Genomic DNA, 72,089 nt, shown 5'->3' on the forward strand with positions numbered 1-72,089 from the left:
ATCCCCAAAGAAAACATTCATTTTTCGCGTTTTGGTAAAATGTAAAAATTATGCAAATGAACAGAACGACTTGTTGCATTTGTTTTCATTTCTTCTGACATTATTGCCCACAAGGTTGAGGTGTGTTTTCTCCTTTCTGACAAGAGCTACCCTACCTTGTATAATTGTCCCATGCTTGTTACCATGGTGTAATTATTACAAGGTAGGGCACAGCTCCCAACTGATTACAATTTGTTCTCAAGGTGGCTTGTTCCATCAAATCAAAATAAATATTTTTGTGTATGTATGTGTATTGTTTTGAATATTATGTCAAATAAACTCAAAATAAATGGGAATATATTCAAGTTTAATTGAAACTAAAATGATGTTTTTAACACGTTCTCTGGAAGTAATTACTTTGTTATAGATGAAACAAACATTTTATGATATTTTCTACTGGATTTTGGGAAGAAATCATAACCTTTCATTCATTTTTCGCGTTTTTAGTGTTGTGTTGAAAAATGTCAAATAAACACAAACACTTGTTGCGAATATTTATTTTATTTTTGGCAGAAGAAGCCACACGTGCATAGTTGCTTTTTTGTTATTCACCTCAAGCTGCCCTACCTTGTATTGTACCATGCTTGTAACCAGGGTATAATAAATAGGTAGTCGATTTAGCGCAGCAGATGTCTCGATTAAATGTCAAAGAGCGTAATTTCTACTTGAATGCGATGTTCAATGTTGCCAACCATGTGAAATATTATAAGGAAAATTTTGACAGATGGTCGAGACAAAAACAAAAGTTTTTGTTTTGATACATGACCTTATAATTGTGGCAAAATTTTTTTGAATCATTTATATTTTCTAACATTTTATAATTCAATATCTCTAAAAACTATAAATATAAATTCCAACATACTTAGTTAAATCTTGAAAACAATGTAGAGCTTTAAATTTTTTTTTTAATTTGATGAAAATTTGCCAATAGCCATGGGTAACATTTGTTTTTGTTTTTCATTTTTTTTGAAATTGATACATATATAAATTCCATATTAAGAAGGATTGCTAATCTCAATTTCTCAAATGAAACTACCTTGTATAGTTATTATTTCTTGAGTCAAATGTTTATAAAGAGAACGCCGTTTTCGTTTGTGTTCCCTGGAAATTTGTGAAATTTTTACTAGTTTTGTGGGTATCGAGTAAAAATGTCCGTTCTTAAACGGAATGATACACTTTTAATTGTTCGTATAAAAGAAAATTCTCAGATACTATCTCAATATTTTCATAATATTCTAAAGTCGGTTTTAGGAAGAAAAAAATCCATTTATAATAATATAAATAGTTATTATATGAAAACAAAAATTAAAATAATTTAATTTTGGAATTAAAAATAAATTTAGTAGTCCCTACAAAAAATAGTCATAGCTGCTCAATTTGGTATTTAACGTAACACCCTGTTGTTGATGTCAAAATATACTTTCTGTGTGTGTGTGAGTATCGATTTTTGTCTCAACTGTCAGCTGTCAAGTGGGCAAAAGTTTTTTACACGGTTGGGAGAAAAGTAAGCTCGTCAAACGAACAAATTTCTGGTTGGGAACGATAAAATTCATTGTTTTTCTATTGTTTTGTTTTTAGAAAACTTTATTAACGAATACGGAAAAATGATTAACGCCGTGTCGCGTGCTTATTTGCGTGCCAGCTCTCATGCTGTTCCCAATGGTTTGAAACCTGCCGCCCTCACTGCGGTCCAGGGTAAGAGAACTGTGGTGCCAGAGAATTCGGAAAAGAAGGCTCCTTGTGGCAATACCAGAGCTTCGACAGTCCTCACAAGTGAATATTTCTGAATTACATCACCCGTAGAATGCCTGGAGAAGCAAATGCAAAGTCTGGCTACTGGAATTCCAAAGGAATTTCTGTTGAAACTTTGCATTTGTTTCTCCAATTATGTAATTTTTTGAGGTTATGAAATAGTAGCAAAAGAGCAACAAAAACGTCTGTTGTTACTTCCCGAATGTTATGAGAACAGCTGAAAGTTATGAAAAGTGTCTTTTTATGATTTTCATTGAAATTTGGAAATGGAAAAATTCAGCTCTGTTGCTACTTTTTTATAATTTACAAAGAATGTATTTAAATTAATGTTGTTGTTATATTTTGTACTTAGGTGTCCAACAAGTTCGTTTGGCCCACACTGACTTGCAAGCTCCCGACTTCTCGCCCTACCGTCGTGATTCCGTCAAGGATGTTAACCGCAAAAACACCACCGCCGAAGAACGCAAGGCCTTCTCTTACATGTTGGTAGGTGCTGGTGCTGTCGGCAGTGCTTATGCCGCCAAGGGTTTGGTCACCGCTTTCGTTAGCTCCATGAGCGCATCTGCTGATGTCCTGGCCATGGCTAAGATTGAAATCAAATTGGCCGATATTCCAGAAGGCAAGTCCGTTACCTTCAAATGGCGTGGCAAGCCATTGTTCATTCGTCACCGTACCGCCAGTGAAATCGCCACTGAACGCAGTGTCTCCACAGCCACTTTGCGTGATCCCCAATCCGATGATGTAAGTCAAGAACTTTTATAGACCATAAAAAACATTCCGAATAAACGAAATTTATTTTTTGTTTACAGCAACGTGTACAAAAACCAGAATGGTTGGTTGTCATTGGTGTCTGCACACATTTGGGTTGTGTACCCATTGCCAATTCCGGTGACTTCGGTGGCTACTATTGCCCATGCCACGGTTCTCACTACGATGCCTCTGGCCGCATCCGTAAGGGACCTGCTCCATTGAACTTGGAAGTACCCGCTCATGTATTCCCCGATGAAGGTACCTTGGTCGTTGGTTAAGTGAATAAACTAAATACTGTATTCTTCAGCCTGTAAGCTTAGACCCGAAATATAACAAATAACATCTTTAGCAAAAATGTCATAAAATATGAAACTGGGAAAGATATGCAACCAGCAAATAATCTTCACGATAAATGTTATAGTTAAATGAATGAAAAACCAAATAAAAAACAGTAAAAAACTAACAACACAAAACAATTGTGATCGAAACAAAAACACAACAACAAAAAATCTAACAGCTTAAATTTATTTTGCGTTATAGAATAAGGGAATGAAATAAGGGACAGCATTGTTATATGAAATGAAAACTACTATTAAAAAATGTATATCTACAATCTAAGGATAAAATATAAAATCTACAATGAGATGAGTGATGAGGGTGTACATCGAAGTAGCGTTTCCACGAAAGAGGGGTCCACGATCCGAAACGACCCGAGTCTTACTCGGCCAACGTCTGTCACCTCAGCCCATTGTGCAAAAGCAATAGGTCTGCTACAACAACAACATCAAAATAGCAGCTGATTTCAAATCATGCAATTTTCAACGAATTGTAATATTTACTAAATGTTATATTTTTTACTTTTTTGGGATACTTTATTTGAGAAAATGGAATCTATTAATCCTAAAAGAAGTTATTGAGTAAATATTACTGGGAAAGTAAGCAGACAAACTTAGCAAACTGAAATATTTCTACTATTTAAAGAAAACTGAATTGAAAATACCTTATACTAAAACGAACTAGAATTAATATCAAATGACACTCTATGTTATACTGCAATGACGTGTATTGATAATGTTATTGACCCCCATCGAGCAAAATAAACTAAACCATACATCACTTCGGGTATAGCCGGTGGTGCTTCTAAGATTACTATTATAATCCACTATATATACCAATATTCATAATTTATTAATGTTCATCACTAGAGATTGTGGAATGCTTGGTTGTATGTGTACGCAGAGAAAAAAATTATTGCAATCAGACGGACCTAGTGTCATTGGAACACATCCAAATCTGAACTGATTTCAACAAAACTTTACACACACCATTCTATACTCAATTCGGAACACTCTAGAAACGTTCGTGTTGTTTAAAATTTATGATCATTCCGACTATAAATACAGGCGTATCTTAAAGAAGTGAAATATTGTAATCGAAATGCTGACAGAGACTCAAATTCAATATGCAATAAAGAATTATATTTGATGGAGAAAATCCTTTTTTGTAAAAAAAGTTATTCTCACTAAACCACAACTCCACCAACATAGATGTTATTCATTCTTTCTGTTTTCATATACAAATTTTAATTATATTCTACCAAAAAATATTAATTCTATTAGATTATTTTTGTTGTGCCTCTGTGTCTGCAGAAAAATTTTGTTATGATCTTTTGCATAATGAACATAAATTCGTACAGCTATATGGGGACTATGCTAAAACATGGACCTGTATTAATTTTTTTTCTGATCAATTTAAGAATATGGTATCACTAAGTACAGCAACATCGGTTGGTAATGCAGCAAAAGCCTTTAAAATACTAAAAATTTGGAAAAACACTAATAACGGACCGATATTGAAAATGAGAAACCGGGAAACCAAAATGCCAATTTTATCCACTTCAAATAGAAAATGTCCCTAGGACAATGGATATGTCAAAAAAGGATCATTGTAAATTTTCTACAAAAAAGTATTTTATCTACCGAGAGCCCGAAATGCGCCACTACAGTTACTTTGGTTGAAAAATACGCAGAATCTGTATTTGGATGTTATGTTGATTAGAAGATTTGCACCTTATTAGAACCCAACATACAGAATTTTTTGAAATTTTTATACAACTTAACTTAAAATTGAACATTTTTGTTAATAATTTTTGTGTTTCCTCCATCAATACATTGCCCTCTATCTGGAACTTGCCTACAAATATATAAGGAATTAGTTTCTAATTTAATGAAACATTGCATTACTTACGAATTTTCTTCCATTTTTTGAAATTTTTATACAACTTAACTTAAAATTGAACTGTTTTTAATAATTTTTGTGTTTGATCATAAAACAGCTGATCTCAAAATGGCTGAGTTTGCAAAATCTTACTGAATAAAATTATTTCAGAACTTTTTACCGGGCTAACCTACCTTATGAGGATTTATTTGACATATATACAAAGGAATTAACGACATCCGTAAACGTACTATTAAGCTGAACATTACCCTCAAGATTTAACCAGGGTTATTACATCTCATATTTATAAGTTTTAGGGGCAGGTAACTTCAAAATATTTATAAATACAAATTATTTAGCAATATTTGCCACTGAACACATGATATGCGTACATTTCGAAGGAGGATATTTTCATTTAAATTTTGTCTGCATGAGACTACCCCGTATAATTATGCCATGGTTAAAACCCAATGTTTATAACTTTTTCCTTACATACACTTTTAATCATATTTCGAATATAAACCAGTAAGGAAAGTTTAAAAGTCGGACAGGGCCGACTGATTGGTGCCACTTTGCGCTATCCAAAATTTATCTCGATACAAAATACAATATAAAACTTGACATGCATCAATCTAGACCTAATTCAGTACTCTGTGCAAAATTGTGTCTCAATCGGACAAACATCTATAGTATGGTGCCCCATTTATAAAAAATCGGAGGAAACTATATATGAGAGCTATAGCTATACCTAAACAGACTTCGCACACATAAATTTGGACCTACTTCAGTACGCAGTGCTAAATTTTGTTCCAATCGGCCTAAATTTGGCTCTTTGGTGCTCCATTTACATAAAATCGGACGAAAGTATATATGTGAGCTATATATAAATCTGAACCGATTCCAACAAAACTTGAAATACATCAATCTCAATCGGACAAATATTGGCAGTATGGTGCTCCATTTACATAAAATCGGATGAAACAAAATATGGGAGCTATATCTAAATCTGAACCCATTTCAACAAAACTTGGTATGTATCAATCTAGACCTAATAGTACTCTGTGCAAAATTTTGTTTCAATCGGACAAATATTGGGAGTTTGGTGCTCCATTTACATAAAATCGGACGAAACTATATATTGGAGCTATATCTAAATTTGAACCGATCTCAAAAAAACATCAACATTTAGCATACATCAATCTGGGCCTAATAGTACGTTTGTCAATTCCTTTGCGTATATGTCAAATAAATCCTCATAAAGTAGGTTAAACCGGTAAAAAGTTATAATGTAAATGCCGTTTAATTCTGTACTCTAAGCAAAATTCTGTGTCAATGGGAAAATATTAGGAGTTTGGTGTACCATTTACATAAAATCGGACGAAACTATATATGGGAGCTATATCTAAATCTGAACCGAACTCAAAAATACTTCGCATACATCCATCTGGGCCTAATTCAATACTCTGTGCAAAATTTTGTCTCAATAGGACAAGTGTGGGCAGTATGATGCTCCATTTACATAAAATGGGACGAAACTATATATGGGGGCTATATCTAAATCTGAACCGATTGCAACGAAATTTGTTACATGTTAAGTTATACTAATTTCAGTACGTTTTATGCCTATCGGTCATATTTTGGGTCATTGACTTAAAATCGGACGAAAATATATATGGGAGCTATATCTAAATTTGGACCGCTATTCCCAATTTCGTGCAAATCAATCGAAAGATATATAGAAACTTTGGTGCACTATTTACATTAAATCGGACGAAAATATATATGGGAGCTAAATCTGAACCGATTTTTCCCAATTTCAATAGAGTTCGTCCTTGAGCGAAGCAGATGAGCTGTGCCAAATTTCATCCAAATCGGATCATAAATGTTTACAATTTAACGTGGACAGATGGACGGACGGACATGCATAAATCGACTCAGAAAGTGATTCTAAACGGCATTACATTAGAACTTTTTAGCGGGTTAACCTACTTTATGAGGATTTATTTGACATATATGCAAAGGAATTGACAAATGCAATACATATGTATTTGGAAGATTTTTGATGTTTTTACACATATTCTGCTGTGTGGCAAATAAAAATGTTTTTCCCGGAATAAGATAAAAGTATTTAATACATTTATATTAAATAAAAATATTTCGTCTTTTTTCCGTTATCACTATCGCGGTCCATCTTCACGCTTCAAAAATAAATATGAAATGAAGTTTAATGGGTCCGTTTGACGTGTGTGGGCTAGGAGCTTCACACCGATCGAACGCACATGTTTGAGGTGTGTGGCCCACTTTAACGAAATCTGGTTAAATGTAAACGTACTACTATGCATATTCTCCAAAAGAACAATGTGTCTATCTCATTTCCTTTTGCCTGCTACCAAAATATTGTTACGTTCTTGGATTTTGCTTAATCCCGTGTAGACGTTGTTTTATTTCCCGATACAATTCGTACCAAATAAAACGCGGGTTCTTTCGGATTACGATTATCACAATGATTTTATTCACACAACTTTACTTTGCACTTTACTTTACTCGACGGTTTCAATTCGCGATCTGATTCACAACTGACTCACTGCCTTTCCATTTCCTCTATTTATATGCCCCTTGCCTGTCGCTACAGAAGTTTCTAGACAATCTGGTAACGCCTAGATTACGAACAATCTACCAATGCAACAAACACATACAAACTTACATTGAGTAAACAATAACAACAACACATACAAACTTACATTGAGTAAACAATAACAACAACACATATACAGGCGAGGGGGTAACAAAGAAAGAGGAATTAAGCGATCATTAATGATGACGTTTAACAAGAATTGTCCGACAATAACAAAATAGAAAATGGAAGAGGAAATGGAAGGATGTAGAAAAATCTATACAGTAGTTGTTGTTGTGAAGTTATTCGAATAAACTGCGTAGTAGAAATTTACGTTACAATTCAAATTCTTAAATTAACGGAATTCATCTAAATTAACTTAAATCTAAAGTTATATTCGTAACATTGCCCCCCGCTTAAGCCTGTTCGTCCCGAATAGGCACAATTCCCGTTCCGTAGGGGGTCAGCCGCTCCAGATGTACCACTTTCATCTTCGACCTGGGACTGTCGCTCCTCTGGATGCGATAAACCACATCATTTATTTTCGTGACAATCTTGTAGGGTCCTTCCCAGTGCGTTTGCAATTTGGGGCATAGTCCTTTCTTTCGTTGTGGGTTGAACAATAGTACCAGTTGCCCTTCTTGAAACCCATCGGTATTTGCCGCTCGATCGTACCTTGCCTTCATGCGGTTGCTAACCATTTTTATTCGACGGCGAACTGCATCGTGGACTTTACTAAAAGAGTTTTGGCTGTCTTCATCTTGGTTCACATTGTCGTTTGGGGTAGCACCGAATATCAAATCGCCAGGTATCTTTAATTCATTTCCGAACAGAACTTTGGCTGGGGTCCGGGATGTGGAATCATGAATGGCCGATCTATAAGCCAGTAAAAACTTAGGAATATGCTCATCCCAGTCTCGTTGGCCACTGTCCACCACTTTCCGTAGATGTTCTTCCAGGGTGCGATTGAATCTTTCCACCATGCCATCTGATTGTGGATGTAGGGGCGTCGTTCTGGTTTTCTTGATTCCGTAGGAGTCACACATTTCCTTGAAGATCGCTGATTCAAAATTCCTACCTTGATCGGAATGAACCTCCGATGGAACACCATAGCGACAAATCCAATTTTTGCTGAACACATCCACAATTGTCCTGGCTTCTTGGTTTGGGATAGCATAAACCTCTGGCCATTTACTGAAGTAATCCATGACCACTAAGACATACCGGTTCCCAGAGTCGCTTGTTGGGAACGGTCCAGCTACATCCATTGCGATTCTTTCAAAAGGGGCTCCTGAATTATACTGCTGCATGTAGCCTCGACTCTTCCGTGTTGGACCTTTAGCTCTTATGCACCTTTCACAATTGGCGATCCAGTCGGCAATGGATTTTTGACAGCCGACCCAGTAGAATCTCTGCTTTACCTTTTCAGCCGTCTTTGCTATGCCAAGATGTCCTCCACTTGGCCCATCGTGAAACTCCGACAAGACATCTCTTATTTTGGAGTCTGGGACGACGATCAAATTCCGGTGAGATTTACCGTCCTCACTTTCCCATTTGCGATATAGGTAACCATCTTTTATAAGCAGACTGTCCCACTGGGCCCAATAGGATTTTAAAAGAGGGCTTTCGGAGGTAATTTCTTCGCGACTAGGTCGCTTGCCCGTTTCTATGGCCGAAATTACTTTACCCAGAATGGGATCTCTTCGTTGTTCCGTCGACCAATCTTCACCCGACTCAAACTGCAATAGTCGGACATCAACGATATTCTCTTTATTCTCAGCCTTTGAGCAGTGCCTGCATTCTACTTTGCATGGCCGACGAGACAGGGCATCAGCATTACCGTGTTTTCCGCCTTTTCTGTGCTCGATTCTGTTTAACGGTGACTCATTGGTGGACTGTTGAGCCATTCTTCTACCATCTTTCGTTGGAGGTGGTGACGATGACCTGGATCGTTTGCGCTTAGCTCTGCATTCGCGCGCAATATGACCTGCTTTATCGCAGTTGTAGCATCTAACCCTGTGCTTAGTCATCCCTACAAACATTGTTTCTTCTATTACCCGCCTCATGGCGTCCTTGATCAAGTTAACGAGAGATTTGTGTTCGCAACATTCGGTCTCCAGTTGGCTAATCATGTGGGTCTGGGGCTTAACAATCATTCTTGCCGTCTCTTGGGCAAGGGCAAACGACACAGTTTCGGCAAACGACGCTTTTGGTGACGCATATATTGCACATTTAATCTCAGGGTCACGTATGCCATTCACAAAGGTTTCGATTTTCATACGGTCCAGCAATGGGTGATTCTCTCCTGGATACGCCATTAGCACCAAACGTTCCACCTCAGCTGCAAAGTCTTGTAACATCTCGTTTGCCCTCTGTACTTTTCCCCTTAATTCCATAAGGTAGATGTTTTGTTTATGTTCGCCTCCGTACTTACGTTCCAGTGCAGCAATAACATCTTCATAGTTGTTTCTAGAAGCGACAGGAATACTCTGTATAACATCAGCAGCACTGCCCTTCAATGCCAGAAGTAGTGCAACCGCTTTGTCGCTGTCGTTCCACGAATTTCTAGAAGCCACTGTCTCGAACTGTAACTTGAAAACACTGAATGACGTAGAGCCGTCGAATACAGGAGGTTTGATTTTTAGTGTGTTATCAGGAACTCGCACCGGACCACCTTTGATTTCCAGCTCCGACATTTTCTTCTCCAGATTCGTAAACCTGTGTTCGTGGGCCAGAAATTTCTCATCCACAGATAGAATAATCTCGTCAACCGACTGCACTTTCTTATCCAACTCTTTAATTTGGACCTCCACGGTTTCCACTCTCCTTCCAATAACTTCTGTAATGTTCTCAAGCTTCTCGTTCATTATTCTCGAATTTTCGTCAAACATTCTACAATTCTCTGCCTTGAGTTCATCTAACTTTCTGGAATTCTCTTCGAACATTCGTCTCGTGTTTTCTTCTAACCTTCTGGAATTTTCCTCAAACATTTTAGCCAGCACTTCTCTGAAATCGTCACCCCTGCCAGCTACTGACGAGACTTCTCCACCGTTGGATTCGCCCATTTCCGATAAATCCACTTCATCCTTACTGTCAAACTCATATGTATCGATGTTCATACCACGGCGCTCGAACTCATCCAACAGACGTTTTTGTAGTTCAGCCTTGTTGCCAGTAGACGACAATTCCAATTTATTGAGCTCCTTCTTCAAGTCTTCCACTCGTAGATCCTTAAACTTCATCGTAGTATTATCGTAATCTCACTTCCGACACCAATTGTTACGTTCTTGGATTTTACTTAATCCCGTGTAGACGTTGTTTTATTTCCCAATACAGTTTGTACTAAATAAAACGCGGGTTCTTTCTGATTACGATTATTACAATGACTTTATTGACACAACTTTACTTTGCACGTTACTTTACAGCTTTACGTTACTTGACTGTTTCAATTCGCGATCTGATTCACAACAACTAACTGCCTTGCCATTCCCCTATTTATATGAGCCCTGCCTGTCGCTACAGAAGTTTCTAGACGATCTGGTAACATCTGGATTACGAACAACCCAGTAAAAAATTGGATCATCCAACGATTAATCGTAGGACGCTCCTTTTCGAGCAATGGAGTACTCCTTAAATCTCCGACTCTCTTGCATTTTATACTCTTTTTTAACATTGCATGTCCTAGGAGGCGAGCACTCCTTTTGAGCTCCCATTGGATGACAGACGGAGTACTCGTTTTCATCTCGGAAAGGAGGACAAAGGGAGTAATCTTTGTTATCTCCTGAAAGAGCATAGACGGAGTACTCGTTTTCATATCGGAAAGGAGGACAAAGGGAGTAATCTTTGTTATCTCCTGAAAAAGCATATAGGGAGTACTCCTTTTGATCTCGGAAAGGAGAATCAAGGGAGTAATCTTTGTTATCTCCTGAAAGAGTAAAAGAAAGTAAAGAAGTAAAAGAAAAGAGTAAAATAAAGAATATATATTTTATCATTTATTTTTAACGAAAAAAAAACAAATAATTCATTTTTGTACTATAATTTCTTATAATTAAAAAAACATATTAAATACTTTATTTATTTAGATTTTAGGCTGTAGGTTTGCCGGTAAAATGTTGCCTTACATTTGCGAAAGGCCAACTTAAAAGATTTTTCAAATTCAGGATAAGTTTCGTAGGTGTCTCTGAGTGATTCTGCAAAAATAAAGGAAAAATAAACATCATGTACATATTATTTAAAACACGTTATAAAATCAAGCTATTACCGAAATAAAAAAAGTTAAACAACCGATATTTGTTTATGGCTGTCTTATTTTTAGCTCCATCCCAATTTACCCGAAGCAAAATATTGTCACCAATCATTGCATGTAACGCCTTTTCTATTTTGTCTTTGCCAAATTTTAGTTTCATATATGATATCTGAAAATAATTAAAGATAAATATAATTAGCTTTTAGTACCAAATTCACTTAAATTATGCATTAAAAACTCTGGCTTACCACTTCTGATTCAGGCTCGTTATTAACTAATTGTTCTGCCGAATTTAATTCCTCTAGTGAATTTATTGGAAAAATTTTGAGATCCTTGCTAGTTGGGCGTATGTGTTTAACGATCTGTTCTAACAAAATTGTCTGTTTACACATAATTTATAATTAATAATTTATAAAATTATCACACATTATTTTACCAATTGATTTTTTTAATTACACTTTTTTAATTTTTTTAATTACACTTTATTTACACTTACAACACGTGTTTCACTTCAGACGGACACAAGAAAACTGAGCAAATGGACGGACAACCATAAAGAAATAATCGAACATGACGAAAGCAACAGTTAAACAACAGTTACATCAAACAAAAAAAAACATGCCAAAAATGCTTTGATGCATCCCTTATTGATCCATTTGGAGCATAAGGCGAGACATCAATTTTTTTCCAACTTCGTGGAATTTTTTGGCAAAACAAAATTCATACATTGCTCGCTTATTACTCCAAATGGATGAAGAAATCATTACTCCTCTATTGCTCGGTTGAGGATTACTCCAAATATTTTTTACTGGGAATCTACCAATGCAACACACACATACAAACTTAGATTGAGTGAATAATAACAACAACACATATACAGGCGAGGGAGTAACAAAGAAAGAGGAATTAAGCGATCATCAATGATGACGTTTAACAAGAATTGTACGTCAATAACAAAATAGAAAATGGAAGAGGAAATGGAAGGATGTAGAAAAATCTATACAGTAGTTGTTGTTGTGAAGTTATTCGAATAAACTGCGTAGTAGAAATTTACGTTACAATTCAAATTCTTAAATTAACGGAATTCATCTAAATTAACTTAAATCTAAAGTTATATTCGTAACAATATGTACAAAGACCACAGTGTGGTGAAGGGTGAAAAAAATAATAAAATTGCATGCCTATTATTGCATCTCCATCAATTATTTGCGTCCGTGAGCGTATTAATTAAAAAATATTAGTTCCCATTTATTTTCAATAATTTTAAAAGTTTTAAAATTCCTGTAGTAATTATAACATTACTTGTGAACAGCCCTTAATAAACACAAACGCCCAATCAGCTGATTGTGACAACTTACTTCTCTGCTGTTAGTAAATCTCTGCCGTCGCCGACGTTGTATTCTACTTTTTGTTTGGTGCAGCATTTTCCAAAGCAGAGTTGAGGCATTCGATTCGTAGACTGACAACAAGACCAACGTAAGACGCGGCTCCTAAAACGCGAATAGAAGAATAAAAATAAAACAGAAAAAATAATAAGAAAAAACAAAAATAATAAACCGACAACAAAATAATAAAAACGAAAAAAACAATCAAGTGGATATAAAAACAATAATCAAACGACGACAATATTTGGCAAACAACAAAATTAACGGTTTATGTGTTCATAGCGGTTTATTTACATTTGTTTTTATTCTATCTATAAAGAACATTTTACAACATAACGAAATTTGAATTTTTTTTGGAAAAAGAACATTTTCGAAGTTTCTGGAACGAACGAACAAAAATAACAAATTACAAGAGTTCAATTTCAATACGCATTAGGTGAAACAACATAAATCACTGAAACAAAATAAAGTAAGTGAGAGAGTCAGCGAACGAACGAAAGAGAGAAAGGAAAAACACAACATACATATATTAAACGAAAATATACATATATAAAAAAAATAAAAACAAACATATACCCACACACTCTCATGTAAACTCATGCCGTGTGAGAGATACACAACATCATAACAACAACGATAACAAAAACAACGCCACAAAAATTGCAAGCAAATTGAAGTGTGTCACCGCAACAAAAACTAAAGAAGATAACAGAAGAAAACAGCAATGTAAAAACGGCTGTAATTGGAAACTAGTATAATTTCTTTTCAACAAAAACAAAAAAAAATCAATTTACAACAGAAAATCCTATAAATTAAAAAAAAGAAACACCAATCACCTCATCTTCCCCCCTTTACTGTGTGTGCGTTTATGTGGTGGTTCTCTGTTAACCTTCCAAATACCATTGCAAAAACAACAATTGGCGGTCGTTGGGTTATTAACTTTGCGCAAACAGCTGGTGTGTTTCCTCAAAGTTTCCACCTTACATTTACATAAATTATCCCACTCCTCGGTTTGGCTCCTGCCCATTCATCCTTAAAAAGTCCTCTACTTTTTAATTTTGTTGTGTTCTTCTTTTGTTCTTTTAGTTATTCGTTATTATTTTTTATATCTAATTTCTTTTGTTACAATTTTTTTATTTTGTTTTATTTTCCATTTCCCATTTTCTCCTTTATTCCTGCCCGATCTCACACACAAACAACCTGCATGTTCCTTTGGTATCCGCTGTTACAGTGTTCTTATCTCTATGACCGTTTACTACAATCACAGTTTCTACAACAAGTCTTTGCGGAATTTCCTCAAGCACTCGGTAACATCTTTGACCGCCAGCACTTAGTCCAAACTTTAATCACGATGTCAACAGCATTCCTGACCGCTATTGCGGTAATCCTTTGCATTCTATTTCGCATTTTGAATGTTAACAGTCAGCCGTTAAAGCCGAGTGTATGGTCATTGGATCAACAGTTTTTGGATTGTCTATATAAAATTGCTCCCGTTTTAAAAGAACCGTAAGTACCTTGATTTTTAAAAAGAATACTTTTTATTTATAATTGCTTTGTTTTGTTTCAAAAGAGCATTCATTGACAAAATTTCGAGAAGTTTACCTTGCTGATAATAATTGTTTAGACAAACAAATTGAGTGAGCGTCAGTCAGTCAGTTGTTCTTAATGATGGCCAAACGCAATAACAACAAGTGAACAGGGTCAGTGTTTGTTGACCACAATTTCTAGAAAGAAATAAAAATAGATAAAATCATTATTAGAAATTGAAAAATAATTATACATTTGGGGGGAATATGGAAACAATTTTCAAACGAAAATAAAAACTAATTCTACCAAGACATGAAGAAGGTATCCGATGCAAATGTAGACACATTTGCATCGGATACTACCGCCGATGATATAAAATATTATATGAAATCGAAAATTGAGGGCAATTCCTGCTACAAGCTTCGATCAGCATATTCAGAAAGTAGGTCTTCATTTAAAATATTAGTGCATTCATCTTCATTTTTCTGAAATTTTTTCCACATGTAGATCTCGTCTCCTGATTACGAAAATATATGACATTCATGGGGAAAAAATCCATATTTCCGAGATATGGACCTCTGAAGTTCCGTAATTCATATGCTCATAACTTCATTATTTATGGATCGATGAAGGTAATATTGGTATGGTTGCAAAGTGATATATTTTCGTGATCAGGGAGACGAGACCTACCTGTGGCAAAATTTTCAGAAAAATCCGAGATGAGCCCCTAAACTCAACTTGTTCCGATTATATGTTTGTTAAATACAAAATAAACTAGTTTATATGCTATTAGCCTTGGCTTTGATTATAGCATTATTCTCTCAAAAAACTTGGCTTAAAACACATGTTCTAATTTCAAAATATCAAATATTTAGTAAAAGATCGGATTAATAAAAAAATGTGGTGGCGTTCTTATGGTAGTTGCTGCCAAATATTCCACTAACTTAATTCAATAGAATATAGAATTTGTCGGCAAATCCATTGATTTTTGTAAATTTAAATTATTCGTCACTTGTTCATCGCAACTTCATATTTATAATCAGCATATATTAGTAATACAATCTATAATAATACCATATATTTGTACTCCCGAAGATAATCATCACCCTACATTATGTACATCCATGATAATTTAATTGATGACAATTCGTCAAATACATTCAAAATTATCAATAAAAAATGTTTCGAAAGCTTAACTCACTTATATCATCCGTAAATTGGACCTCTATATGTCTTTGTAAGAGTCGTACATATCTCGAATTTACAATTTTAAATTTTTATGTAACTCTAAATAAATTTATTTCAGTTTGAGTTTTCGTCTTCGAAAACTTCTGGTCAGTTTTATTCTTTCTGGGAAAGACATGCTAGCAAATATTCTTATAGGGATTTATTTGTCTATTTGGAAGATTCCAGGGATAATTTCCTGTCATGTTGTTTCTTTTTAGAGGGCTAACGTGTTGATTTTATTTTATAGTATTCTGCTCAGTAATCTTCATTTCAAGGAGGACATATGGGTTAGGTTGGGGATGTACGGTTGATAATTACAACCGTTCACTCAGAGACAATTGTCCATTGTGATCATCCTATATCCCTGAAAAGAAAATGGGATAGAAGAGAGAATGTAAGAGAGGACGAAATAGTTGGAGGGCCTAAAAGATGGTTATTTTAGCCATGTCAGATTTTTGACAAAGTCTAGCATTTGATTGTCTTTTTTGTAGAAGAAAGCTAGATTATCAATTTCATATCTTTTAAATTGTTTGTGTGTCCTGCCACTCAGCGATGGACATCTACAGAGGATATGTTCAATTGTTTCTAGCTCCTCTTCGTCCTCGCATAGACGACAGTAATTCCCTCCGCTGGAGTCCCATTTCGAAGTGAGGGGTCTAATCTTGTAGTAAAGTGTTATGATCCCCACAAGATAGCTTTCGAGATTCTGCAACCAGGTTCTCTTGACCATCTGTTGCCGACTACCTCCCCGTAGATCAAACGGATTCCGGCAATGAAATAGCCAATGGGTGGTTGCACAGATCTCTCAATCGGAAGATTGGACGACTGTGAACCCCCTCCAGCAAGCTCGTCGGCTATCTCATTCCCTTCTATATTGCTATGTCCATTGCAACCAAGAACTGCTTTTGAGTTTATAGTGCACGACTTTAAAGCCTTGAGGGCCGCCTGACTATCGTCGTATATAGTCAGCGGTTCCGTATTATCGGCAGTAAGTGTTTTGAAAATCTCGGCTGCTTTCGTGATTGCAAGGATTTCTGCTTGAAAAACATTACAAAGATTGTTAAGTTTATATGAGTTGTAGATTTCCAATTCTCTACAGTAAACACCTGCACCTGTGGCATTCCCCCATCTTTGACCCGTCTGTGAAAAATGACAGACCTGGCAGAGGTAAGGAGCCACTAGTCCAGGATTCCTCCCTACTGCGAGGGAACATAACGACTAATGTGAGTACTTCTCCTCAAGAAGTCACAACCTGGCGACATGTTGAATAAACTAGAGTGGCCATAGTTCAGGGACTTCCAGGCATCCGTTTCTCGGAGCCTCAGAGCACATCTATCTGCCTGGAATTTAATCAGAGTGTCCAGTGGTTGGAGATTCAAGATCACATTCAAGGTTGCCTGCGGTGTACTTCATAGCGCTCCTTTAATCAGGATCGCTGTACTGAATTCAATTTTGTCAGCAGTATCTTTTTGTTGACCTGCCTGCCACCATACACGGCATCTACAGGTAAGAATGTGGAGTACGACCGTCACGTACAACTAGTGTATGATCTTTGATCTTAGTCCCCAGCTCTTTCCTATGGAGTTGTGTGTCCTGCCACTCAGCGATGGACATCTACAGAGGATATGTTCAATTGTTTCTAGCTCCTCTTCGTCCTCGCATAGACGACAGTAATTCCTCCGCTGGAGTCCCATTTCGAAGTGAGGGGTCTAATCTTGTAGTAAAGTGTTATGATCCCCACAAGATAGCTTTCGAGATTCTGCAACCAGGTTCTCTTGACCATCTGTTGCCGACTACCTCCCCGTAGATCAAACGGATTCCGGCAATGAAATAGCCAATGGGTGGTTGCACAGATCTCTCAATCGGAAGATTGGACGACTGTGAACCCCCTCCAGCAAGCTCGTCGGCTATCTCATTCCCTTCTATATTGCTATGTCCATTGCAACCAAGAACTGCTTTTGAGTTTATAGTGCACGACTTTAAAGCCTTGAGGGCCGCCTGACTATCGTCGTATATAGTCAGCGGTTCCGTATTATCGGCAGTAAGTGTTTTGAAAATCTCGGCTGCTTTCGTGATTGCAAGGATTTCTGCTTGAAAAACATTACAAAGATTGTTAAGTTTATATGAGTTGTAGATTTCCAATTCTCTACAGTAAACACCTGCACCTGTGGCATTCCCCCATCTTTGACCCGTCTGTGAAAAATGACAGACCTGGCAGAGGTAAGGAGCCACTAGTCCAGGATTCCTCCCTACTGCGAGGGAACATAACCACTAATGTGAGTACTTCTCCTCAAGAAGTCACAACCTGGCGACATGTTGAATAAACTAGAGTGGCCATAGTTCAGGGACTTCCAGGCATCCGTTTCTCGGAGCCTCAGAGCACATCTATCTGCCTGGAATTTAATCAGAGTGTCCAGTGGTTGGAGATTCAAGATCACATTCAAGGTTGCCTGCGGTGTACTTCATAGCGCTCCTTTAATCAGGATCGCTGTACTGAATTCAATTTTGTCAGCAGTATCTTTTTGTTGACCTGCCTGCCACCATACACGGCATCTACAGGTAAGAATGTGGAGTACGACCGTCACGTACAACTAGTGTATGATCTTTGATCTTAGTCCCCAGCTCTTTCCTATGGAGTTGTGTGTCCTGCCATTCAGCGATGGACATCTACAGAGGATATGTTCAATTGTTTCTAGCTCCTCTTCGTCCTCGCATAGACGACAGTAATTCCCTCCGCTGGAGTCCCATTTCGAAGTGAGGGGTCTAATCTTGTAGTAAAGTGTTATGATCCCCACAAGATAGCTTTCGAGATTCTGCAACCAGGTTCTCTTGACCATCTGTTGCCGACTACCTCCCCGTAGATCAAACGGATTCCGGCAATGAAATAGCCAATGGGTGGTTGCACAGATCTCTCAATCGGAAGATTGGACGACTGTGAACCCCCTCCAGCAAGCTCGTCGGCTATCTCATTCCCTTCTATATTGCTATGTCCATTGCAACCAAGAACTGCTTTTGAGTTTACAGTGCACGACTTTAAAGCCTTGAGGGCCGCCTGACTATCGTCGTATATAGTCAGCGGTTCCGTATTATCGGCAGTAAGTGTTTTGAAAATCTCGGCTGCTTTTGTGATTGCAAGGATTTCTGCTTGAAAAACATTACAAAGATTGTTAAGTTTATATGAGTTGTAGATTTCCAATTCTCTACAGTAAACACCTGCACCTGTGGCATTCCCCCATCTTTGACCCGTCTGTGAAAAATGACAGACCTGGCAGAGGTAAGGAGCCACTAGTCCAGGATTCCTCCCTACTGCGAGGGAACATAACCACTAATGTGAGTACTTCTCCTCAAGAAGTCACAACCTGGCGACATGTTGAATAAACTAGAGTGGCCATAGTTCAGGGACTTCCAGGCATCCGTTTCTCGGAACCTCAGAGCACATCTATCTGCCTGGAATTTAATCAGAGTGTCCAGTGGTTGGAGATTCAAGATCACATTCAAGGTTGCCTGCGGTGTACTTCATAGCGCTCCTTTAATCAGGATCGCTGTACTGAATTCAATTTTGTCAGCAGTATCTTTTTGTTGACCTGCCTGCCACCATACACGGCATCTACAGGTAAGAATGTGGAGTACGACCGTCACGTACAACTAGTGTATGATCTTTGATCTTAGTCCCCAGCTCTTTCCTATGGAGTTCTTGCAGGAGTAGAGAACTATTAGTCCTTTCTTAGCGCGTTCCTCAACATTCTTATTCCACGTTAATTTGGATTGTAACAAGGTATTTTGTTTCTTCAGAAAGGGATAAGGTTACTCCAACCAAGGATGGCAAGCAGAAATTTGAATTTTACGTTTCCTAGTGAATATCACCAAAAATGTCTTTGTGGGGTTTACACCAAGACACCTGGCGTGTGCCCAGTTGGACACAGTTCAAAGGGCGCATTACATAATATCTGAAATGGTCGTTATAAACTTCCTACCGACTAGCAAGACTACATCATCGGCATAAGCTATAACCTTTATTTTAAGATGATCGAATTTCAGCAGTATCTCATTTATCACCAGAAACCATAGATGAGGATATAATACTCCTCCTTGTGGTGTGCCTCTGTTGACAGATTTCCCCAAGGAACTCTCTCCTAAGGATGAATTGATAAGTGTGGGGATACCTGAGCTTACGAGAGCAGAATAGATAGCCCCTAGCTTCACATTTGAAGGCTCCTTCAATATCAAGGAACGCTGCCAAAGTGTAGCCAGAGGACCCCCTATTCTTCTCGATGCGTCCAACAACCTCATGTAACTCTGAGGTCTACTTGTGTTCTTGAAACCTGTCTACCAGTTTTTAACGTATTTAACATTTTAAGTGTAACATATATTACGTCTAACGTTTCAGTGGGAGTTCTACTTTTGGTAAATTACACATTTATGTGACCTTCTGTTGATGATTAATAACATAAAATATTTCGCTTGAGAATTATGACGCACATTTTGTATGACATACGTAGTTTTTTGATACTCGAGCGTCCTTGATTTTGATCTCTTTATAGCCTATATCAAATACTATGATCCCGGGTTTTATTATTTCCGAAAATCTAGAATTTGCCATATGTTTACTAACAACTTGCAAATTTCACTCTCTCTTTTTCTTTTGAATGAATCAAAAACACGCCACTTATTCGTTCTTGTGTTGATAGCATCCAAATGTATTGATGAGCTGTTCTGCATCTTGGCTTATCAAGTTAAAATGAGAAGAAATAAAATAATAACCAGAAAGGTTGGTCTAATTAATCCGTATCAACAAGCAACAATCGAGCAATCAACAAGCGCTTGTCGTTTTTCTTTTTATTATGTCAGCCAATCGTCTGGTTGATACTGCAATTAACATACCACTTTGTGTGTGTATGAAGTCGTCTGGTGGCTGTTGGGTGCAAATTCCATTTTGTCTGCCTAACTGCGCCGTCTATATATGACGCATAGCTTTGCATTAATATTTATTGTTAATATTATTTCGATGTATATTTTCAAACAACATCAACAGCGTTGCTTGGTATACCGGCAAAACAACAAATTTGTATAAAATTCGCTAACAAAATAAACTGAAAGTTTTGCAGTCGTTGTGATAGTATACCAATTTCGAATAAAACAGAAGATATTTTTGCAATTCGTTTCGTTTTGTGTTTACTAACAATCTATTACGTAATATTTGTTTATATTTTTATTATTTTGAATAGTTGTTTTTGTTTTTGTAATTTATTTATTTTGCTCACAGTTCTCTGAATACTCATAGGAAAATAAACAATGAGAGCTGTTTTTATGGATTTTTTTTAAGGAAAATATCTTAAATATTTCGAAGAAGTAATAAAAGTTTTATTACTATTTCTCTAAAGTGATAGACGTAAATATTTTTATTCAATTTTTTGCCGGAAGGAGACTTGTTAAAAGATTACATCAGCTATAAAAGTAAATAAAAAAATAAATAAATAAATAAAATAATCGTTAAATGTCTATTAAAAATATTGCATCCACTAAAGGATGCAACCAAAGGTATCAGGAAATGGATTGAAATTCAAATTTTTCAAATAGATAGTGTCTTCTCGACTCGGATCCCAACATCGACCCTGGGTTATCACCCAACTTTTTATGGTCTTCTAGAATTTTCATATTGAAATTCCCTGGTCGAATAGAACTCGTGTCTTTTCAGGCTTGTCTGGCACGGGGACTAATTATTCAATATTTCGTTCCTCCCCCTTATGTACACAACATTTGGGACCAGTCATAGAATAGGAGCTAAAATGATACGGAAAAAATGTGCCTCATCGATAAATTGGTTTCTTTGAACCAAATACATTTCAGACAATTTAGAGTCTATTTACAAAAATCCGTTTGTCCGTCTCTCGAAGGGAGTAACCAATTTCATTCAAAATTGGCATTCAAAACATTGGTATATACATTTATCTAAATTAGATTATACCCGAAAAACCTGTCGCTTCACTTCTTTTGAACCTCCCCCAATAAAATGCTCAATATTGGAAATTAATTTTATAATATCCCTCGAATGGATTATCCGATTTGAACTCAACTTTGCACAAACTAATGTTATAACCAGTAAGGAAAGTAGTAAAGTCGGACTGGGCCGACTATATGATACTCTTCACCACTTTGGATATATTCTACATATGTATCCTAATATACGTCACCTTTTCGAAGGAACATTGACATAAAATAGAACAAACTTATATGTAATCCGACTAACATCAATCCATACACATGCCATTCTGCAACTTATGCTATTTTTTTTAACATGAATAGGTCGAAATTATATATGGAAGCAATGCTGTATCTAAATCTGAACCGATTTCAAGAAAACTTGCCGAGATTAATTTATAGTTATTTCAGTACGTTGTGTCAATCGGCCTAGCTATGTGTCGTTAGTGCACCATTTACTTAAAATCGGACGAAAGTATATATAGGAGCTATATGTAAATCTGAATCGATTTCAAGAAAACTTGACACACGTAAGGTTATACTAACTTAAGTACATTGTACCAAATTATGTGCCAATCGGCCAAAATTTGGTTCTTTAGTGCACAATTTACGTAAAATCGGAAGAAAATGTATAAGGGAGCTAAACCTAAATCTGAACCGATTTTCACGAAACTTAACACACATCATTCTAGACCTAATTTAATACGCTGTGCGAAATTTCGTGCTAATCGAAGGATAAATATGGACTTTGGTGCACCATTTACATTAAATCGGACGAAAATATATATGGGACTTTTATCTAAATCTGAACCGATGTTTCCCAATATCAATAGGGTTCGTCCTTGGGTGCCAAATAAATGAGCTCTGCCAAATTTCATCCAAATCGAATGATAAATGCGACCTGTACTTTGTTTACAATTTAACATCAACAGACGGACAGATGGACGGACATGCATAAAACGACTCAGAGAGTGATTCTATGCATATTCTCAAAAGGAACCATGAGTCTATCTCGTTTCCTTTTGCCTGTTACAAATATATGCATATGCACAAACATATGGCCGCATGGCTGTATAATTTTGAAGGAATCTCCTAGATCATCCTCGGCCAGATAATTAAAATTCAAACACAGACTACACGACAGCATTACTTGTTAAATAAAGATGTTTGCTGGTAAACAATTGAAGAAGATTAGAGGCCGAATTTTGTATCCTCACCAGAACCTAATTCAGTCATCACATTTTATATTGTGCCTAGTCTATCAAACGCGAAGTCGATAATACGTGACATTCCAACTTCCTGATGAATAAAGTATTTCTTTCCAGAAATATTTCAGTGTACATAGAGTTTAAATAGCACCCATATTTCTTAGCGTGTTTATGTGCCTAGCATTGTTTTGTAACCTGAGTGTCTGAAATTCGGTATTAATTGTTTTTTTAGGCTTAAATATCCTACCGGTCCGATCTATTTAACGAATTTTGAATGGATTAAGAATTGATTTGTATTATTTTATCCTAATTTTTTTAGTAAATGCGTATATTAGTGCTTTAGGAAGCTGTTATAAGATGTCAAATAATTTAATTCGGTTTAATTTACGAATATATTATTAAACAAAAAATAATTTACTTTTATTGGGTCACTGTAATTTTCACAAAACCTAAAATACAGTGGTGTGAAATGAAATAGAGTCGCTCGTAACCCAGATAGAAAAATTTAAAAAAATACGATTTTTTTTAACTTTTGTTAACTTTTTTCTTTTGGATATTTTATTTATGTACAAACATAAAATATAACAGTATTCACATGGTAATTAAGAACATAACACAACAATAAAAATAAAAATACTTCATAAACACTAATTTTGGCTGTGCAATAAAATAGAGTCATGTAACTTTTTTTGAAAATTCCTGTACTAATAGAAACAAATTAATTTAATTCTCACTTATTGTTGATTAGTACTTAGTAGCATGACCATTATTTTTTATTACTGCTAAGCATCGTCTTGGCATAGAGTCCACAAGTGCCTGGCAAGTCTTTATTGGAATATTCTCCCACGCAGCTTTGATCAATGTCCACAGCTCATCTTTATTAGAAGGATTCTTTCCTTTATGAGCCATTTTCACTTCTCTCCACAAGTTCTCAATGGGATTTAAGTCTGGCGACTAAGCAGGCCAGCTTTAAACTTCGACTCCATTTTTTTCGAACCAAGCTTTATCCCGCTTAGACGTGTGTTTCGGGTCGTTGTCTTGTTGAAACACCCATCTAAGCGGCATATTCCATTCAGCATAAGGCATCATAGTGTCATTTAAAATTTCTGTGTACAAATTGGCGTCCATAACATTCTCAATTCTATATATAGGCCCAGTACCATAGTAGGAAAAACAGTCCCAAACCATTACATTTCCTCCACCATGTTTAGCGGTTTTAATGGTATATTTAGGATGAAAATCGGTATTAGGAAGTCTTCGGACAACAGGTACGACTCGGTCAGAGTTAAACAAATTTACTTTTATTTCATCTGACCACAAAATATTTCGCCACTTGTTCGCCTGCTTATTCACATGTTTCCTTGCGAACTCCAACCTTTTTCCTATGTTTCGTTTTGAGAGGAACGGAACTTTCCGGGCACTTTTAGCCTTTAAATCGTTTTGAATTAGCATTTTTCTTATTGTAGATGTATCAACATTCAAATCATACTCTTTTTTCAATGCCGAAGATGTAACAAAAGGGTCCTTTTTGACATGGCGCAATATTTTTCTTTTTGTTTGCTCTGAAATTTTTGATTTCATTCCCCTTTTTTCTGGTTTTGGCTTATACTTTACTGCATTTTCGACCATTTTCTTGGAGCATTTAAATATTTTTGCAATTTCGCTGTAGCTTTTACCTTCATTACGTATTTTATTTATTGCCTCCCGGCGCTCGTCAGTGCAATGCTTTCCTCGTCCCATGTTTGGACCTAATTGATTATTTTTACACACGTTACTAAAATATTTATATGAGAGGAAGACAAACTTACCATTTAAAACATATTTTATCACGAATTCACTGTTTTCATTTTAAATTTTTAGTTTTTTCTTCAGTTGACTCTATTTTATTGCACACTATTTTCTATAGGCACCAACATACAATCACTACGCTAGGCCAAAGCGTCGCTTTGCTTATAACAAAAATAACGGGATTTTATTTGTGAGGGATCACATCAATAAAATATGACAGTTGTCAGCCACAAATTTTTTGCATCCTTGATTAAAAACCGTTAGAAGTTTAGAAGAGTGGATGACTCTATTTCATTTCACACCACTGTATGATGCGATCATACCCATAAATGTCATTCCGTCCATTATCTACCCCCTTAAGAATAGCCCCCTGTATCCCCCAATTTAATCAAATACTAAAATAGATAAGTTCTCCGAATAGCTTTTAGCAACATATTTTAATTTATTTTTTGTTTTGCTTGTCATTTTCTGCATGGCATCAATAAACGTATGATTAGAGTTTATTTTGTTTTTTCCTTTTGCTATTATAATGGTAGCTTATTACTAGATATCTTTCAATTTGTTTATAATATGACTATGGACGTCCATGTGTACATAGCGTGCATTTCATTGTTAGTTTGTCAGTAGAATTGGTTTTATGATATTTCTTTTTGAGGAAACAATCAATTCATTTGATTGACAATGGTGGCAATGTTATGGCATGAGTAAACAAAAGTATGTTCTGTTATATGTAGCCAGAGCAAACAGTTTGTATGAAATTTAGATGATTTTTTGCATGTTCATAAAAAAAATAAAAAATACATTGCTTGAAAATTCTTGGAATTGACGAAAAGGAATTTCTTTTTAACGCCGATTGGGAAGAGGGCAAGCATATTTTCATATTTTAGATTCCACAATCGATTTTCAGTACAAATTGGTGTTTTGCTCTGCCAAATATTCGAATCCGGATGTAGAATATAACATGACTTTCTATTCCTTTCATCACTAATATCCTGGTTATATATAGAAGATTACATTTTGAAAACATAGTGTGTGTGATTTTCGTAAATATCATTTTATTGTTATTATATTGTGGTTATTTGCTAATCGTATATTCTTCGCTATTTGTTTCCATTTTTTTTTTTTTTTGCAAAAAACTGAATGACACACATTTATTCTCTTTGTTTTTATATTTTTTGTTTTGCAACTTATGCAAGAAAGAATTATTTAGAATTTCCAGTGATTAATAATTTTGCAATGACATCGCCGCCGCCACATCACCACACAATACTCGTTATTAGTAGATAACAGCGTAAAAATATAAAGTGAAATGCAATATAATACCAATTTTTGTAGGCCTCTAATAGTAGGGGGATTTACAAAGTTCTTTTTATGGATTTGTTGTAGTCAGAAGGCGATTTCATGCGATCGTCGCTCCCTACACGAAACGATAGAAAAAATATTGAACATTCAGCCCAATCATGGGTATTAAAGTCGGATTGCGCCGACTATATGATACCCTTCACCACTTTTGGTATATTGTACATATCGCTCATTTGCTGCAAGACAAGCATAAATAAAAAAAAATGATTTTGCAGAAAATGCGTATGCCAAATTTCGTGCAAATCGAAAGTTATTTAGGGGCTTTGGTACACCATTTGCATAGAATGGAAAGAATATGTATATGGGAGCTATATCGAAATCTGAACCGATATTCCCAATTTCAATAGGGTTCGTCCTTGGGCCGAATCAAAAATGCGACCTGTATTTTGTTTACAATTTAACATGGAAATACAGACGGATATGCATAAATTGACTTAAAAATTGATTCTATGCATATTCTCAAAAGGTACCATGTCTCGTTTGCTTTTGACTGTTACAAACAGTGTTGCCAAAACTTTGTTGATAAAAAATGCTAGATTTTTTTTAAAAAAATGCTAGAAAGTGCTAAAAATGTTTAAAAAGTGCCAAATAAAAGTTCTAAACAATTTATAGAGAGAAATTTGTTTACAATAAATCATGAGATATTTATATATTTCTTAAAAATCCATTATACCCTTCACAAGGCGGGTGGGTGAATACTAAATTTGTTTCCATCACCTCAGAATATTATCCTGAGACCCCATGTATTCTTAATCAGAATAAAATTCTATGTCAATTTAGACCTCATCAGAATTTTAAATTGTACACATACATTGCTACTACTCCAAGGAGGTTTGGTATTGAAAATGATATATATCGGTAATTTTAGGGTATTCAAATATTTCATATTTTGAAGATCTTGGTTACTTTTTTCTAAATAATTTTCTGTAATGTTGTATTTTACGTTCTCCATGGGTCGAAAATCTTCCTACTAAAATGGATCAATATTGGTCCATTTTATCTCTTTTTATGATAAAAAAATGAATATGTGTACATGTTTCGGTTTAGCCTCCATAGAGCGATACCTCCATTATACATTATTTTGGTACTATGGGCACGTTTTTCAAACGAATGCTCCAATGGCTCCAATTTCATATTTTGAATTCTCATTTTGGAGAAAATTTTCCTACCAATCGACTATAATTTGATACTTTTGATTCTAAGGGGATGACAAATCTTCCCACAAAAAATTTTTACCCGACTTTCGGTACTTTGAAGACAATAACCAAATGTACCCACCGTAATTTCATACTGCAGGGTTTTGGGAAAATGGAGAAAATTATCAATTTAGATCAAGATTTGTACGTAGCCCTTATTTTCGATATTTTGAAGATTTTAGACGCATTCTTGTAGGATAGAACATATTTATGCGGACAATGTTTCATATAGGTCAAAGTTGGGACCTATTTCCCATTAAAAGTTTCCATTCTATTTCGGTAATTTTACAGTTTAAGATACGAAGTAGCTGTAATTTAAAAAAAAAAATAATTTGCCGAAAATTTTAGATTTAGGTCTATAATTGGCATGGCCCGGCCGAACTTTAAGGTTATTTTATAGTACGTTTGCATTTAACCGAATTTCGTTAACCCAGTGGGTTTCAATTGTCCATTCCTTTGCATATATGTCAAATAAATCCTCATAAAGTAGGTTAACCCGGTAATAAGTTCTAATGTATATGCCGTTTTACTTATTTAAATATGTTCTGACATTTTTTTAACACGGGAAATCAAAAAAGTCGAAAAACGGCAAATATTTTTTGGAATGAAACGAAAAATATCGAACATTTAAAAAAATTCCTGAAAAAATAAAAATGCTAAAAAAGATGCTAGGTGCTAGATCACTTTTTTCGGTGCTAAACGAGTTTAAAATGTGCTAAATCTAGCACTAAAAGTACTAAATTGGCAACACTGGTTACAAACGTATGCACATAGACAAAATACCCTGTGTGGTGAAGGGTATATAAATCCGCAAGGAAAATCAATATTCAAGGAAAAAAGTAGATATTGTGAATGCCCTCAGACTGGTGTTTTCCTTCAAAAAAAAAAAAAAAACTTACAAAACATAATGGAGTTGGAAAAAATGATTTTCGAACAAATTTTGATAAAAACACACAACAACTATTACTTAGAAACTCCCCCAAAACCTGTTGACTGTCAGCAACTGCTTTGTGATTCGAGGCTACCCAATGAAACTTATTGGTTCTCTACCATCCGCAAGTGCACAGCTTGGGCCAATTAAGGACTTTCATTTGGATAATAAAAGATTATCGGCCAATTTGCTGCGACATGTATATAGTTTTAGACTTAATTTGGAATTTCAGATCTTTGGTGGAATTTAATTCAAATAATATTTTAATTAATAATCAATCGACCAATATTGAATTTCTTCATTGCTATATGCAGGGTGTTTCGTTTCGATCAAGTGATTCAATCTTAGTCACTGATAAAACCAAAAATTTAATCAATTGTTATGACAGGAAAATGTTTGAAGTGTTGGTTTTATTCTTATTGACATTATTTAATTAGTTTATTATTTTTGATTACGTTTTGTTGTTTTCGCGTCGCTGACTTCATCGATGGTTCAATCAATTCCGTAATAAATTGAAGTGAATTCGATTTGATTATATATTATCACTAGCAAACGATTAAGATGAGACCTATCGTTTTTGAAATTTCTTTGGATTTCTTTCTAATGATTGCAATAATTTATAAGTAGATTAAGAATTAGCATTTTACTTAAGGAGAAAATATTAAATGATGAATGTGATTCCCAACAATTTCATTGGCAAATTTTGGTTTATCAAAAGATTAGATTACAAACAATGTCAATGTTATGCTTTTTGCCCCCTATCTGCAAAACAGTGGGTGGTACAATATATTTCTGCTTAAAGATTTTAAAGAAATAATTTCTAATATTACATATGATCATAGAAAAGAAAACAGTAAATAATTATAATTGGTGATTTTTTATTAATAACAAAATAAATATATTTGTTAACTTTAAAAAGTATGATTATGCCACATATCCTGGTGAGGAAATCTATTTGCTGGATTACTATTTACTCAATGTAGAATATTTTTCTATCTACAAGCAAAAGATTTCAAAAATATCCCCATGTCTGCCATGTTATGAATTTTTAATATTAAATAAATTACAAAACCCTAAGAAGAAGTAATAACTCAATTATTTTTTGATATGCCATAATCTAATATAAATGATGCCACCCACCTTTTGTCACATCGAATTCTCACAAACTTTATTTAAATTCCATCAATAATGTAATTTGCAATCTCTCCCAAGAAAATAATCCACTTCATCATATTATTTTGTCAATTCTTGTTTTTGCTATAAAAAACGAAACGAAACACTTGACTATTTTTTCGTACTTTCCTAAAGCATTGTGTTTTTGCGTTGTCTGTCTTCTTTTCACATAGCCACACACGTATGCATGAATTTTTTGTGTGTTTGTCTGTCTGTCTGTTTTTGAAAAGTTCATACTGACCTCATAAATTGATTCAATTTATAATGTCATTCATGGAAAATATGAGTCAATGCCAGTCAGTGTGTCGTCAACAGGAATAACTAGCAACGTTCATTGCTTTTCTTTTCGTGCAAAAAGAAAAGTAAATAATTTTAAAAAATAAGTAAATCATTTTGATAATTTCTTTATTTAATACAATAAAATTTAATAAGAAAAAATAAAATTTAGCATTATAACAAAAAATCTAGGGGGTGAAATCAACGATATTCCATAAATATAAAGAATCCTTCCCTAGGTTTTCTAAAGGTACATGAGCTTCACAATGTTATAAAGAAGAGGAAGGTCTATGCATATATTTTCGAAAAAAAATTAAAATAAAGCGAAATTATCTTAATATTATTAAATAAATACTACGATATTCGAAACGACCATCTAAAACAGTATGCAGATTTAATATTTTGCAACTGTTCCACATGTAGAGGACCTTTTGAATTTAAAAAATTCAAAAAGGTCTTATATAAGTTAAAACACTTTTAAATAGACCTTTTCCAGATCTTCTAAAAAAATCAATTTTTATCATATTATAAACTCTTCTACAAAAAAATTACACTCTAAAGCTGTAAGGATACTTCTGTAGTTCTGATACCCATGGAATATTTCTAGATCTTTTCGGCAGGATTTTTAAAAATAAATGGTCCTCACAATAATTTCAACAAATTCATGGCCTAATAATAAGGTCGTCCTATAAGACCAAATAATATCACCCGAGCTGTCAGAATGCTTTAAATTTTGCCTTATGGCCGTGTCTAATTTACTGCGCTCCGTACAAAAATACACACCTTTTCACCTTTATAGGGTTTGTTGAACGTCCGTATTACCCAAATACGCAAGGACTTTATTGGCATATGTACTAATTGAAAATGGCGAAAATGGATGAAAACATTATTTTTAGTTGATCGAAAAATGTTTACTTTTATAGAAACACAAATTTTTCAATGATTGAAATAATTTTTTCAAAAATCAAAAAATCCAAAATACGCATTGTCAATGTTGAAAATTTTCAACTTTATATTTTGATACGCAAAGTGTATTTGGTTAACATTCATTGAAATACATGTATTTAACTTTTGAGGTTAATAAATTCGTACGCATACGCATGAATTTAGGTACGACCCTTAATCGTATGAAAACGTAAACAAAAAATTTGACAGTATGGGGGACTTTCAAACAAAAATACAGATAATATTCCCTTCTTACACGACCTGTTTAATTGACTGTAGGGATAATCACACCACACGCGCCCTGTTGAGAATGGGTACATTGGGGCAAACGTAAATATTTTTGTGTCGTTCTTTGTGTTTTAGCAGGCCAAGCCGTGATTCCATGAGATAAACATTCTTTAAACAGAGAAATATACATTACTTAACCGCCCTTAAAACCACGTTGTGGAAGGATACACAACAAAAACCAGTAAGGAAAGTAGTAAAGTCGGACGGGGCCGACTATATGATACCCTTCACCACTATGGGTATATTAAACAGGACAATTAACATGAACTTAAAATATGTGATATTTATCTAAATGTGAATCAACTTAGATCAATCTATAAGCATGTCATTTGTTTGTTACAATGGGACAAATGTTGGGCCGTTGAACTTCTAGAAAATGCCTGAACTTCTAGAAAACGCAACTACGTTATTCTCTGCTCAATTTTGTACTTTGTGCAAAATTTCATGTCAATCTGACAAACACCATTTGCACCGTTTACTTAAAATCGGACGAAAATATATGTGGAATCTATATCCAAATATGAACCGATTTCACCGAAACTTGTCACAGGTTGGGTTATACTAATTTCAGTACGTTTTGTTCCTATCAACCATATATTGATTCCTTGGTACGTCAGTTACTTAAAATCAATTGATCTATGCAATATTAGAACTTTGGTACATTATTTACATTAAATCTGACGGAAATATATATCTTAATCTGAAGCGATTTTCACGAAACTCAGCACACATCATTCCAGGCTCAATCCAGTATGCTATACCACATTTCGTGCAAATCGAAAGATTTATAGGGACTTTGGTGAATCTTTAACATAAAATCTGACGAAACTATATATATATATATATATAAATCAAAATCTGGACCGATTTTCACGAAACTTGGCATAAAACACTCTAGGCTCAATTAAGTACGTTATGCCAAATTTCGTGCAAATCGATATATATATAGGGACTTTGGTGCATCATTTACATAAAATAGGACGAAACTATATATGGGAGCTATATCTAAATCTGGACCGAGTTTCTCGTCTCGGAGGAAATGACCGAGTGCCAATGATCCCTGAGTCGACGAGGCGAGAATGGCGCCCCCTCCCATATATCCATCTCAAGGTTTGGGACACTACCTTCTCAAAGTGTCCCCCCTAACGCTGGGGTGTCATGCGACCTCGTGCCTATCAGCGTTCCACGGTTTGCAGTCAGGGTACCGACTGTATTAGAACGGAGCCTTGTTGATACCTGGGCGCCTCAACAAGTGTTTCAGGCTTAGTTGCCAAGTCCTTGCCATGGTAAGAGGCTATGCCATGGTCGACCTCAAATCCTCACATACAGCACTTTTTTTATGGAGCCAATTTTTAATACTAGGAAGTTCTCTAGGAACTATCCTGATGACATTGAGAGGGACTTCTTGATTGATAGGATCCCCCGACCCAGTACTAAGACCACGGCGGTCCCTTCTAAGAAGGAGAAACCTGCTGATGGCCCCGGTACATCCAGGAAGCTGATGCCTATGACCTTTTTAGGGGGGATAGTCATATCAGTGACTATATTCCCCCCCCACAGGGATTTTAATGACATTAAAGTCGAATTTCCTAACAGTGAATCCTGGACTAGTGGCTCCCTACCTCTGCCAGGTCTGTCAATCTTCACAGACGGGTCCAAGATGGAGGAAGGCACTGACGCAGGCGTCTACTGCAGGGAATTAGGTATACGAAACTCATATAAACTCAACAATGATTGTAGCGTTTTTCAAGCAGAGATTCTTGCAATCACGAAAGGGGCCGAGATAGTAAAAGCACTTAATACAGACATTACAGGACCGGTGACTATTTACGTAGATAGTCAGGCGGCCCTGAAAGCGGTGAAGTCGCATACTATAAACTCGAAAGCAGTTCATGATTGTAAAACCGCTCTGAATCCCTAATCCCTAATAGTTGGGTTATGCTGGGTTCCAGGACATAACGATATTGAAGGGAATGAGATAGCCGACGAGCTTGCTCGAGGGGGGGTCACAGTCGTCCAGTCTTCTGATTGAGAGATTTGTGAAACCCCCTATTAGCTATTTCATTGGCAGAATCCGCGCGTTCCATTGCGAGGTAGTCGGCAACAGATGGCTAAGGGAACCTGCATGCAGAATCTCTAAATCTATCTGGCCAGAATTCTCTCGTAAAAGAACGTCTTCGCTGCTGGATCACAACAAGAGGGAGATTAAGATCGTTGTGGGGATCATTACTGGTCACTGCAAAGTTAGATCTCTCACTTCTAAGTGGGACTCCAGTGGAGAGGATTACTGTCGTCTATGTGAGGATGAAGAAGAAGTGGAAACAATTGAGCACATCCTTTGCAAATGTCCATCGCTGATCAGCAGAAGACATAACAGTTTGGATGTTATGAAATTGATAATCTAGTCTTCTTCTCCAAAATAGACCCTAACCTAATTCTAGGCTTTGTCAAAAAATTGACTTGGCTAAAATAATGTCTCTTCCGCTCCCACCCATTCTGACTACCTCTCTCTCTACTCTTCCACTATCTTTTCTTCTTTCTCTTTATAGGTACACCTATACATAAAGGATGATCACAATGGACATAGTTTCCGAGTGGACGGTTGTTACAACAGCCGTACATCCCTAACCTAACCTAGGGACTTTGGTGGACCATTTACATAAAATCGGACGAAACTATATATGGGAGCTATATCTAAATCTGGACCGATTTTCACGAAACTGGGCAGACATCACTCTAGATCAATTCAGTACATTATGCCAAATTTCGTGCAAATCGAAAGATATATAGGGACTTTGGTGCACCATTTACATAAAATCGGACGAAACTATATATGAGAGCTATATCTAAATCTGGACCGATTTTCACGAAACTTGGCAGACATCATTCTAGGCTAAATTCATTACGCTGTGCCAAATTTCGTGCAAATCGAACGATATATAGGTACTTTGGTGCACCATTTACCTTAAATCGGACGAAAATATATATGGGAGCTATATCTAAATCTGAACCGATTTTTCCCAATTTCAATAGGGTTCGTCCTTGGGCCAAATAAGTGAACTGTGCCAAATTTCATCCAAATCGGATAATAAATGCGACCTGTACTTTGTTCACAAAAATACATGGACGGACGGACGGACAGACGGACATGCGTAAATCGACTCAGAAAGTGATTCTATGCATATTCTCAAAAGGAACTATGGGTCTATCTCGATTCCTTTTGCCTGTTACAAACATATGCACAAAGACATAATACCCTGTACCACAGTGTGGTGAAGGGTATAAATATCGGAATACCAATTTCCGAAGATCGGGTTGCGAATGAAACTTGCCGATGCGAAATGTAACAAGCATTGATTTTTTGAGGTAATTTTCGACCACTTTTGACTCTTTAAATGCTCAAGAGTTGAATGTTGATCTGCATAAACAAGGTCTTGATCTCGCACGATCTTGATGGCCAGTTAATATCGCCATATTCGTTCATGTTGTGTGACATGTGGACATAGGTGTAGATCTAAATTCAAAATGGATTTGCACGATATTTGGCATAGCATACTGATTGATGTCTTGAGTGACGTTTGTTATGTTTCGTGAAAATCTGTTCAGATTTAGATATAGCTTCCATATATATTTTCATCAGATTTTATGTAAATGGTGCACCAAAGTCCCTATATATCTTTCGATTTGCACGAAATTTTTTACAGCATACTGCATTGAGTCTAGAATGACCACATTCATTCTAGGTTTCGGGAAAATCGGTTCAGATTTCGATATAGCTCCCATATATATTTTCGTCCGACTTTAGGTAGATAGAGCACCAAAGTCCCTTTTTATTATCCTTCGATTTGCACGAATCTTGCCATAGCTGATGAATTGATTCTTGAATGAGGGGTGGTAGGTTTCGGAAAAATAGGTTCAAATTTCGATATAGCTCCCATATCGGTGGTGCGCCATTTATGTAAAATCTAACGAAAATATACGTCCGATTTTACATAAATGGTGCACCAAACTCCTAATGTTTGTCCTATTAACACGAAATTTTGCACAACGTATCAAATTTAGACTTGAATGATGTTATTGCGTTTTGTTGAAATTGGTGCAGATGCAGCCATAGCTTCCATATGCATTTCCAACGGGTGTCTGATTGAAATTAAATTTTAACAGTGCGGCGTAGTGAATAGCGTGTATCAATTTTGCTATAAATCGTTTTCCATAAATTTGTCCCATGGTACGCAGACGACTGTAAATCTGCCCGAATGAAATTCAATTTAGCATAGGTTGCAGTAAGACATGTGTATGTTCCTTCGAGGAAACATTGGCATGCAATTGTAAGGATGCATATGTACAATATACCCAATGTGGTGAAGGGTATCATATAGTCGGCCCAGTCCGACTTTACTACTTTCCTTACTGGGTTTTCCGTTGATTTTAATTAAATGGTCCACCGATCGTGACAACATTTTGCACATGGTGACCAAACTCCTCATGTCCGATGACAAAAAATGCGACGTCTGTTAGGATGTACCTGTTGAATATACCCAAAGTGGAGAAGAAGAGTATCATATAGTTGGCCCCATCCGACTTTACTATTTTCATTGCTGGTTTATTGTATAAACTCTTGTACCCACCTAAATATACACACATGGCCGCCTAGCCCATTCAGACAACTCAACAAAAAATATTATTATTATTATAAATTTGTGGCACTACACATTAAATGTGCGATTTGTAATTGTTCTCGTTTAGAATGGCAACCGAATTGAATGTGGAAAACGTTTTTGCTGTTGTTGTTGTTTTGCTTTCTCTTCAGTATGGAAATCACGTGTTTGCGGTTTAGCTACCCACGATACTAAAATAATAAAAATTCATTGATGAGGGGACAAAGTAGAGATGAGCAAACACACAATTGGACGTAGGAGAGAAATATTATGATGGACATAGTAACTATTTTTGTATACCGAGATAGGGAATACAATTGAATAGGAAAACGATATACATACAATTGTTGTTATATATCCCACACAGACTGTAGTGACTTTTTATTTTTTTTAAGGTGTATATTGTATATATTGTGGTCAATGATTGTTTGGAATATTTGTCTATTAAAATTAGCATACCGTGCTCTTCTAAAATTTGCTCAAAGGTAACATTTTAGTCTACACAATATACCTCGACATATTGAACTCCATACCTTATTGTGTTGTGGGTATATACCTTCTCCACCCCCCAATTGGCATTTATAAATTTTAATAATTTTTTAGCTTTTTTTAAATTATTCATTAGCTACCACCACCTGCATACACCTGTTTCTAATCCCATATTTTCCCTTTACCCGTCTATGTGTGTTGTATGACCATATACAACAGTACTGTTCGAAATGTGTGCTCTTGTCATATTTTATTCATTGAAAATTATTTGACGGACAATTATTCTTTTAAAAATGATTCATTATCATTTATTAATTTATGATTTTTTGTCGGGTAACAGTTCTGATGGACTGTCATAAAAAAAACTTGGATAATTCCCCGTTTATATTTTACCGATTATGGTAGTATATTTGAGATACGGAATTGATGGATATTACTGAAGTGGTTGTTTGAACAGTTGGTGTTTATAGTGTCCAAAACACTATGGAGTTATATTAAATTTATTTATTGCGTTTATATCAAAATAATTAGCGGAAGCCCCATCGGAATAAAATTATTTTTCGATTTGATATTATGTTGGGGAAAAAAGAAATCCTCTATTTGTATATGAACTATAGGACTTTATTTAACATGCTTCGGAATATCCGATTTGGGCCGAATATGCACCGTTTTGTTGTATGTTGCCATTTTATAGGTAAATTCATAATGTCTCCCTCATAGAAGTCCTGCTCTCTATTTGGAGAAAACTCTAATAGTCGATTTTCACAATACTCCCTAGATACCAATTTTATATCATTAAAAAAAATTTCGCAATGCAAGAAAAATATGATAATCAATTTGTGCCCACCAAGCTCCCGAAGTTTCTGCGAGTGACTGTAGATGTTTGTGGCCCAGCGTTGTCCTGGTGGAACACGACACCTCTCCTGTTGGCCAATTCTGGTCAATTGCTATCTTCAAACGGTCCAGTTGTTGACAGTAGAGATCAGAATATGGAAGCAACTCAAATGCATAGCAGAACCTTCCTGATCGTTAGTGCTGGTTTGGCCACCGTTTGAGGTGCTTCACCGCTCTTTGACACGATCGTTTTGGCACAGGGTGATCCATTTCTCATCTCCAGTCACCATGCGCTTAAGAAATGGGTTTATCTTATTCCATTTGGCCAAGGCTTCGCAGATGGAAATTCGATCCATCCTATTTCTTCCCGTTAATCGGTGTGGCACCCAATCATCGAGCTTTTTTTTTAATCCAGCTTTGTGTAAGGTTCTTATATTTCTTTCGATTTGCACGAAATTTTGCATTGCGTACTGAATTAAGTCTAGAATGATGTGTGTTAAGTTTCCTGAAAATCATTTCAGGTTTAGATATAGCTCTCACATATATATTAGTCCGATTTAATGTAAAAGGCGCATTAAAGTCCCTATATATGTCTTTTGATTTGCACAAAATGTGGCATAGTGTACTGAATTAAGTATAGAATGATGTGTTTTAAGTTTCCTGAAAATCGGTTCAGATTTAGATATAGCTCCCGCATATATATTTCGTCCGATTCTATGTTAATTGAGAACGAAGGCCCCTATATTTCTTTAGATTTGCACGAAATTTGGCATAGCGTACTAATTTAAGCCAAGAACGATGTGTGTTAAGCCTCATTAAAATCGGTTCAGATTTCAGGATTTAATGGCCAATATATTTTTTTCGATTTGCACGAAATTTCGTATAACGTACTGAATTGAGTCTAGTTTGCTTTAGTAGCAGGTTTGCTTTAAATCGATTTACATAAATTTGTCCCATTGTACGCAATTGATCTAAATCTGCCCAAATGGAATGAAATTTAGCACAGGTTGCAGAAAGGCATGTAACGTTCTTCGTAAAACTTGTTCGGAGAAAATGTACAATGTAAATGACATAGCTTCCCCCATTATCATGGAATTATTTATATATTCAAAGCTCTTCTTCCAACTAATAGATACTAGTTGTCCATGTTGTAATTATTTTGCATGACATACATTACCAAGCACATCATTTATTTTTTTTTCCCAAAAATCCTTAGGCATACTGAAATATGTTCTCTCCTCTTTGTTTCAAATAGAAATTACTGGAAATATAAATATATAATTGTACATACAAGTATAAATGTACGTATGATATTATCAGGTTTTACGTTCATTCATTCATAACAAATGTTTTGCACTTGAATTTTGTAATCTCATGAACGACCACGACGATATCACCTTTTTATCTTTGAAGTCTAGAAACAACTGTTTATAAATATTTAAAATATTACTCGATTTCTTTTTATCATTCGTAAACAAACTTCAAACAAAAATTCCATTTTATAAAAAAATGTATTAATGAGCGGAAAAAATCCCATTGTCGATAAATATGAACACATGTATAATAAACTTTGTACCTGCCAAATTTTTTTTCGGTACATCACCCAAAAGGCTATATTTATTCGAATGTATATTAATTATATTTTAACCCTTTCAGACCCAACCTAATCAATTGTGAGATGTTGACAATTTTTAAGGGTTTGTTAATTACTTTTTATCGGGTTAGTATTGCTTTGTTATCCCTTTAGAATATAGAAAATAAAAATTAACTGGGAAGGAACTTAACCAGTGGCTCCTGCTACAATTTTTCTAAAGATCAGATGAATTACTAATGTTTTGGGCTCGGAAAGGGTTAAAACAATTTTTATTTTGATGAATTGCAAATGACTAATTGCATGTCGATTTTTTAATGCTGCGTTTCATTTTTTATATGTTTTTCTATATTCTAAGTTAAATATTAACTGTATTCTTAATTATTTTAATTTATAACTGGGTGATAATTTTCAAAATATATAATAATGCCATCGACTCAAATTCTAAAACATTTTTATACCCAACACAACTATGTTGTCAGGGTATTATAGCTTTGTGCAGCCCCAAATGTTTGTAACGCCGCGAAATATTGGTCCTAGACCCACCTTTTAGTATACCGATCGTCATATCTCGACTAGCTGAGTCGATATAGACATTTCCGTCCGTGGGAAAGATCAGTTCATATTTAGAAGATGGAATGGACCAAATACTAAATTTTCATCGGTTTTTCTGGTCGCTCCAGAGGCCGCAATAATGGCCCGAACATCGTGAAATTCTGCATGGAGAAGGGGATCGGGTCAAAGAATAAGCATGCCGGTTTTGATAAAGATCGGTCAATATATAGCGGGTCAAATGGACCCTGACTTTTATGTGAAAAAAGACAAAATTTGTATTCTATAGCGTATATATTTACCCCTGAAGGACATAGATCAGGGAAGTTGATATTATATCCAAGAGAAGTGGTTGACTTTTAAATTAATACCAATTATATTGTTGTATGTCCTCGGATGTGGGAGTTACACCTAAATATTTACAGGTATATCCGTACTTGTGTATTATTTAGTAACCCATTATCACTCTAGAAATGTTCCATGAGGTTCAAATTATGGTCAAGGACAACGCCTATAATTTTCGGTGATGATCAGATAATAATTTTGGAATGAAGTGGGCCGAAAACTAAATTTTTGTGTTACTTTCGAGTTGATCTATAGACCACAAATGAAAGCCGAACATGACAACACAACCCACGGCGAAGGGAATCTGGACAATTGATGTACTGAATTCGGAAAATATGTCAGTGTGAGGAAGAGGTGCTGTTTACCTCTAATCGGGCAGGCTCGGAATAAACATCCGCAGAAAATTTGAGTTTCGTGGTAGTTGTGTAGGGTATCGTATGGTCGGCCCCGTCCGACTATACTGCTCCGCCCACTGGTTTTTCATATATTTAAAATTGCAGAATTTACATATATGCTATGTTTTAAAACCATTCACCTTTGTGTATAGCCTCCTAGTATTATCTGAAATGACATTCAAACATTTCTTCTTTCTTATTCATTTAAAGATCATTCACTTATTTGTTTCAGTTCAGATATAATTCCTTTAAAAATAGATAAAACTCGCATATTAATTTTTTCATCATTCAACAGTCTTTGACTAAAGAAATTTTAACTTTTTATGGCTTTTTGTAGCACAGAAAGGAGAAAATACGGCAATTGCCAACAAATTTAAAAAAAAGAGGCGTTTTGTATCACAACGTCAAAATGTGCGACCCTCCCAAAATAAAAATTTCATAAAAAACCAAATGCAACCACTCGATTTACTCGACCATAACAACAGTGGACAGTAATAATAATTTACCATTGTTATAACAAAAAAAATTGAAACTACATATTAAACTTGTGTAATATGTACGTACTTCGGACCATAACAATAAGTCTCCTCCTTTTCCTGTTCGCATCAAATATTTATTTGATTTGTAACTTCTTCTTCTTGTTATAATTTTCGTGTTGTTATTGTTTTTTCTTTTATCATTGAAACTTATATGACTTCTGGTAGTTTCCAGTATATTTTTTTTTTTTTGCTTCCTTGGGTGTAAACAAGCAAACAAACAACAAACGAATAAAATAAATATATTTCTTTCCACATTTTATATGTATTACGTCTCCTTGACCTTCATACATTCATTCACAAGTATTTTCAGTAGGAAGGATTTCCATTTCAATGGAAACTTAAGAAGAAAACATGGTCTATGTAGTAGTAAGTAGTTTAATGACTACCGACTAGAAATGTTTCCTTAAAAAGGAGAAAACAACTTTAAAGACAAGAAAAATAAAATCGATTACATCGAAACGAAAATAAGTAAATATGTATGTATGCAAATATGTAACATTTAGCCGGAACAAACGTGTATGTAATTATCCTTGAAGGTAAAAATGTGTTTTTTTTTTATTCGAAAAATTAGCAAGAAATGTGATTTGTTATACCCTACAACACAAGCCTAGATCATAGGAGGAGACTTAAATTAAAATTTGTGCATATGTTTGTAACAGGTAAAAGGAAACGACATGGTTCCTATGAGCAGTCCCTATATTTCTTTCAATTTACACGAAATTTGGCATAGGGTACTGAATTGAGTCTAGAATGACGTATGTCAAGTTTCTAGAAAATCGGTTCACATTTAGATATAGCTCCCATATATATTTTCGTCTGATTTAAGGTAAATGGGGCAACGAAGTCCCTATATATCATTCGATTTACGCGAAATTTTGCATAAATAGCTCCCATATATAGTTTTGTTCGATTTTATGTAAATTGTGCACCAAAGTCCCTATATATCTTTCTATTTGCTCGAAATTTGGCATGGCGAACTACGTCCGGAATGATGTGTGTGTGTAAAGTTTCATGAAATCGGTACAGATTTAGATATAGCTCCCATATATTTTTTCGTCCGATTTATTGTAAAATGTGTGCCAAAGTCCCTATATATCTTTCAATTTACACGAAATTTTGCATAGTGTACTGAATTGAGTCTGGAATGATGAGTGGTATGTTTCGATAAAATCAGGCAAGATTTAGATATAGCTCTTATATATATTTTCGTACGATTTAAGGTAAATGGGGCACAAAAGTCCCTATATATATTTCGATTTACACGAAGTTAGGTATAGGGTACTGAATTAGGTCCAGAATGATGTGTGCTAAGTTTCGTGAAAATCCGTTTAGATTTAGATATAGTTCCCATATATACTTTTGTCCGATTTTATGTAAATGGTGCACTAAAGTCCCTATATATCATTCGATTTGCATGAAATTTGGCATAGCCTATTGAATTAAGTTTAGAATTGTGTGTGCTAAGTTTCGTGAAAATCGGTTCAGATTTCGATATAGCTTCCATATATAGTTTCGCCCGATTTTAGGTAAATGGTGCATCAAAGCCCCTGAAGGTTCAACAGTGAGTCTGTTCTCTTGATTGACAGAGTCGGCCAGATAGATCATGACACTTTGCTCAAAGGTTCGTTGTGCTAGAGTTCATTCCGATAAAGATGACATATGGGTGGTTTCAAAGCTCCGATATAGATGACATATGGGTGGTTTCATTGAGCAATCGATTGTTAGATCTGTAGATTAAGATCCTCGTCGAGCTAATTCGTCAACGATCTCTGCATCCAGACTTTTTATCAATTCCGCTGCCTTCCAAATAGCTTTCAGCTTGGAAAACACTACAGTTGCTATCCAGCTTGGAGGTAATCTCAAGACCTAGCCTTTCACAGTAGACGCCAGCCCCTGTACCTTTATCCATCTTGGATCCGTCTGTATAAAAAGCCACACCGTCCAGAGGAGGGTTGCTACAGTTCTAGTCGTCTCTACTAGGATAACGAAATCTATATCGTCAAATCTCAGGACTGGTGATATATAGTCGCTTAGTTTTACGCGTTGGTCCAATGTCATACCTAGTTCGTTCAGGATACATCCATGTCCGTAGGTACAATTTCGCCATAGATTTTGTTCATCCGAGTAAAGCTAGTCATATTAGCCGTGCATCCATTAACCTAACCTCGAGGTGCAAATTGACAACAAAAATGGGTTATTTTAGGTCTAAAAATTTTACCCCGAAGCCTCTTCCGCAGATGTACAAAATAAATCCACATATACACAAGTTGTGGTTACTTCCTCGAAAGATGGGTAGTGTGCATAAAGTCGGATTGGGCCTTGCCTACTTGTTTTCTCTCTTTATTTCTGTTACTCTTTATAATCAAACAGTACTTGATTCGTTTCGTTACCAAATAATAAAGCTTTTTGCTATTATTGTGTGACGTCGTACAAATTGAAAGTAATTTTGGGCAGAATGCCAAGTAATCGAAGCGAAAATAATGACAAGATTGGAAGTGTAATTTGAGAAATAAATGTGGGTAGTTTGCGAAGCGCTAATGAAGATAATGTCCAATGAATAATAGAATAGATAGAATAATAGGCTTTAAAAAAGTTTTAAGATTTTCTACAGGAAATTATGTCACAGAAATAATTGTGATAGGTATGAAAAAAAGGGACTTTCTATTCTAATTGGCTTATCTCCATAACATAACATGAAACCCACCTGCCACAATTTGTAGGCATCAATATAAGTCAAAACAAAACAAAAACTGCTCATTAATTAAAAAACGTATCCATCCACAAGTCAAAATAGTCAGCCACCCACTTGAGTATTGAACAATTTAATTTGTTTCTTAGAAATTCCAACCACACACGCAAATTCCTCTCACTTGTCGGCGACGCCTCTTTCCCTGCACTTCAGAAGTTTGCACATTTGTTGAATACTACACATAAATTATTGATTGATTTTTGCCTATGATGATGATGTGGTCACCTACAATTTTCAATAACTCCATTAGATTTGACCCTCAACCTTAGCTTTAGTCCAATGACCACACAAGGTATTTTATGACGATTGCGTGTATGTCCTCTTTACAAAAAAGCAATTAACGGGCTACACCATGGCGTTTATTGTGCATTGTTCTAAAACAATTTTTTCGACTTTTTCTCATCTAACACATTTCACATTAAATATTAAAATTACATGTGTTCTCCACGGTAACAGCAACAGTGGAATCAACAATTTAATTATATAAAAAAGAACAGCACAAACACAAAAATTTATATTGTGTGAATTTACAACTGAAAATACATACTTGTTGATGTCTCTCTATGTTGAGATTGGGTAAAATGTTAAGTGGTGGGTGTTGTACTTGTGTAATTGTTTTTAATGAAATAACAGGATACTACAAATACGTATATTCTACTTTAAGTAGGTCACGTTAAAAATAGAATGAGGAGGAAACTCTCTCTAATTGTTTGTCGATTACATGGGAGTGACAAAAAGACAAACGGAATTCAGTCGTTTTATTTTTCATTTAGAATGTGAGGGTAAGAATTTATCCACAAAGATGGACTAGGAGTTGCAATGCGGAGGCCTGGTGGCCGATTGCATCATTCTGGAGGCTAAATGTATAAGTATGCGTAAAGTGGAAGTTAGAAAACCCCGAAAGGGATCTAAAGATATGCAAATATTTGATTTTTAGAAAAATGAACGAATATTAAGTTATTAAAAAATCTCAGATCTCATAATCGATTAACATGGGTGTGAAAGGGATGTCGCTTCAATCCTAATTTCAATTCGGGGATTTTGGAAGTATCACACTATTAACTATAGAGACTAGAATAGTAATGAAAACCAAACTGTGCTGACACTTTAGCCACTATTTATATAGAAGAAGTCCAACAAGCCGGTTACATAAATTAATCGCTCCGGTATAACTTCTTGTCGGCAGCTTCTTTAGCATTAGCACATTTGGTTGTTGATGAGAGGCATCAGCTTACCACCTGTCGGAGTAGATTCGGGTTTCCCTTCTCGCTGACTGTATATTGGATTCCTAAACTCGGGAGAATAAGTCGTGCGAAGAAATCTCCGTCCTGGCCGCGCCTATAAACTAAAAATATTGGAGCAATCTAAGTGAATCCAAAAATCTTGATGACACTTTCTGGACCATTTTTAAAAATAAAACGTTGCTGGCGACATACAAATACATCGGTATTTTGTGATTAATAATACTGCTCCAGTCTGACTATCCTTTCTGTATGATATACCTCAAATTTCAACAGATTCGGAATTCATTATGAACGGAATGCTATCCACTGCATGGAACGTGAGTGTCCATGATAGGATAATTCCATTCTGGATGCGAAAAGTTGACATTTTGTGTTTTCGCTGCCAATCAATATTGGACCAAACTAATAGAGAGTTAAACTATGAAAGCTAAGGTCTTCTGAGTCAATAATTTATAATTGTTGCATTGTTCTTAAACCTGGAAATAAACCTTTGAATATATAAATATATATAGTTGCTTTGGGGGACAATTAAAAAAAATGACTTTTCAAAATCCAACAACACCAAAGCAATGATTATTGCAATTTAACTTGGTTTGTTTTAAGACGGGTTCTTTAATACAGTCGACTCCGCTTTACTAAAAACGGAAAAAATCTGGATGTTTGTTTCAGTTATCCGATGTTTTCCATTAAGCGGAGTTCGATTAACTGAAAATATTTTCAGTTATCCGAACTTCTCATAAGCGAAAAATTTTTCAGTTTTAGAAATGTAAATAATCCATATTTTTCGTGTTTTACGAATACAGAAAGAAATTAAAACTGGTTGACATGTTCATTATGTGATTTTTATTATGAACTGTCTTTTGATGCGTATTACTAAAATATGCCGCTTGTAACGAAGTCCATCGTCTGCCTGTTGCAATGCTAAGATCCTCTTTAAATATTATTTCGTCAGTAAGTAAAAAAACGTAACCCTCAATTTGAAATTTTACAGGAGAAGGTTTTGTTTTAATAAATTCAGATTTTAAGCCTGCTGAAGACCTGACTTTGCTGTAATATGCAATATGGGTTGTGATTTACTAACATACCTCCTTGCTAAATCTGTTCATAATAGATTCACATTTATACATTATTCCTATATCGTATATTCTTGAAGGCTTTAAATAATCACTTAGTTACAAGTGGAGAACCTCCTCAAAAGTTTGTCAATTTTATGGGACCTCTTATAGGCATTTCGCTTATTGAACGGTACATTCTGCAACATATTTTTATACATCCTTGATTCGTGTATATAAGTTATAGAAATGTGGAACGCTGTTTTTGAATTCCTTTCAATTTCAAAGGAAATTGCAATATTTGACTCCAAAATTTATTTCAGTTATCCACTATTTTCAGTTATGCGAAGTTTCACTTATCCGTAGTAAATTGTGGGCGACTAACTTAAAATGAAATGGTGCAGGAAATCTATTTCACTTATTCGATATTTTTAAGTTAAGCGACTTACAGTAAAGCGGAGTCGACCGTATTTATTTTTTTTTTTTGGCCCTTTATTTATTTATTTTAAGATCCTTTGTCCAGCATTCTAATAAAAAATAATGATTATACTTTCTATTTTTTTTATGTATGACCACAATTTAAATTTCTTTGAAAAAAACTTCATTCATATTGCTCCTCCTACACATTCAAAATAAACCCACAAGAAATATTCTAAAATTTTCAATGACTCAACTTGACTTCATTACGAACTTGTGTTACTTGAGTCTATTAAAAATTTATTAAATGCATTTTTTTGTTTTCTTAAAAATGTTGAAACAATCAAATATTTACTCTATTCTCCTTTATATTTTTATTAAAAATTCATGTTTATACACCCCTATTCCTTGTATGTTTCTAACATTTGTTAATATTCTCATTCTTTTCTTTTTTTTTCAGTTATATTCCTACACGACTGTGGGGTTTTAGCGGTCATGTACAAACAGTTCTACACAGTGTTGTGGGACGTGTCAAATGTCCATGGCCTTTGGGTGAACGTGTTTACCTATCCCTGGAGGATGGTTCTACGTTGACATACGATTTATATCAACCATTAAAAGAATTTGAAGGTAAGTGTACAGAAAAATACCGAAAAAATACAAATGTGAAACAATTCCCATAATGATATTGAAAAGAATGTTCTAAAGTTGCCAACGAAAACATTATCGAATATTTTACATGTTTAAAGTCATTGGAAAGGGGAATAGATATTTAATAGATACATATATATTATGGTTATTGTGTTGGAGTCGTTAAGGTGTGTAGAGTCGTTAAGGTGAATGAAATTGACTTCATTTAGAGTAAAATTTGAGGTAATAATTCTGAAAGGTTTATATTTATTATCGTATCTCTTTAATTTATTACAGAACGATATGTAGTCAAATGATGTGGTAAATTATTTCCAACTCATCAACAATCTTCTGGTCATGTAGTAGACATATAGTTTGGGGAACATGCAAAATTCGGTTTAGGATAGCGAAAACAAAACCAAATTTATTAAACGTTCAATTACATATCGATTATGCTATGTTAGAGGGTATGCTAAAGATATAAACATTCATATAATAAAATATATTTGCTATGCTATGTGATCCATAGACATAGCATCTTTGGATGACCATTGAAATGGAATCGGACGAAATTAACTGTGTGAAGTTATAGATATTTAAATTAAATTAAAACAAGCCATACACACATACTAATCTGAAATTTATAAAAATTTTAATGTTAACCATCGAGCAAAAGTATGTATAAGATCTTTAGTTATTTGATGAAATCGGATGATAATATGTATGGAAGGTATATTTAAACCTGAAACTTCTTCCATCTAATACGCTATGCAATATTTCATGTAAAGCGAATAGACATAGGCTCCTCCATTTGCACCATAAAATCGGACGAATCTATATGTGGGAGCTATATCTAAATCTGTATCGATTCCAACAAAACTTCGCGTACATCAATCTGGACCTAAGTCAGTGCTCTGTGCAAATTTTTGTCTCAATTGGAAAAATATTGGGAGTTTGGTGCACCATGTTCAAAAAAATCGGACGGAAATATATATGGAAGCTATATCTAAATCGCAAAAATTCGCGGTAGCTTTTCATTTTCGGCTTTAGTTCCAAAAAAAAACATTCTAATTACTTGTTTTTTTTTTTAATGAGACCGTTGACGAAGCCATTGAATTTAATGGGTTTTAACTTCTATTCATGAAACGGATGGTATGAGTCATGATTAATTATTTTATTTGGTTTATATACTAAAATTTAAATTCCGTCTAAGAACCACACATTTTGTTGGCAAACTTTAATTTACATAAAACCATCATAAAAACAAATAATCAAAATACAATAAAAATAAATCCTTTTTTTGTTTCTTTTTTCTCTATTTTCCCCCTTTAGATGACATCACTGTTGCTATTTGTCCTGGCATTGGCAATACCTCGGAAAGTGTTTATATACGCACATTTGTCCATTATGCACAATGTCATGGATACCGCTGTGCGGTACTTAACCACATAGGGGCCTTGAGTAGTGTACAGGTTACATCGAGTAGAATATTTACATATGGTAAGTTTTTTCAAATCAATATATTTTTTTGCAATAGAATGACTAATGGCCGGCCAGACATTTGATTGTGACCTAACTTTTGCGACCAATCAAAGTTGGTGGTGTGTTCGGTTTTATTGTGTGAGAGCATGTTTACCTTTTTAATGTGTGTTTTTTTATTACTTTCTTCTAGGACACACCGATGACTTTGCTACCATGGTTGAAAATCTATCACAAAAATATTCAAATTCACACATTGTTTGCTGCGGTTTCAGTCTTGGTGGCAATTTGGTTACAAAATATTTGGGCGAAAAACAAAGGACCAAACCATCAAATATTGTTGGTGGTATTTCCATCTGTCAAGGATACAATGCTGTTGAGTAAGTAAAAGTAAATTACTAGTTGTTGATTGATTTACCATAAGGACTTCCTATAAAGGACAGATGAAGGTTTTCATAATGAAAACTAGAGGGTCTTCTAGAAGAAGGCCAGATGTTTTTCATATAGTAGACTGGAAGGTTATCGGGTTTCAAAATGATTTCCTATGAAGTTTAGAGAGTTATTCTGATAGGGGACCAAACGGCCTTCTTATAGAGGACCAAATGGGCTTATAAAAAAAGAGCTTTTATAAGAACACTTTTTGAATATAATAAGAAATTTCGGTACTCTAAAAGAAAACCCTTTGGTCTTTTGTAAGAAGACAGCATGATCGCCTTCGGGGAGCAGAGTTGAATGCTAACGGACCCGTCCACAGGTTGAGGGAAGCCAAATACTATTCATAGGGTAGTTGTGAATAAGAAACGAGACGTGGCGAGAATGACGCCCCTAAATAACCTTTTCAAAGATTTGGTTCACTACCTCCCAAAGTGACCCCCCTAACGCTGGTATGTTATGCGATCGTGCCCATCAGCGTTCTATGGTTTGCAGTCAGGGTCCCGACTGTTTTAGAAATGAGCCTTTTTGATACCTGGGCAACTCAATAAGTTCATTCAGGCTTAGTTGCCAAGTCCTTGCCGTGGTTGACCTCAATCCCTCACTAAAAACACATTCTACGGAGCCGAATACTTGAATGAGCACAGGGACGACTCACCCTTGTCAGACGAGGAAGACTTCATGGAAACTACAGTGATTAGCACTACGGTGACAAACACGGTAGCGATCCTGGTGTCTCCTCCGAAGTAAGGTGAGTCCTACCAGATGATGAGTAGGGATGTAAACCCTAGCGAGGTTGAGGATCCGAACTCAATCTCCATGGCCTGTAGTGATCTCGCGATAATACTCAGGCAGTTGGCTGTCGAAGCGGAGACTGGTACTGATGAGACCCAAGTCGTTACGATGGATGGTACAGTAACTGCAAGGCAAGTCAACGCCAAGGAGATCGCTGCCAAGAAGCTGTACCGGAGAGCGGTTATCTACTGCAACCGATTCATCGGACGGGACAGCGATTCCATCACGGAAAAGGAGTTCCTTTTGATCAAGAGGAACCTCAAAATCATCTCCAGGAACTATCCGAATGATATTGCGAGGGACTTATTTATTCTCAGGCTGGTGCCTGAGACGTCTAAGCCCTCAGTACCCCCAAGACGTCTGAGACGTCTCAGACACCAGCATCCACGAAGACGTAAGGTAGGGGAGTGTAGAAGTCAGCCAGTCAGTCAGTCAGGAGAGCCCGTAAAAAGGCCTCCAAGAAGGCTAATAAGGTACAACCACCCTCTGTCAATACACCCCCTGCCGAATTGTGTCGAAGGAGAAAACTGCCAAGAGCGGTGCGTGTGTGGTGAAAACCAAACACGCTGTCTCGAAGCAGGTAGCCCAGAAACCTACATCGGCGCCTAGCGACTCTACTGCTCCACAGGAGATACTGGATGATCTGCGAGTAGCAATTATGGATCGAGCTGACCCTGACGGGATCATAAGCGAAGATAAATGGTTGCTAGTCGACAACTATTTGAATGACCTCTTCCTATCCGACGAAGTTGATCGACGGAAACTACGGTTTGGCCAGACCACCTTATTAAAAGGTGTCAATGTTGTTAAATGTCGAACTGAGGAGACTTCGGACTTTCTTAAGAAGACAATTAACAGCTGCGACCCTCTTTGGGAAGGTAGCAGACTGGCAGCCTTAGCGGTCCAATAGATATCAAGCGGATTAGTAACCTCTGTGTGGATCCCACCACCTTTTAAGAGACTGGAGAACACACTAAGGTTAGTGGAAAAGCAGAACGACGGCCTTCAGATGAGGAGGTGGAGAGTCCTCGCCTCATTTGAAAGGAACGGCGGTGTAATCGCAATTTTCAATTTCTGATTCTGCAGGCGAACAATATTTGAGGAAGAATAAGGGTGAGTTGTTTTATGGAGTGGGGAAACTGTTTTCGTCTCCCACCATTAAAACAATAAGCACAAAAAACACAAGCGCTAAATGTGTTGCAAATTAATCTACATCATTGTAGGGCAGCAGCTGCTGAATTGCTTCTCACCCTCTCTTCCTCGAATACTGACATCCCGCTCATCCAGGAACCGTATCTCTACAAAGATAAGGCGACTGGCTTCAATGACAAAAAATACACGGTTTTGACCGGTTACGTTATAGAAGTCCGGTATTGTTGCCAAACCTATTAAAATTCTGTTAATTTTTTACTATGAAGGCAAGAGATCTAAAAAATACCGCATAGTCAAAAATCCTTGTTTAAAAGACCAAAAACTGTTCTTATAGAAGACCAAAACGCTGCTTATGCAAAATATTTTATTAGACCAAATGATTTTCCTATAGATGTCCTATAGATGCCAATCCTGTTAAATTTCTGTTCAATTGTTTTTCCTAATTCATCGTTTATCCCATTTCAGAGGCACCAAATGGTTATTGAATTGGCAAAATTTCCGTCGTTTCTATTTGTATGTTATGACTGAAAACATGAAAAATATCATCTTAAAACATCGTCATGTTCTATTATCGGAAGAATGTCGTCAACGTCATAATTTAGTGGAACGTGATATTATTGCCGCTGCAACACTACCCGAATTAGATGAGGCTTACACGAGGCGTGTCTATAATTTTGCATCCACTCAGGAATTATACAAATGGAGTTCATCATTAAATTATTTAGATAATATCGATAAGCCAATGATTTTCATTAACGCCAAAGATGATCCGCTAGTACCTGAAGAACTTTTGGTGCCCATTAAAGAATATGCTGGTAAGTTACAGACACAGATATAGCCCATTTGTTTACAAACGACGAAAATGAATTCACTATTATTCCAATGATTCATTTAATCAATTTGTTACAACTATTTGCTTAATTTAAACATAGCCAAGCTTTCTTTTAATTTACCATTAATATTATTAAGTATTTTTGAAATAAACGCCCCTGCATGTTGACTTTAAACAGTCAAAACCTATTCCACAGAATTGACAACATAAATTAATTTTTCAAATTACTTTAAAAATGCACCGGGCATTTATAGTAAATTATCTAAGGGAGTTATGCAGGTATTTTCAGAATTTCAGTTATTACATTGTTTGAACGTTTTGCAATTCATTCTAGAAATTTATTATTTGTCAAACGAAAAAATACACGATAACAAAATTAAAAGGCTATGTATTTATTCGTCAATAATAGATATGAGTATTAACTCGAAGTTTTTTTCGGGGGAAAATTATTATTGTATTATTTTGTATCAAATTTTCCTTTCGGAATTAATATAGATACTCTCCAGAAGGAATTTTTATTAACAGCCAGAAAGTATTTTCATGAAATACATTTTTCTATAGAAGTCGTTCTTATAATGACCATTGGTTTTTATTATTAGAGACCGTTCATATAGAACACCATAAAATCGTCTTATACAAAACGTAAAGGTGATCTTATATAGACCAAAAAGTATTCTTATAAAGAATGATCTTATAGAAGAAGACATAAATATCCTGTCCCTAAAAAAATATATACATCTTACTACATGGACTACTGTCAAGTTATGTATCTTTCGTTTCATTTAATATTGTAAAACTAGCATATGCCCGCAACTTCGTTAGCGAATGTGGGAGTTTCCAATTCCAACGGAAATCTAACTCTATACTAAATTTGGTATCATTTATTTTGTACTCTTGTAATACCTATTTCGAAAAAAAATCACATTTCAAACATAGGTTCACCCAAATCCAAATTTGTTATTCCAGCTCTATCGGTTCACCCAAATCCACATTTTGTACACATTAGTACTAATTTTCAAAACTTTGTACATATACCAATCCTACACCTCAACAGTGACCCTAAGTCAAAATTTCAGGATTCCATCTATATTAATTCATCCAAAATTTAAATTGTACCAAATTTAGTACAGGTTATTACGAATTTACAAAACTTTCTACAAAGCCCAAACCTACACCCCAACAGTAATTCTAACGTCAAATTTCAAGGTTCCAGCTCAATCGGTTCACCCAAATTCACATTTGGTACCATTTAGTATAAATTTCCAAAACTTCCTACATCGGTTCACTCAAAATCTAAATTGTACCAAATTTTGTTCACATTAGTAGGATTTTCCAAAACTTTCTAAATAGCGCATTCTAGCCCCTCAACAATGCACGTAACTCCAAATGTCAAGATTCCAGCTCTATAGGTTCACGCAAATCCTAATTCGGTACCATATAGTACACGATAGTACGAATTTCCTACATCAATCCTACACCCCAACAATGATCCTAACTTAAAATTTTATTGTTCAAGCTCTGTCGGTTCACCCAAATCCAAATTGTACCTATTATAGTACGATTTAGTACTTTTACAAACGCATCCCAATCTTACACTCCGACGGTAATGTTGTTTTAAATTTTCAGGTTTCCAGCTCGATTTGTACATCCAAATATAGTACCATATACTATTCGTACACATGAGTACACGCTTTCAAACCATCTCCTTATATCGACCCTATATCCTTATATCCTAATTCGCATTCCAAATTTGAAGTTTTAAGCTCTTTCCATCCACATGCTACGAAATTGTACCAAATTTAGTATATTTTAGTACTTTTCGCATTCTTATAGTTCGAATGTCCAAAAAACCCTTTGCTATATCTATTCTACACTCCATCAGTGACCCTCATTTAAAATTTAAGAGTTCTAGCTCTACCGGTACGCCAAACACAAGTGGTATCACATTTAATACTTTTTAGTACATTTCGTACCGTTCTAATACGAATTTCCAAAAACCCAGTATTATCTGTCACCTTTGGACTAAGAGTGACCCTCACCCAAATTTTCAAAATTCTAGCTTCTAGCGTCTGGGCGTTGATGAATCGTTAAGTCAGTCAATCACTTTACTCTTTTATTAGTATAGATATAAATTCTTTAACGCCTAAAAATATGCTACAATATTTTATTACTTTTAAAAACGAAATATTTGGCTGCTGTGCTCTCACGACTTGCATTAGCCAGTTGGATGGTATGAAGCAGTCGTGGCCGAGCGGTTAAGGCGTCTGACTAGAAATCAGATTCCCTCTGGGAGCGTAGGTTCGAATCCTACCGACTGCGAATGTAAATTATTTTTTATTTATTCTTTTTTTGTAAAAAATATTAGAATATTAAGTTAAGAATATTTTTCTCAAAAATCTCTAATATCAACAGTGTTTAATATAACACTTGCTTCTATTGGACATAACTTAGTGCTGCTATCAACGGGTTGGTGCAATTATCCAATCAACTCCAAGCGCATGTTTAAGTGCAAAATATAATAACGCCTTTTGAATGAATGAGAGAAATTAACATTTGTGACAAAAACCTCCATACTTTGTATCTATACCATTTCTATTGTCTTAATTATAATTTATAATAATAAATTACATTTTGTTTTTCATTTCTTTTCAGCTTCACACTACAAGACCGCCTACATCGAATTAGCACACGGTGGTCATTTAGGTTTCTATGAAGGCGGCCTTATTTATCCAAATCCAGTTACTTGGCTAGATCGTACTTTAATAGCAATGGTTGGAGCTTTGGTTATGACACATACGGATCCCACAAAACAAACGATCTCAACAATATAAATATGAGCTTATAACAATAAACGCATCATTTATATACATTAAAATATCACCAAACACACACACACATTTGTCCCTCCCTCCCCCGCCACATTCATTTTTAGACAGACATAGCCCCCTCTCAATGAAAGAAAAACAAATTATGTAGCTTTATTTATTTTTTTTATTAAGAAAATGTTATAAAGTAAACTGTTGCCAGAGAACGAGAGATAAAGAAGTTGATGATGATTATAATGATGTGTGCGAGAGATACAAAAAACATTAGTATTTAGTTTATTTTTTTACCACTACAATAACCATTGATATTTAAAATTATAAATTTATAGGATATATACTATTAATAAAAAAACGATAATAAATTTTTGTGCTATATAGCAAAATGTATTGTATTTAAAAAATGAAACAAAAATAATTTATTTGATACTCTAAAAGAAACAAACAAAACAAAATAGGCTTTCAATACTTAATTGGAAGAGTGCGTGTGAAAAAAATGTGGAAGGGAATGTCCTCTGTTAAAGACTAATATTATATAAATGCTAAATGTGTACGTCAGACAGAAAATGCTACATACGTTCAGTTATGGATATAAACAACAAACGTTTTGTTTTGAAAAAATTAAAGAAGAACATGTAGAATTATCGTATATAATATATTATAAAATGCTCAATATACACCACTTTAGGTCCGTTGTGACGTCCTATAATTCCAACATCCATTTCCATGTCCAATTTGCCAAGTGAGTACAAAGAGCTTCTTCTACGGCTACCCTGTAAAACTGCTAATTCAATCGACGTTGAATATGTTAAAATCATCAAAAATGTTAAAACCGTCTTCGGACGGCTCACACTAGAAGGACACACTTTAAAAATGTAAACGCCCACGAGCATAGAATAGAAAAGAAACATATTTTATGGAATTCTTCGCAGAAAAAGATTTCATTACCAACCAAAAAGGATTTACTGATACTTCTAGACTGTGTCTACACATGGGTGCATGGTCATATACCTTCTACCTTAAATAGCACGTGTACTAGTTGGTGGAAACATACAAGACAAAACAAAATGTTGAAATGTTCTGGAACTCGAAACGGAAAGGACTTGAGTACTTTGTACGACTGGAAACGACTTGAGTACCTTGAATATATACCTTGTTTTTGAACCGAATTGAATAAAATTCGATATTTTGCGGTCTGTATCAATATCAATATTGGCAATAAAATATCAATTTTGGCCAATCCTTAGGTATAGGTACTTTCCTATATTCGGTATTTAAACCATTTCTTGGAGTTTTATTATGTGCAAAATCTCCCTACCAAAATTTATCAATATTGGTCCATCATTACGTATAGCCCCATATAACGATACCCACCGATTTTCGGTATTTCGAATATATTGTATACGCATTCAACCGAATTAATAATAGTTTTAGGCTCGCATCACGAAGTACATCTCTCAATCATTATTAGGTATAGCCCCATATACCTGTACCTTCAAATTTTCAGGGTTTTTTTACGGGAATTTTCTGCGTTTAAATATTTTGCGTTCCAGTATTTTTCATTAGTATTTCTATTGTCAATTATGTTAAAAAAAATCGGTATAGTTCCCGACAATTTATCATTGCATCGGAAGTTTAGGCCACACTTTCCAAAATCCTTCATTGCAGTAATTTCGAGCCTAAAACAAGAATAAATTGTGTGAATATAGAAACCCATATGAGAAAGTGAGTCGGTTGTTTTGTGGCTCTGTGACGATAGTAGTGGCTAAGGAGCACCTTTCTTCTCCCAATGGGTATCGAGTCTCTGGCGCAATTATTAATTCGTAATATTCGGATATAAAATAAATAGGAGTCCTGTTAGCTATATGAAACTATACCATTATTATTGAAATTACATATAACCAGAGTCCGATCTTAAATATATTGAACTGTTTTATTTAAATTATTTTCAATACTTTAACTTTATTTCATTTGCGAATAATAAAAAATGTTCGGCTTTACCATGTTATGTTTTATACATTATCATCTCAATATTTAATATCCGTCCTTGAAATATTAACTTGTAAACTTCATAAAAAGTAGAGGCTAACTAATTTGAAAACCAAAAAGCAATTATATTCAAAAATGTACTATTTGTATCCAGTATGTAGATTTTTCTGTGTGACTGTAACACAATCAAATACATTTTAATAGCTACAAACAAAATACGAAACCATAATAACAACAACACACAAATCATTTATTAATATAATAAATGTTAAAAAAAGAGGAGTCTCCAACAACAAAATATATTTAATATGACGAAATAATACAAAAACAAAATTTATATAAATTTTTTGAAATGTTTACAAACAAATATTACAATACAATCCCTTTTTATAAAATTAAAAAAAAAAAAAAACAATAATAATATGCAATAATTGCCGTTTTGTCGCATAAAACCCATGAAAATGTATTTATTACCACAATTTTTTATATTTTTTACAAGCAAACACAAAATAAACAAATACTAGCATTTCTTTAACGTTTTTGTTAGCAACAAATTATTTTTGTTGGGGGAATTTTGTGTAAATTTTTTGTATGATTATAATTATTTTTAGTATTGAAAATAATTATAAGTAATTAATTATAACATTTTTTGTAAGACAAAATAAAAACACTGGAAATTAATGAAGACATTTCACAGTGACCAATGCTAATCATTTAAATCCAATAATGAAGTTCCCATTCGGATTGTAATTAATTAAAAAATACATTTCAGAGGAAAAATATATATAAAGGCAGGCACAATTTGATGCATTTGTTAGATGTAAAGCCTTTAAATTGAAATTATCATATTATGGCCATAATTTAAGACAATGGGGCATCATGGTCACTTCATACATCGTTTTGTATTCAATTTTGTTCTAATTTATCTTTTATTATTTTTTTAAATTCGTCACGGCACAAATAAAAATGCAAATTATTAAAATTGTCAATATTCCGACCAAAGTAGTTAGCTATTAGTTGATACTGCCTTGTTGTATTATTTTTATGTTTTTTTGTGTTGTTAATTCAAATCAGTTGCCTTCGAAAACCAAAATATGACGCTTAAAAGTGAAAAGAACAAATTATAATCCGCTGCTAATTAATATCCAACTTATTTTGGTCGTTCCATTGACACATTACAATGTTGTTCTGTGTCTGTTGTCTATGTGTGAGTTTATACAATTTAAAAAATATATATAAGTATACATTTAAATATAGCAACTACAAAATATAATTAATAAAACAATACATTTAAGTTAATAACTTTATAAATGTAATCATCCATGAATGTGACAGAAAACTCAAAGAGCAAAATTATAAAAACAAAACAACTACAATATTTATGTATGGAATGTATTAATAAATGTTGTATGTATTTATTTGTACTATGTTAAAATATTTAACAAACAAAGGAAATAAATAAAAAAAAAACAGAAAAAATATATAAAATATTTATTACAAAAATTCGAAATGTTTATTATTATAAAAAAAGATTTTTATTTAGGTTAGGATGAATAGAGGATTGGATAATACCACCGCATGTCCAAAATGGTTAGGACATACACATAAGCCAATTGAGGCATGTTGTGTGCTCTAGAAATGAGAAAATTAGAATTAGTGAAAGTTTATTATTTATTAAAATCATTTTGGGTTTGATCCCCCTATGAATCTAGAAATTCCTTGTTTTTGAGAACTCCTTCAGTCTTCTTCATTCAGATCGGTTAGTCCGTGAAAAGTGTAATTTCTCAAGAATTATTTCCGAAGGCATGTAAAAGCTGGGCAATGACACAGGAAATGTTCCAGCGTTTCACTGTCTTCCCCACACGCTCTGCACATGCTGCTACCTTCGCATCCAATCTTTAGTAGATGTGCCTTCAGGCTGAGGTGTACCGTAAGAATACCCGTCAGTCGTTTTTTTCTTTTTGTTTAGCGTTAGGATTTGCTTAGTTTTGTCTACATTTGCGGCACCCCATAAGATTTTGGTGATCTTTACTGTCCTCTCATTTTCCCAAAGGGTCTTGTGGGTCTCATTCGCCCATTCCCTCATTTCTTGGCGTGTTTCGCTAAAGGGTTTGGCGGTATTCACATCTATTGTGGTGTGAATACTAGTTGATTTGCTATCTCGTTGCTTACGATTCCTTTGTGACTCGGTACCCATATAATTTGTACAGGTCCTTGTTGTGAGAAATCAATAATGACATTTATACATTCCAATACAAATTTGGATTTAACTGTTTTGGAAGATTTTGCCTTTATATCTTGTTTGCTATCCGTAATTATATTTATTGTATTTTGTCCTCGGTTTGAACCAGTTAAGACACTCTGTTATAGCTTGAACCTCCGCCTGTAGGCGGATTTGTTGTTGAACTCAATTTGGCGGATGAAATGGCAGATGAAAACGTTCGCACATCACAATCAGGATGTGATATACATTTAGTTGGGCATTCACATCATGAATGCAATGCAAATTTTTGCTGCTAGAATTTCATACTACTTCCATTTTTGGTGTGATGAGCCAGAAATTTGGTTCTTACAAAGAAAATGCTTTGTCGATAGGAACACTGTTTTCAATTCATCACTATCTAGTTTGAGTTGCTCTAACTTTCAAATAAAAATGGTTATAGATGAAAGGGAATACCACGCACTTTTAAAACAGTATCCTGAAGTACTTTCGCAGAACCTTAGCAAAATAGAAAACAACCATCAAATGCTGGACGGACATTCCAAAAACTGCCTTGATAACACATTTTGGCCTATTCGAATTCTTAAGAATGTCACTCATGTTATGTAACACGGCGCAGACTTTTCAACGTTTTATGGATGAAGTTGTTAGAGGCCTTGATTTCGTCGCAATATATCTGGACGATGTGCTTATTTTCTCCAAATCTAAAGAGCATTTGGAAAATATTAAGCAGCTATTGGAACTTGGTGTGAACGAAATTTATTTTTAGGTCATACTACACTGCGTATCATAACTATAGACGCACCCTTAATGCAATTGGTATGTTAGTTGACAAATAAAATGGACCCATTAAGTTATTGTTCACAATAAAACGATCAAAAACACATATTATTCAACAAAAATAATTAATTTATTCTTTATGGTTTCGCCGAATTCTGCCCTTTCAAAATTGCTGGTGTTGCATAACTATAGACGCACTTTTACAAAATTAGAAAAAATTATTTTTTAAAACTTAAATAAAATAAAATAACTTTTATAAATAATGGGTAGGGCCTTCCTTATTTTGAATAAGTTAAAAAATTTTATCCATCACACTGTTGATCAAAATTATTTGCAAGTCTTCATCGATTGACCGCCATTCATCGATAATCACTTCTTGGAAATAAAATAATGTTTGGTATTGGCTGTTTTCTGCATAGACACGACGAGTCAAGATTCCACACATGTTCTCGATCGCATTCTGGTCGGAAATTTTTATATTTTTCGATTTTAACCATACTTGAGTATGGCCACTTTTATGAACTGGTGCGTTGTCCTGCTAAAAAACGAGTCCTTGATTGTTGCTGCTTTCCCAAAATGGCAATAATTTGTCTTCCAAGACTTGAACGTACTCCATTGAATTCATCAGACAACATGGAAATGTCAAATAAAGCATTCCGTGGCTATAAAATGTTCCCAAGGTGGCGGTTACCGAAATATCGTTATTTCTTAATACAATATTTCGGTGGCAGTTCCTTAATGGCCTTGGGAGCATTTTATAGCCATTATTTGACATTTCCATGTTGTCGGATGAATTCAATGGAGTACGTTCAAGTCTTGGAAGACAAATTATTGCCATTTTGGGAAAGCAGCAACAGTCAAGGACTCGTTTTTTAGCAGGACAACGCACCAGTTCATAAATATGGCCATACTCAAGTATGGTTAAAATTGAAATATATTAAAATTTCCGACCAGAATCCGATAGAGAACATGTGTGGAAACTTGACTCGTCGTGTCTATGCAGAAAACAGCCAATACCAAACATTATTTTATTTCCAAGAAGTGATTATCGATGAATGGCGGTCAATCGATGAAGACTTGCGAATAATTTTGATCAACAGTGTGATGGATAAAATTTTTGAACTTATTCAAAATAAGGAAGGCCCTACCCATTATTTATAAAAGTTATTTCATTTTATTTAAGTTTTAAAAAATAATTTTTTCTAATTTTGTAAAAGTGCGTCTATAGTTATGCAACACCAGCAATTTTGAAAGGGCAGACTTCGGCGAAACCATAAAGAATAAATTAATTATTTTTGTTGAATAATATGTGTTTTTGATCGTTTTATTGTGAACAATAACTTAATGGGTCCATTTTATTTGTCAACTAACATACCAATTGAATTAAGGGTGCGTCTATAGTTATGATACGCAGTGTATATCAAGTCGTCAGTTCTATGAAGAAGAAAAAGGTTGAAGCAATTCTGAATTACAATCAACCAACAACAATCCATTCATTTTGACAATTTTTGCCACTAATCAATTTTTATCGAATGTTTTTACAATTTTTTCCAAAGTTTTTAAATGAATAGTTTATTGATCGGTGCAAAACAGAAAGATATGCGTCCTGTTTCATGGATTAATGAAGCCCGGAGAGCCACTATAAAATGTAAACAGGAGATAGCTGATAAAATTATTAGCCATATATTCTGTACCTTTGAACAAATTGAGATTCGATTCATTCGCATTTCATTCAAATTTGGAGAAGGCCTCACCTCACCTAGCGCAGCTTTCCACTGATATTAACCACATCGCTGGGAAAGTAAAAATCCCAGCTGATTCTCTTTAAAGAGTAGAATAAATTTATTTGGTTGTCCGAATTCTCTAATTTCAGATAGAAACCCAATTTTTTATCTAGCCTTATGAAGCAATTAACAACATCACTTGATATACAACATAGTTTCTCAACATCTTACCACCCACAAAGTAACGGGTTTCTGGAAAGATTAAAAGTGGGCCCACTATGCTCTGAAAGCAATCAATAGACAGCTATCCAGTACTACTCGGAATACGTGCTGGTTACAAAGAATTCTTAAAAAATACCTGGAGATTTCTTCACAATTCCGCAATTTGAAGATCCTAGATCCCTAGATCTGCAAACGAACACCAAAATGTTTCCAAGTTATGTTAAACTACAAATTTATATGCTAAACTTAGTTTAAATTAAATTTTTGTATCTTAATATTCAAAAAATAATGATAGGTGTAAACAAAAAGTTAACCTCCTCGCAGTCGGTAGGATTCGAACCTACGCTCCCAGAGGGAATCTGATTTCTAGTCAGACGCCTTAACCGCTCGGCCACGACTGCACACAGCGTAAAAGTGTCAACTTACATACTTGTTAAGAGGTGAATAAAACACTCAGTAACTCTACATTCACTAGAAATTTTCCAACATAGTTTTAATAGCGTAGCAAAGATTTAAACCCTTCAATAAGTTTACAAATGGCTAGAGGTCGATGTTGTGTATATTCTAAAACTTAAAATAAGTTTATATTTCGAAAATATGTAAAAAACAATAGCTGTGTAGAAAAGCGTTTTCTTACGCCGAAAAGTAGGAACAATTGAAGTTAAATTTAAGAGGGTTAAAACCAAAATGGCGTTCTCTTCTCCAAGACCAATTTGGCCTAGCACGAAATAGTAAATGTAGTAAATTATGAATTTGACATTTGATTGCCAGAGATATACAGTCCGAAATAAAGCATATGAAAGTTAGGGCTTCAACAAAAGGGACACACGCACAGACGCACACACATTTGCTTAAAAAAAAACACAAATAAGAAATTTAAAAATGGACAAACAGTTTTTTATATTCTTTTGAATGAAGATGAATGACTGGCAGAAGATTCAGATGAAGACACTATAGAATGAAGACTTGGGTTGGTCAATCGTACCAAAATATCTTGGGCTTAAGACAAGTTTAGGGGCTCCACTTGGATCGCTTTGACATTTTTACAGTAAGTAGTCCTCGGTGAACTGATTACAGTGATATGGGGAGAAATGCATACTTCCCGAGATATGGGCCTTGAAAGTTCGGAGAGTATGTTGTTTTAATTAGCCGTATCATTTTAAAGTTTATGGTTTGTGTTATATAACTAGATGAAGAATATATTGCGTAGCATGTATGAGCCTGTCCATATGTGAAAGTATTATTCTTAAGTTCTCTTAAAAAATACCCGGTATAACCTTTTAATGATACCCATATTGCCTTGGTGGCAATAGAAAAAGGGTAAATGTATATCACTGTAATCCGCACAAGGAGGGCTACTTACGGTAATCATTTCAAAATGATCCGAATGGAGCCCCTAAACTTGACTTGTTCCATAACATGTTGTTCTAGTTCGCAAAATATCTACCAATTTCAATAGCATTGAAGCCTTTCCGGGCTCGGAGCAGTCGGAAACTTCACTTCCAAATATTCGATAAGGTTTTCCTCTAAATTATACAAATAAAAAAATAAACAATAAATATTTATATTATCAAAATCACGCAATGGACGCCGTTTAACTTTTTGTTTTTTTGTGCATTAGGTTTCTGTAGTCTTTTTTTTTTGTCCTTAACAAATGAAATTTTTGATTTTGACGTTTCTTCATGTTTTAACTATTTTTTGTTCCTTTACTTTTTGCGCAAATCTTGTATGTGAGAGTAATATTTGATAGTTCGCACTTTTACTAGCTTTACTATCAAAAAGTACGGAAACGAACCTAATATATAGTCGAGTACAGTTATAGCGAACTTGTAGGTACCAAACAAATTTGTTCGTTATAGATGAAGTTCGTTATATCCAAGGTAAGGCAAAACATAGACTTAGCAGAAAAAATATATATTCAGTTTGAAAGTGCTAGGTTTTGTATCCCATTTCGACAATTATTAAGGTGCTTATCTTTATACCCTACACAACTATCTTGTCAGGGTATTATAGCTTTGTGCAGCCCCAAAAGTTTGTAACGCGGCGAAATATTGGTCCTAGACCCACCTTTAAGTATACCGATCGTCATATCTCGACTATCTGAGTCGATCTAGACATGTGTGTCCGTCCGTCTGTCCATTATAATTTGTAAACACGATACAGGCCACAGTTATGGACCAATCTTCACGAAATTTTGCATGTAGGATGGCTTCTGTTCAATGAAGACCCCTATTGTTTTTGGAAAAGATCGGTTAATATTTAGGGGATGTAATGGACCAAAAACTTAATTTTCGTCGGTTTTTCTGGTCACTCCAGAGGCCGCAATTATGCCCCAAACACCGCGAATTTTTGCATGGAGAAGGGGTTAGGGCCAAAGAATAAGTATACCTGTTTTGATAAAGATCGGTCAATATTTAGCGGGTCAAATGGACCCTGACTTTTGTGTGAAAAATTACAATTTTTGTATTCTATGGGGTATATATTTGCACCTGAAGGTCCTAGACCCGAGAAGTTGATAGTGTGTTCAAGAAGAGTGGTTGACCTTTAAATTGATACCAATTATATTGTTGTTTGTACTCGGATGCGGGACTTACACATAAATATTTACAGGTGCTTACGTATTCATATATTATTTAGAAACCCATTACCACACTAGAGAGCGGAAATATAGCATTTATTGCTATAAAATGTTCCATGAGAATCCAGGTATGGTCAAGGATAACGCCTATAATTTTCGTTGATGATCAGATAATAATTTTGGGATGAATTGGACCGAAAACTTTATTTGTTGTGTGTGTGTGTGTTTTTTTTTTGGAGTCGATCTACAGGCCACAATTGAAACCCGAACATCACAACACAACCCCGGTGAAGGGAATCTGGCCAAATAATTATAAGGGCTGTACTGAATATTAGTAATATTTGTTGACCTCTAGTCGGTCAAGAGGGTGCAAATATCGCTAAATATTGCCCAAGCTCAGAATATAGAACTACAGAAAGTTATAGTTTCGTGGAAGTTGTGTAGGGTATCATATGGTCGGCCCCGTCCGACTATACTGCTCCGCTCACTGGTTTTCTTTTATGAACCTGAAATTTTTTTGTAAAGGTTGCCAGTGTTAGAATAAAAATTTACTTTTTGAGGATTGTTAGTATTACGTATATTTGTAGCAAGTTCGTAATAACCGAATTAAAAGATATGAAAACTAAATATTGGGACCGAATAAATAGTTCGCTATATCCGTAGTTCGCTATAAGAATAAAGATTTGTATGAAAAATATGTCTCAAGACTTTGCGACCAGGAAAAGTGTTCACTTTAAATTAAGTTCTTTATAACCGGTGTTCTTTATAAACGTACTCGACTGTATTAGAATTACACGTCAAAGGCTTGTTTGGAGCAATGAATAAGTCTTTTGACTAGGCCCAGATTTATATGTATTTAGCTCCCATATGTATACATTGTCTTTTCTCTGATTTCATGTAAATTATGTAATGAAGACGTAACATTTGTCCTATTAACACTACATTTTGTTCATACGACCGACTTGATTATAGTATAACGTTTGCGAGTGTGGTTCAGACATTTTAGATTAGATATTGATACCATATACAATTTAGTGCGGTTTTATGTATTATAAGTTTGAAGCGTATCAACTCTATTTTATTCAAATTTTAATTACAATGGTATAAACACATACGTTTTATTGATCATTTAAATGCTAAAATGCAACTCAGTTTTAAACATTTGAAATTAACGGTTAACTATGTAAATATTTTGTAAATACAGTAGTTTTCGCTTATAGTCCATTTCGCTTAAAGGCCAAAAACGGATATAAGCGAAAAAAGTACTATTTACTGACATTTTTCTTCCAAATTCATACAAATTATTTGTTCTATAGTCCACTTCGCCTATAGTCCATTTTCGTTTATAGGCCACATTTTCTGTGCATGCAAAACTAATATTGCATAGAAAAAATTTTCATATAAGCCACCCTGTTTTTTGAACTTGAATGACATTTGGATTTCTGGCACCTGTTTTTTGAAATTTTCATATAGGCCACCCAGTTTTTTGAACTTGAATGGCATTTGGATTTCTGGCAACATTTATAAATGTCAAAAATTGCTAGATTCATAGAAGTTGTGAAAATGGTTACGCGCGTTACATTGAGTGTGGAGAAAAAATTAAAATTATTGAAAGACTATGAAGAAAATAATATGAAATGTGGACAACTGAGTGCCAAGTATAGAGTAAATAAATCAACAGTTTATAAAATAATCAAAAATAGCTCAAAAATTAAAAAAGCTTCCAATTCGTGCAATCTAAAAACATTGCGTCAAAGAAAAGGTGACCACCCTGATATTGAAAAGACGCTTCTTATATGGTTTAATGAAATGCGTGGCCAGAATGCAGTGGTTATTGTTTAAACAGTTTATTTATTTTAAATAAATATATGAATTTGTTTTAATAAACTTAAATTTTATTTAGAAAAGTACATGTTTTGTGTATAGTCCATGACGTGTATTATATCACGATTCAGTTATAATCCAGTAATGGACTTAAAACGAAATTCGGATATAGTCCAAATTCGCTTATAGTCCACAAAAGTTGTGCAACTATAGTTGTGGACTATAAACGAAAACTACTGTAGTACTAAAAACTACATCTGTGAATCTACTACATTATTACACAACCAATACTAGACGATGATCTTGCTTCTCATAAGTAGTACCTAACCTCAATTTAATTTCAATAAAATCAGCTACACTTCGAGTCCTGGACCAGCCGGCTCTAACTTGTTTAGCGAACACTGAAGGCTTTAAGATCATTACCCACGCTTGCCCAAGTTGATGGACTAGATCATAAGCGGGAAGTAGTTCCTAAACAAGGAGTAAGCCATCATTATTGTAACTCTTGTTGTTTCGAGTTTTTTTATTGGCGCCCAACTCAGTGGCCATGTACTACGACCTATAAGTAAAAGCCGAGGACAACACCAACAAATCAGACGGCCTTCTTTATAGATGCCCAACGAAGTGGCCACGAACAACGACACAAACATTGAAACCAAAGCAGATAACGACGAGTACGTGTCAGGCGAAGAAGAAGATATGACGCAGATTACTGAGAGCCAATTTAAACAACTGATCCAGGCAATGGCCAACAACAACCGGACGGGTTCGTTTCGCATTGTACTTGCGTTTTCGGGGGCAGAGAGATGCCGCCTAGTTGAAGAATTTGTGACATCCAGAAACATCGAGTCCATCTCAGACGCCGACGCAGTAAACGGGTTGCAGCTGCTATTGGAAGATTATGCAGTTCCGAGTTTGCAGTTCTGTTCTAGGGGGAGAAGGCGTATACCTGACGAACCAACTCCCAAAAGATATGATGACTACGAGAACGCCATCTTCATTACTGAATCAACACTTCAGCTCTACTTATCATCTATCAGATTCCACAACCCTTTATTACTGATGCATCATCGGGACGATTTCAGCATCAGAGGGGGAGACTGAAGCGTATCAACTCTATTTTATTCAAATTTTAATTACAATAGTATAAACACATACGTTTTATTGATCATTTAAATACTAAAATGCAACTCAGTTTTAAACATTTGAAATTAACGGTTACCTATGTAAATAGTACTAAAAACTACATCTGTGAATCTACTACATTATTACACAACCAATACTAGACGATGATCTTGGTTCTCATAAGTAGTACCTAACCTCAATTTAATTTCAATAAAATCAGCTACACTTCGAGTCCTGGACCAGCCGGCTCTAATTCGTTTAGCGAACCCTGAAGGCTTAAGATCATTACCCACGCTTGCCCAAGTTGATGGACTAGATCACAAGCTGGAAGTAGTTCCTAAACTTGCGCCCAACGTGGGGCAAGCCTCATTGAAACCCAAGGAGCCTTCTTTAAGTTTGCGAAACGGTGTTATTGCCTTTCTTGTCTCAAATTTCGATCTCAATTTTATTTTATTTCCATTGTTAATTTATTTATTTTTTTTTAATGTTTTGAAATCGATCTCAATTTTATTTCAAATTTCGATATCAATTTTATTTTATTTCCATTGCTATATTTTTTTTGGTCAATTATTATTTTAATGTCTTGTAATCGAGCAAAATTATGTATGAAAATATCAATAGAATCCGTCTTTGGACCGATTCTCACAATTTTCATCAACAGAGGGATGGAGGGACACCTAAAACTAGACTCGGAACATGACTATTGCATATAACGAACATTTTCCAAACTTTGTATACTGGATATAACGAATAGTTATTGTTATGTGGTTATAATTAGAAACGAATTGAAATATATGACCGTTTTTGTTTTTTTAATAAAATATAAACTTATAAACTTCGCGATATAATGAATGTTTCGCTTTAACGAATGGGTTTGGTGGAATGGGTCATTCCTCATACCTGGCATTGACTGTAATCTCAAAACTAACTATTAGTTTATCTTGTTTCCTTTTGCTTACTACGAACCTATGCACAAATATATTAGTTTATAAAAGTGTAAAAACTTGCGAACTAAAAATTTCCAACAATTCCTATTATACACCGGGTTTTCGAATTTAAATAGACGAACATTTTAAAGTTTGAAAGACTTACAGTTTCAAAGTTACTGCTGGCGAATGTTGTTGACACACACATAGAAACACCCTGTGTGTGTACATTATGTCCGGTATTATCGACAAAATAGGGCGATGGATATTAGTGTATTAGTCGATAATACAGTTAAAATATTGCCAACATCAAATAATTGTTTCGATTTCGTAAATGGTTACAACGTTACCTATTATCCGACGGGCGAACAAAATATTTAACTTTCCCACTATGGCAAAATGTTGTGTACGGCCGTATTACCCAAATACGTCGAATACATATCTTCAACGAGCTAGTTGAATTTTATGTAAGGCTGTTAGAAATAATGAATTATTTATTTCGACGTTCCCGTACTTCAAGAATCTACTAGTTTTTAATATTTTTACGTTATCATAAAGGAAAATTTATCGTATTAGAGTAGAAACAGACCAAATGAAAATAGATAATGAATAATGTGAACATAACGAACTGTGCAGTTGTATCGAACTTATTTTATAGCGTACTAGGATTAAAACAAGGTGACAGTTTGTCGTGTGACCTTTTAAACAGCTTCGAGGTAATGAAAGATTTTATATACCTTGGAACCGCCTTAAATAAAACGAATACCATCAATTCGGAGAAGGATAGTGATGGCCAACCGATGCTACTATGGTCTGACCAAACAACTTAAAAGCAGGTCCACTTGCTGCCAGACCAAACTCACACTCTACAAGACGCTGATACTACCTGTGCTGATATATGGATCTGAAGCATGGGTACGAAAGCAGATGAGGCAGCTCTTGGAGTGTTTGAGATAATGGATGAAGATGCCCCAGCCCAGAAGGAATATAAAATCGAACCAGCTGATGGTTCACGCAGAAGGGGAAGGCCACGAATACGATGGAAAGATCAAGTCGAAGGCAACATTGCCGAAAATGGTCTTTCAATTAGAAAAACTGCTCAAAAGACCGACGCGCCTGGAAATCTTTTCTAAGCTCGGCTTATGGAAAGAAAGTTCTGCCACAAGCCAGCTAACGCATCATAAAAAGTTAAAAAAATGTTAAGCATAATTATCGTAAAACTCTTTTACAGAACTTTTTATCATATATATTTTCGTCTGATTTTAGGTAAATGGTACACCAAACTTCCAAGGTTTTGCCGATTGATACAACATTCTGCATAGCGTACTGAAATAAGTACAGCATTCCTGATTTACATATAAAGTAACTTCGAGTTCGAAACATGGTCACATTTAATATGGAAGGAGGTATTCTATCATCTGAAAACTCGATATGCAAAATTACAGCTGCTTCGGTTGGATAATGAAGCAAGAACCTTCAAAATACCGCAAATGGTGCGGTACCCTTAAATGGGGCCTATTCCAAAACATGAACCCATATATTTTTGCATTCATTGTTACCCAAGAGTGCAATAAATTGAAATTTATCACAACCAATCCACAACTTACCTTTTAGGTTGCTGGTCTACATTATCCGCCAAATTATTGTTATACGTAGTTTAGAGTTTTTTGAAATATAATGCGATAACATTTTTATATACAAATATATATAATGTTTGACCTGGGATATATTTCGACTGGGATATATTTCTACTATCGAAAAAAGAAAATGGTGGTCCACATTACCCGAAGTTACTCTAGTATACCATATATTTGGGGGGTTTATTTTGGGAACATTTTTCACCGAATTGGCTCTAATTTGGATCTTATTTTGTGTCAAATTATCCTAGCAAAAATTTAACATTGTATGTTCTGACATTTATGAAGGTCTCGAAGGAATACAGGTATTTCAAATGTTCACCTTAGGGCGTAGGGTATAGAATTTTTGCATAGTGTGGATTTTTTTCTGCAGGTAGGTCAAGTTCGAAGATGGGATATATCGGTCCATGTTTAGGCATAGCTCCCATATAAGGGTACCCCCCATTTTCGGTATTTTGGGTTTCTTGAGCGCTTTTTTCAACCGAATTAGCTGAAATTTTGTACATTGGGTTCTTATTGGGTACCAAATATCTCCACTAAAAGTTATAAATATAACTCCATTTTTTCTGGTAGCCCCCATATAAGGTTACCCCCAAATTTCGGTATTTCGGTATTTTCGGCGTTTTTCAACCGGCGTAACAAATCTCCTTACAAAAATTATTAACATTCGCCCCCTTTTTGGGGGTAGTCCCCATATAACCCCCTTTTTATACCCCCCACCATAGTATGGAGGGTACATTAATTCTGCTTTTCCGTTTGTAACTCATCGAAATAATCATTTCCGACCTTATAAAGTATATATATTCTTGATCAACGTAAAATTCTATGACGATATAGCCATATCTGTCTGTTGTTATCACTCTAGCGTCTAAACGAATTGAGATAGATCACCAAAATTTTGCATAGACCCGTCTTTGGTCGGCAGGCAGGTCAAGTTCGAAGATGGGCTTTATTGGTCCACGTTTAGGCATATCTCCCATATAAGGGTACACCCCCCTCTGTATTTTGTGGTTCTTGAGCGCGTTTTCAACAGAATTCACTGAAATTTGGTATTTTGTTGTCGTATATGGTAACAATCTCCTTACCAAAAATTTTTAATATTCACACCCTTTTAGTCCCCATATAACCCCCTTAAAATAGTTATCTGATTTGTTCCGCGTTTAATTCTAATTCTGTTGTAATTATTTCACCTGCGGAGGATATCGAGAACGTTGAACTATAGTCCACATTTAGGCCTAGCCCCCATATAATGATACCTACCGATTTTCGGGTAGCCAGACGTGTACTCTTTCTAACACAGCTCATTTGGCCCTAGATAAACCCTATTGGACAAAATCGGTTCAGATTTATATTTTTGGTTTCGACCGATTTTAAGCAAATGACAATGCCGCAAACTTTTGCACAACGTATTGAAAGTAGTATAACATAATGTATGTCAAGTTTTATTGAAATCGGTTCAAATATAGGTATACCTTCCATATTTATTTTTGTCCGATATTAAGTGAATGGTGCTCCAAACCCCAATAATATGGCTGATTGACACAGAACTTTGTAAAATTTGCTGATGTTAGTATAGGATAACGTATGTCAAGTTTTGTTGGAATCAGCTCAAATTTAGATTAAGTAATTGGTGCACTAAAGGGCCGAATGGCACAAACTTTTGCACAACACACTGAAGTTAGTGTAGTCTAACGTGTGTCAATTCTTTTTTTGAAATCGGTTCAAATTTGGATATACATAGCTCCAAACGTCCGATTTCAAGTAAATAATGCACCAAGACTCAAAATTGACCGATGGGCACAAAACGCACTGAAGTTAATGTAGTAGCCTAACGTGTGGCAAGTTTCGTTTAAATCGGTTCAGATTCCATATATATTTTCTTTCGATTTCAAGTACTTTGTGCACCAAGGTCTCCATGTTAGTCACATTGACACGAAATTTAGCATTTTTTAAGAATTTTTGCATTCATTCCACATGATGGAGGGTATATAGTGTTCAGAACTTAACGACGTTTTTACTTGTTACTTTGTACAGTTTAACAAATTTTCCTACTACGTCTATTACGAACTAAATTGGCCGGTCCCATTTTATTACCTTTAATTGGGATTTAATCGTTTTCAGCTGCAAAAAATCATATCCATTGGAAGTATTTTAGTTTAATCATTACCTTGGACTTCACATAGAGGTTTGACCTATTTTCCGTGTAGGTTTATTTATTCCTTGAGAAATCAAATCTTTAGGAAAATAACACAAGTACCTATGGCGGCAAGAGAGCGTAAATATGTTGGAAAATATTGATCCATAATTGCTCATTACTTCAGATTATGCTTAAAAGCCATTCAGTTGTTTTATCAAAACGTATAATCAGAGATAAAAATTAGATAACAACTGACCAAGAAAGGAAATAATTTTCTATATAAGCTGATGAAATGTAGCATATCAATAGCAGTTTATTTTTTCTTGTGGTTAATCGAAAGTCAACAAGGTACAATGAAGCAAATCTTCTTCGCTTTATTACTGAGCGTCGGTGCGCTTGCTGCCATGTCACGGGCCAATCCAACCGAACAACATCTTTCCGAGGTTGCCGTCAAATCCCACAAATCAAGCACAATTTCGCCCAACACCGATTCATGTAATCGCGTTTGCCCTCGTAATTTGGATCCTATTTGTGCAGTGGATGAGAATGATGATAAAAATATTAAATATTTTCATAATACTTGTCTGATGGAATATGATGCATGTCGTCGGGGCAGAGGTATGTCGTTGTCATCAGGACACGTAATATATTTTAAAAGAAATTGAAATTTATTTTTTGCTGTTGTGTTTTTCGTTCATTCTTTTGTCGATTTTTTTCTTATTTTTTCCTTTTTGTTCGTTTAGCCTGGAAACCCACTCAATTGCTGCAATGCATTACGGATATTGACCCAGGGCTACGTGATGACTGCGTACATGCTTGTCCATTTATTTATGATCCGGTCTGTGCCAGAATTGCCAGAAATGGTGCTGATGGCAAAGTGGAAGAAGAATACATTCAAATTTTTGGCAATCGCTGCATTTTCGATATGGAAAACTGCTTAGCCAGCGGCAGTAAGTTTTCACTTTTTTCTTTGTTTTTCTTCGCCTTATTTTTGTGGTTTTTGTGACGTTTTTTAC

At 35.1% G+C, this 72,089-nt stretch overlaps 2 protein-coding genes, 1 long non-coding RNA gene and 2 other non-coding genes across 6 annotated transcripts; 3 read left to right on the plus strand and 2 right to left on the minus strand.

The window, feature by feature from the left end:
- Positions 1-1,550: 1,550 nt before the first annotated feature.
- Positions 1,551-2,881, plus strand: LOC133337206 (cytochrome b-c1 complex subunit Rieske, mitochondrial). 2 transcript variants are annotated; one of them, XM_061545461.1, is made up of 3 exons: positions 1,551-1,734; positions 2,144-2,532; positions 2,601-2,881. In XM_061545461.1, the coding sequence occupies exons 1-3, from the start codon at positions 1,644-1,646 to the stop codon at positions 2,817-2,819; spliced, it is 699 nt and encodes a 232-aa protein (XP_061401445.1). In that variant the 5' UTR covers positions 1,551-1,643; the 3' UTR covers positions 2,820-2,881. The 2 variants fall into 2 exon arrangements, with proteins under 2 accessions (XP_061401445.1, XP_061401444.1); XM_061545460.1 differs by having other exon boundaries at positions 1,552-1,812.
- An 8,511-nt stretch (positions 2,882-11,392) lies between these two features.
- Positions 11,393-12,009, minus strand: LOC133337208 (uncharacterized). The gene is made up of 3 exons (XR_009754579.1): positions 11,867-12,009; positions 11,634-11,787; positions 11,393-11,562 (listed from the first exon to the last, which is right to left on the minus strand). It is a non-coding gene; the product is annotated as an uncharacterized LOC133337208 (long non-coding RNA).
- Positions 12,010-13,931: 1,922 nt separating this feature from the next.
- On the plus strand, positions 13,932-53,930 carry LOC133337207 (abhydrolase domain-containing protein 2). The gene is made up of 7 exons (XM_061545462.1): positions 13,932-13,959; positions 14,235-14,509; positions 46,229-46,398; positions 47,731-47,898; positions 48,071-48,257; positions 50,722-51,071; positions 53,741-53,930. Exons 2-7 carry the CDS (start codon positions 14,355-14,357, stop codon positions 53,917-53,919), a joined length of 1,209 nt encoding a protein of 402 aa, XP_061401446.1. The 5' UTR covers positions 13,932-13,959; positions 14,235-14,354; the 3' UTR covers positions 53,920-53,930.
- Positions 53,326-53,407, plus strand: Trnas-aga (transfer RNA serine (anticodon AGA)). The gene has a single exon. It is a non-coding gene; the product is annotated as a tRNA-Ser (tRNA).
- A 7,235-nt stretch (positions 53,931-61,165) lies between the features above and the next one.
- On the minus strand, positions 61,166-61,247 carry Trnas-aga (transfer RNA serine (anticodon AGA)). The gene has a single exon. It is a non-coding gene; the product is annotated as a tRNA-Ser (tRNA).
- Between the last annotated feature and the right edge of the window lie 10,842 nt (positions 61,248-72,089).

This window comes from Musca vetustissima, unplaced genomic scaffold (genome assembly GCF_032173495.1).
Source record: "Musca vetustissima isolate MV318-11 ecotype Yass unplaced genomic scaffold, APGP_CSIRO_Mvet_v1 utg66563, whole genome shotgun sequence".
In the NCBI taxonomy this organism is placed as follows: domain Eukaryota; kingdom Metazoa; phylum Arthropoda; class Insecta; order Diptera; family Muscidae; genus Musca; species Musca vetustissima.

Excerpts from the sequence above, each read along its gene's own strand:
- LOC133337206 (XM_061545460.1), top strand. The coding sequence starts at position 1,644 with ATGATTAACGCCGTGTCGCGTGCTTATTTGCGTGCCAGCTCTCATGCT. Across the intron at positions 1,813-2,143 it reads AGCTTCGACAGTCCTCACAA|GTGTCCAACAAGTTCGTTTG; the intron begins GTGAATATTTCT and ends TTTTGTACTTAG. Across the intron at positions 2,533-2,600 it reads GTGATCCCCAATCCGATGAT|CAACGTGTACAAAAACCAGA; the intron begins GTAAGTCAAGAA and ends TTTTGTTTACAG.
- LOC133337207 (XM_061545462.1), top strand. The coding sequence starts at position 14,355 with ATGTCAACAGCATTCCTGACCGCTATTGCGGTAATCCTTTGCATTCTA. Across the intron at positions 14,510-46,228 it reads GCTCCCGTTTTAAAAGAACC|TTATATTCCTACACGACTGT; the intron begins GTAAGTACCTTG and ends TTTTTTTTTCAG. Across the intron at positions 46,399-47,730 it reads ACCATTAAAAGAATTTGAAG|ATGACATCACTGTTGCTATT; the intron begins GTAAGTGTACAG and ends TTCCCCCTTTAG.